The 72089-nt window shown below is 43.3% G+C and overlaps 2 protein-coding genes across 2 annotated transcripts; one reads left to right on the top strand and one right to left on the bottom strand.

Moving 5' to 3' along the window:
* Window positions 1–5251: 5251 nt before the first annotated feature.
* LOC122665657 (cytochrome P450 89A2-like) lies at window positions 5252–5785 on the top strand. Its single transcript, XM_043861807.1, has one exon. It carries the CDS (start codon window positions 5252–5254, stop codon window positions 5783–5785), a length of 534 nt encoding a protein of 177 aa, XP_043717742.1.
* Window positions 5786–35875: 30090 nt separating this feature from the next.
* LOC122663980 (glycine-rich protein 5-like) lies at window positions 35876–45724 on the bottom strand. Its single transcript, XM_043859649.1, has 6 exons — window positions 45721–45724; window positions 36568–36699; window positions 36385–36519; window positions 36240–36257; window positions 36093–36161; window positions 35876–36043 (listed from the first exon to the last, which is right to left on the bottom strand). The coding sequence occupies exons 2-6, from the start codon at window positions 36689–36691 to the stop codon at window positions 35883–35885; spliced, it is 507 nt and encodes a 168-aa protein (XP_043715584.1). The 5' UTR covers window positions 36692–36699; window positions 45721–45724; the 3' UTR covers window positions 35876–35882.
* Window positions 45725–72089: the final 26365 nt, after the last annotated feature.

Below are 72089 nucleotides of genomic sequence, written 5' to 3'. Positions count from 1 at the left end.
GTCCTTCGTGACCTCTGCGACAAATATGGTCCAATCATCACCATTCGTATTTTCTCCAGCATCTCAATATTCATTGCAAGTCCCTCATTAGCCCATCAAGCTCTCATCCAAAATGGTGCTGCCTTCAACTACCGCCCTGGACCTATCACCCCAAGCTGCATTATGGACAATTCCAATCCCGATATCGGTTCCTCTTCAGGAAATCATTGGCGGTTCCTCCGTCGGAATCTCACCTCTGAGGTTCTTACCCCTTCTCGGTATAAGGCTTTTGGTCATACCCGTAAATGGGTGTTTCAGACACTAGATACATTGCTCAAATCCCATGTTGAATCAGGCGAGCCAGTCCCTGTTATAGATCACTTTGGATATGCTATGTTTTGCTTGTTACTTTTCATTTGTTTCGGTGAGAAACTTGATGAGTAGGTCATCAGAGAAATTGAAAACATGGAGAGGGAGAAAATGGCGAATTACAAAAGATTTATTGTATTCATATTGTTCCCCAAATTGGGGAAATTCATCTTCAGAACACGTTGGCTTCAAATGCAGGATATGCGTCATCAACAGAAATCTATTCTACTACCTCTGATAAAATCCCATCGAGAACAAAAAGAGGTGATTAAACAAGAAAATCGAGATGAAAATTTCGTGGCTTACATCGATGCACTATTAGATCTTGAAATCAAAGGAGGAAGGAAATGTAAAGGAGAAGGACCCTTAGGGAATTCATTTTGTTACAAGTCCCTATCATATACTGTACACGTGTATATTCCTCTCCTCAGTTATGGTCCATGTATATATATATATGTAGCTCCTGATTAAACTAATACATGAAACTTAGTTTATCTCAATATGGTAATCAGAGCATGTGCGCTCCCACGAGCTTTTCATTTTCTTTTCTCTCAGTTCTCTTGCTGAGCTGGACCTGCTTTTCTTGATTCTTGGGAAACACTTCTTGCTTTTTCTTTTCGCTTTCTTGGATCATTTCTTCTCTCTCTGAGGAGACTCTTCCACACATTGTTAGTGCATCGACCTCATTTGAAGCGTGGCAGTCATTAGCACGGGTTTATGCGTCTTCTTCAAGATCCAGAATAATGGATTTGAAGGATCTTGTTCTTTGTCTTCATAGAGGCACTTCCACTATCTCTGCATATCTTCTTGAAGCCCGATCTCTCGCTGATGCGCTTGTGACCACTGATAATCCCATCTCTGATGAGGATTTGGTTCTAATAGTTCTACGAGGTGTTGGTGATGAATACAGGGATTTCGCCACTTCTGTTCGTCTTCGCGCTGATCCAGTATCATTCATGGATCTTTCCGGTTTACTTTTGAGCCAAGAATCATACCTAGCCTCTACTGCTGCCACTGCAACTACGCCAATCGTAACGGCGAACGTTGCATCTCGAAATCCTGCGACGGATGGTAGCTCTTTTTGATCTGACAATTGATCGCGTTCCCATCACTATCGTGGTGCTCGAAGGCAACAGTTCAACTCACCACAGGCTCACCGACAGTCCTATGAAAATCGTTCTGGTTCTGAAAATTGTTCTGGTTCTGGTTTGTATAACAATGGTTCTGAGAAAGCACGGTGATACTCCGATTCTGGCTCACAACAACGCTATTACGGTTCTCAGCCGTCTGACTCTCCACCATTTTATAGTACTGCTGATTCTTCTCCTTCGTTCATGAACACTGGTCGATCTTCTTGCCAAATTTGCAGAATGGAAGGGCATCTTGCTTCCCAATGCCCACAAAGGTTCAACCACGCTTATCTGGGTAAAGTTTCTGCTTCTACCTTCAGTAATCTTGGTTCTCCAAATTCTAGTTCACTATGGTTACTTGATAGCGGATCTAATAATCATCTAATTGTAGACAGGTCCAATTTAGCAATCTGTGACTCTTATAATGGATCTGATTCTGTGGTTATTGGTAATGATCAAGGTCTGGTGATCTCACACTCTGGTTCTTCCACTCTGTCTTGCAATAATTCTTCATTTTATTTGTCTGATATCTTGTGTGTCCTAAATATTCATTGCAATCTGTTGTCCATTTCCAAGTTTTGTTCTGATAATCCTGTATATTTCACCTTTACTAACTCAAACTTTGCCATTAAGGATTGCCAGACACACAAGACCCTTTGCTAAGGCCGGAGTGATAATGGCCTTTACTGGTTGCATCTCTCTCGGACTCCTGCTGCTGATAGTTCACTTTGCAACTTTGCTGCTGTTTCTCCTCTTTCTTTCTCGGCATCATCTACTGTTTCTGTTGACACTTGGCACCAGCGCCTGGGCCATGCCTCAGAGCGGCGTGTGCATAGCATACTCCATTCGTTTATGCCTTTTACTAGTTCTGTATCACCATGTAATGCTTGTAGTTGTTCTAAATCTCACAAGTTACCTTTTGTAATCTCTAGTTCTATGAGTGCTGGCCCCCTTGATCTCATCCATAGTGATCTTTGGGGCCCAGCTCCTCTAGTTTCTTTTGATGATTTCTGTTACTACGTAGTGTTCATTGATGATTACAGCAAATATAGTTGGGTGTATCCTGTCTGTAATAAATCTGATGTATATGCTGTGTTTGTTCGATTTCGGACTCTAGTGGAGAAATATTTTCAAAGGCCCATTGAGGCCTTTCAGACCGATGGGGGAGGTGAATTTCAAAAGCTTATTCCCTATCTCACTACCAATGGGATTTCTCATCACGTTTCTTGTCCCCACACTCAAGAGCAAAATGGGGCTACTGAGCGGCAAGCATCGGCACATTGTAGAGACAAGCTTGGCTTTGTTATTTCAGGCTGGTATGCCTAAGTTGTTCTGGACTATGGCATTCCAAACAGCTATATATCTCATTAATAGGTAGCCCATTGCTGCCTTGCGTGCTGCAACGCCATTTGAGCGTTTATTTGGTGAGCTTCCCGATTATGGTTTTTTGCGCGTATTTGGGTGCTTATACTACCCATGGTTGCGTCCTTATGCACACTCTAAGCTACAACCACGATCCAGCCCATGTGTGTTCATTGGCTATTCGCCATCTCATAAGGGATACCGCTGCTACGATCCAGTCTCGGCCCATACATATGTCTCTCGTCATGTGCAATTTTATGAGCATGTATTTCCATACCTGTCCTTGACAAATGCGGGCCACATTTCTAGGCCCACGGCTACATGGGTTTGTGCACCACCGCCTATTGTGTTGCCATGTTCCAACCAACAAGTTCCTACTGCTACTGAGACCATTGAGCCCACTTCTCCTAGGCTACACGGCCAGGCTGGGCCTCTAGACATTGTCGATCATGGTCAACACACATTAGTACAACCAATAGCTTCTGCTGGGCCCACTGAGCCCACTGTCCAAGCTCCATCTCAAGATGCTGGGCCCTTAATACCGGTGCACCAAATGATTACTCGCTCTAAAACTGGTTCTCTCAAGCCTAGTACACGTCTGAATCTAGCTGCCTTGGTGCCCACTACCGAGCCTGCAGTCCCAACATGTTATACACAGGCTGCTCGGTCATCTCATTGGCGCACAGCCATGCAAGAGGAGTTTAATGCACTCTTACAAAATGGTACTTGGATTCTAGTACCACCCCACTCCTATCAAAATGTCATTGGTTGTAAATGGGTTTTTCGGATAAAAAAGAAGCCCGATGGCTCTATTGAGCGCTACAAGGCCCGACTTGTGGCCAAGGGATTCCATCAAAGGCCGGTTCTGATTTTGGAGAGACTTTCAGTCTCGTTGTCAAGCTGGCAACAATTCGCATTGTTTTATCCCTTGTGGTTACAAATAACTGGCCTGTTCGCCAACTTGGCATGTCAAACGCATTTCTTCATGGGGATCTTATTGAGTCTATCTATATGGTGCAACCACGTGCTTGGTACACCAAGCTTAGCACTTTTGTGCTCTCTCATGGGTTCATCGCTTCACGAACGGATACTTCTTTGTTCATATACCAGCGTGATGGTGTGATACTCTATTTTCTCATCTATGTGGATGATCTACTCGTCACTGGGAACAATTCCATGGCCATTTCTGCCTTTATCAAGGCTCTTTCGGGTGCATTTGCTTTAAAGGATCTTGGTCCTCTTCACTATTTTCTCGGCATTGGGGTTACACGGTCCTCAACTGGCTTACTTCTCACACATTGCAAGTACATTACGGACTTACTTGAGCACACAAAGATGTCTGGTGCTAAGTCCATATCTACTCCAGTCGCATCTGGCACCCCATTGTCTATAGGTTCTGGTGTGCCTCTCACAGATGGTACTTTATATCGTCGCACAGTAGGGGCTCTTCAGTATCTGTCAGTCACTTGACCTGACATCAGCTATGCCGTGAACCGTGTTGCTCAGTTCATGCATGCCCCGACAGATCTTCATTTGTCCGCTGTCAAACGGATCTTGCGATATCTTAGTGGCACACAAGGTCATGGATTATTCTTTAGTGTGGCTTCCAAGGTTTCTTTGATTGCCTTTTAGAATGCTGATTGGGCAGGGTGCCCTGATAACCGTCGCTCAACGACAGGTTACTCTATCTTTCTTGGTTCCCATCTTGTGTCTTGGTGCTCTCGGAAACAACGTATTGTTGCCCGTTCATCGACTGAAGCTGAATATCTGGCTGTTGCAGCAACTGCCACTGAGCTCGTATGGCTTCGTTCCCTCTTGGGTGAGCTCGGTGTCTTCTTGCCACATACTCCGGTTCTATGGTGTGACAACATAGGGGCCACCTATCTCACAGTCAACCCGGTGTTTCACTCACGCACCAAGCACTTGGAGATAGACTTTCATTATGTTCGGGAGTTAGTGGCCTCTGGCCGTCTTCATGTTCGCTACATTCCTACCATGGACCAGGTGGCTGACACCCTTACAAAGGGGTTACCACGTACGTGCTTCCTCGTGCTTCGTGACAAGCTTGCTGTCTATGATCCGCTGCGCTTGCGGGGGCGTGTAAAGGAGAAGGACCCTTAGGGAATTCATTTTGTTACAAGTCCCTATCATATACTGCACACGTGTATATTCCTCTCCTCAGTTATGGTCCATGTATATATATATGTAGCTCTTGATTAAACTAATACACGAAACTCAGTTTATCTCAATAGGAAAGTGGGTGATGAAGAAGTAATGCTTCTCATCATGGAGGTTCTTGACGTGGGCAGTGACACAACATCAACAATGTTACAATGGATCATGGCAAACCTTGTGAAGGATAAAAAAATCCAAGAAAAGCTTTATTTTGAGATCAAAGAGGTTGTGGGGGGATGAGTTCAACAACCCTCGATAAAGAAGAAGATGATGATGAGGTTAGAGAAGAAGATTTGCCAAAGATGAAATATCTAAGGGCAGTGATATTGGAAGGTCTGAGGCTACACCCACCTAGCCATTATGTGTTGCCACATACCGTTGTGGAAGATATTGTGTTGAATGGTGAGTATCTCATCCCCAAGAATGCTATGGTGAATTTTATGGTGGCAACGATGGGACGAGATCCAAAAGCTTGGAAAGATTCAATGGAGTTCAAGCCGGAGAGGCACTTGGGTGATGAAGGAGAAGTAATCGATATCACTGGGAGCAAGGAGATTAAGATGATGCCCTTTAGCGCTGGAAGGAGGATTTGTCCAGGACTTGGGTTAGGCTTATTCCATCTGGAGTTTTTTGGGGCAAATATGATTAGAAATTACAAATGGGTCCCTTTGGAAGGAGATGAACTTGACATATCTGAAAAGCAGGAGTGGACGGCCGTGATGAAAACCCCGTTGCGGGCTCATGTGTTTCCGAGGAGGACCATAAATTAGTACGTTAGAGAGGAAATTGATCCATCAAATCCTCACTAAATTTAATTAATTTAAAATAAGTGCATGTGTATGGATCCATCACAACATGCATGCATGCGACTGTGCTTGCATGAGTACGTAGGACCAACCAAATAAGATTTTTCATTAATTTTATTGTTTTACTTTTACCCCTCCCCCCTCCCCCAATTTGGATCTTCTACTGTCGAGCTGCCCAGCAGGACCGTGCTGCCCTGACACAGTGCTGCACGTAATGTTCGCCTTACCCCTGCCCAAACGCCTTGCCCCGATTGGGGGTAAGGCGGTAATTGCACGCAGCCCGTGTCTGGGCAGCACGGTCCTGCTGGGCAGCTCGGCAGTAGAGGATTTGGATCCCCTCCCTCAAAATAAAAATAAAAGAAGATATTATTGTCAGTCTTAATTTTCTCTTTGATTCTGTTTTTTAACCTTAATTAATTATTGGAGAGGGTTCCTTGCACTGTTCGAGTGCAGTTTCTGACAAAAAAGGGAATCCTCTTTTGGAAGTAGATGTGAATATAAATTTTATCACAATTTAATCAATGGTATGTGTTATGTGAGGCGGTGTGTAATTTCATTTTTAATCAAAAAAAACACAAATTACATATGCTCTCAAATAGAGAGTTACAGAAACCAAATGGTGAAAGAAACAGTTCGACGGCCACTCACGTTGAATTTACTCATAAATTATTTTAAAATGTTCAAATTAGTAGAAACGGGGTTCTAGTTTTTCTTCCTCCACGGCAATGATATTTCTATCTTTATGGCAGTTGGATTGAATGAAAGAGATAATATTTAATATAGTCCTAATAGGACTTGAAACTTCAAACATTTTGAATGAAAGAGATAATATTCTCTTTTTGTTTTCCCTGCCGGTTTTTACCATTTTCTAGAAGTATATATTTTGAATTTCTTGTTTGTTAGGATCGAGAGATCTCCCAAGAAGGGGTGATTTAGGATTCAAAAGATATCACAGAAAATAAACTCAGATGTTCAAAACCAAGTATAGAAATAGACGCGGAAGCAAAGAAGATTTTTTGTACACTCACCCAAACTCAAGAATGTAAGGAGAGAGAATAAAACCAATGAGAATACACAAAATCTTTAGAGTTGTTCAATAATGTACACTTTACGTATATTACCACGACTTGACAAACTATTGGATTTTCACAGCTTTTTCAATTGCTTTTCTAGATAGCAATCAAACCCTTATTGTAGTTTTCATAACTAATTAAGTTTCTCAAGTGAAAAAATGAACAATAAACCTTCAAGACAAGTAATCTCTTTCACTCTAAACAATAAAGCCCAAGGTGGTTTGAAATGATACTCAGTTAAAAGTTCAAGACTAATTAATACAAGAGTTTATTTTGTTTGACCACATAAGCCGCATTTTGTGACTTAATTTACTGTTTTATATGGTACATGATATCGATCCTCCATTTGAAAGACTAATTGAACACATAACTTTTGTGCTAGGGAGGAAGTCATCAATATGACTTACTATACTACATTCTTACTATCATTCTACCAAGGATGGTTCAGTAGCCACCTTCTACGTACTCCCCCGAGTCCATGCGAGTTCCACAGTCACAGGATCAGGTCATTCAAGGATTTAAGTGGAAAGTCAATTAAATCCAAGGTGAGTTGCCCCAAGCAGGTAAGAAGAATCGAACATAGGTCGCCTGTCAATTTAGACCAGTGCCCATGCCAACTCTTTTACCCCCTTGGGGTTGATCCTACTAGTTCTTTATGTGGTCATATACAAAGGTTTTGATCGTGTGTATTTTGAAGAAGTTCTTCGACCAAGGTCTTCTCCAAAATGCCAAAGTGAAAAATACACAGTGTTTCTTTCGTATTTATTATTCAATCATGTTCTAGTATACTCTATGGAACTCGTTTAGGGTTTCATGAAAACCCAAGATTATTCTAAGTTTCTAAAACCAGCCCTCCTATAATTCCCATACTAGGCAACATCTTCTCAATCAAAAGAATGTTTACTAATATATATAGTCAGTTCTCCGTGATCTTGACATGTCAGAGAAGCATAAGTTCACAACCGTACGTGATGAACACCCACCCCATTGCAGGCCCATGTGTCTCGGAGGCCCAAGTAATAGAGGAATCCTAATGGCCACTAAATTAAAATAAGTGGGAATCACATCTAGCCACGTTGCATGAATAGGATCAAAATAAGATATTATCATCAGTCTTAATTCTCGTGATTCTGGTTTTTTCAACCTTAATTAGTTTTGTAGTCTATGTCACTCCCATTTAGGTCATCAAGTGTGTGGTGCTGGGTTTATCTTGTAATGATGGGTTCATCTTGCTAACAATTTGTTAGGGACAATTACTATCACTACCCTACACTTAGCTTATATTTATCAAAACTATCCTATCTTAAACTTCTTTTCTAATACTATCCTACTTTTAAACTTTTACATCTCCTTCTACCCTCATGTTTTTAAATATCCAGATTGCCCTTCCTTTTCACCTAGTAACCTGCTAATCTATTTAACCTACAATTCATTTTCTACTTTTTACTATTTTTGTCATTAAAATAGTAAAAAATGAAAGCACCCACCCGCATCTCTCTCCCATTATTTACTCATTCGGTTTTTTTTTTCTTCAATTTTTCTATTTAATTATTTTTTTATTCACCATTTCATCCTCATCTTTCTTCTTTGAACAGATCATGGTTCTAAGTATCGGTATGGTATCATACTCACGGGCGATACGTACTGGTTTTGCTAGTCACCGATACCGATACTATGCCGCTGTCGTATCGGTAGCCCGGTACAGACAAGGGGTAAAATGGTTAGAAAACTCATTTTTTAAGGAGATTCAGGGGCAATTTTGCCCGATATAGCCGATCCAGATCAATAACGTATCGGTATCGTATCGATTTTGCAGGTTACTGATACCCGTTGCGATACCATGCACTAAAATCATGGAATAGTTAGTCTCTCTTCAAAAATAGTACAAGGTAAATTGAATAATAAGAGGAAGAAAGAGAAGAAGTGGGATGCTTTGAAGAGAGTCGATTTGTTCCAAGGTTTTAGTGCACTGTATTGGAATAGGTATCTAAGACCCACAAAACCGATACGATACCGATATGGTATCAGCCTGGATCGGTTGTATCGGGCAAAATTACCCCTAAATCTCCTTTATAAAATGAGTTTTCTGACCATTTTACCCCTCATCTGTACCAAGCTACCAATACGGTATCGGTATTGGTGACTAGCCAAACCGGTATGTATCGCCCGATGTGATATTGATACTTAGAACCATGATCTGTCGAAGAACGATGGAGATGAAATGTTGAATAAAAAATTAATTAAATAGAAAATTTGAAGAAAAAAAAATGAATTGAGTAAAAAATGGGAGAGAGAAGCAGGTGGAGTGCTTTTATTTTTTACTACTTTAATGACAAAAATAGTAAAAAAGTAGAAGATTAATGGTAGGTTAAATAGGTTAGTAGGTTACTAGGTGAAAAGGAAGGACAATCTGGGTATTTAAAAACATGAGGGTAGAAGGAGATGTAAAAGTTTAAAAGCAGGGTAGCATTAGAAAAGAAGTTTAAGGTAGGGTAGTTTTAATAAATATAGGCTAAGTGTAGGGTAGTGATAGTAATTGCCCCTTTATTGTTTTCTATTTTTTTTTTTTTTTTTTTTCTGTTAACCAAGAAATTAAACTATTTCTACTTAATTTTTTTTTGTTAAATTTTCAGTTTTTAGTCATGTTTTACTAGCTTTTAAATTAATTTAATTAAGCTTTTATTTTTCTTTTTTTTTTGTCTTTTTCTTAATCATATTTGTCTTCAAGATTTAGATTCCATTAAGGCATTAACCCAATAATAATAAAAGAGAGAAAGAACACATTGTTTTTTATGTGGACGGTTCACCCACCATCCTAGACTAGTCTCTCTATATAGTAGGTAAAAATATTTCTCACCAGTGTGCAAGTTAGTGGAGATATACGAAGGCATAATGGTAATAACAAAGATAAATCAACTCAAGCACGAGAAAAGAACACATTGATTTTAATGTGGAAAACTCTTTTAAAGTGAGAGAATGCACATGCAAATGAACGTGTGGAATATAACAGGAGGACCTGAGAGAGAGAGAGAACATGTTCCTAATGTTCAAAATGGTGCACAAAACTAAGGGCGTCAATCGTTATGGTATCCGGTATTTGGTATGCTATTGGTATAGTATCGAAGCCAAACTCCCTATACTAATACCATACTATAACGAGTATGGTACCATTTTTCCATACCGATACTGTACCATATGGTATCGATTTGGTATATGGTTTTATTCGGTATGTATATGGTACAGTATATGGTATTTGTTCCTACCCAAGGTTAATTTGCTTATCCAAATCTTCTCACACATACAAAATTAGAATTCAAAAAGGGAGGGGGGGGAGGGGAAGCTGTTCATTATTTAAGTCCTATTAATTTCATGGGTATTGTAAATCGTGGATGGGCCACTGAGTCCAACCGGTTCGCTTACATGAGGAAAACCGATCAAACCCAAACAGAGAGAGAGAGAGAGGGACGGTCACTTAAGTGACCGATCCCCATTCTACCTCTCCTATCCTCAAAGTCCTAGAGGGAATCGGATAGGTGGGGTGCCCAAGGTTTTAGCCTATAAATAAATATTGGCTTAAACCCTAAAACATATAACTGAGAATAGTCTCTCCACTCTTTAAAGTTTTGTGTTTTCCTTTGGATTTCCATCCTAGCCTAGGGTTTTTGTGGCGGGGATTTCTCTAAGAGAGAGAAGCCTGTAGAGATCATGGAGTGCTTGTAATTGCAAACCGTGTTCGATCATCCCTTCCGTTGCGTCTCCATACCGTTCAGATAATATCTAAATCTCTATGTTTATGGAATGGAATGCATGTTTCCCTAACCGTGGTATCAAAGCCATTAGGGTTTATAGTTCGCAAATAATGGATGAGTTTTGATCTCCTTCCTCTTTCTTTCTTTTTCCTTTTTTTCTTTTTTTTCTTCTCCTTCCTTTCTTTTCTTCCCATTCGGTAGGTAGCCCCAAAAAAATTTGGAAGTCGCGGGCCTTGGCGCACAGCGAGGCAGCAACACGCGGCAACTACCGCGGCTATGTGCAAGGCGCGCAGGTGGGGAAAACGAAGGAAAGAGAGAGAGGCCAGCCGCATGCGGTAGCGGTAGCAGCAGGCCTCGGCCCGCGGCTGCAACGGCCGAGCGCATGCAGCAGGCAGGGGCGGCAGCCATGCTTGGTAGCGCCAAGCACGGCTGCAAGAGTTTTAATAAAAAAAAACAAAACAAAACATAAAAAAGGGGCTGCTGCCTAGGCAGCAACACGATTAAGGGAGAAGAAGAAAGAAGAAAAGAAAAAAATTATATAATTTTTTATAACCGATTGCATATATGTTTATTGTTTTTATTTGAAAATATATGCATACTTTAGTATTTGGTTATAACAATATACATGTGATATGATTTTGGTTAGTTACAACTATATGCATATGCTTTGATTTGTTATACATGCATTGGGGATTGTTAATGATATGATTATTTATGCGGTTTCTTTATTGAATAAATCATATATGTTTAAAATATACATGTATTAATTTAGGTTTCTTATATGTATACTGGTGATTTGTTCTTGTGGTCCCCAATCTTCCCTGTAAGGTTTCTCATTTTGGGGGTATTTTATTTATATCATGTGTACCCCCCCCCCCATTAGTGAGAAATTATTATTTGAGATCCATGGGGGAAAAATGGAGACAGGGTTTTGCCCACATGGGGCAGACCGGTCAAACCCAAACAGAGAGAGAGAGAGAGAGGGATGGTCACTTAAGTGACTGATCCCCAATCTACCTCTCCTATCCTCCAGAGTCCCAGAGGGAATTGCATAGGTGGGGTGCCCAGGGTTTTAGCCTATAAATAAATATTGGCTTAAACCCTAAAACATATATCTGAGAACAGTCTCTCCAGTCTTTAAAGTTTTATGTTTTCCTTTGGGTTTCCATCCTAGCCTAGGGTTTTGTGGTGTGGATTTCTCTAAGAGAGAGAAGCCTGTAGAGATTGTGGAGTGCTCGTAACTGCAAGCCGTGTTTGATCATCCCTTCCCCTGCGTCTCCATTCCGTTTAGGTAATATCTAAAGCTTTATGTTTATGGAACGGAATGCATGTTTCCCTAATAGGTATAAAGTAACTGTATATAACAGTACTGGTTGGTTAGATATTACCCAACTTTGTCTATATACTGGCAACTCTAACAGTTGAATTAGACCTTTAAATGTACCAATCTTCCCCCAAGAACTATTTGCACCATCTATGTTAACAGCACTGCCTCAAGGACCAATCGTCCCCCAAGAACTACTGATTCAAATGCCTCTCACTAATAGCCAAGGTGACAAAAGCTCCATGTTATACTCAAAACTTAACTACTATTCAGCACCTCCAGTTTTCTGACTATGGCCTTCTGCAAAACATAGTACCCTCCTTCATCCCAAAACAACAACCATGATGAAACCTCTACTACTTATCTCTTATCCTACATACATTGTAGCTCTATAGTATGCTAGGAGTAAATGTAATTAGTGTCCACAATTTTGTCAAAAGGTGGATCACTCCATTTCTACTTTGTGAAAAGATGGTCTCTAATTAGGTTTCCATTATGGGAAATCCGCTTATGAATGGAGTTTTCTTCAAGAGGATTGCATGCTTTTGCTAAAAATTCATTTAATGTATTTTAATTGTTTGATGTGAAGAGGTGGGACTGCACGGAGTTGGGAAGGTACATAAAAGACCGGTTTCAGTTAGGAAACCTAGACTTTCTTAGAAGAGAAAATAAGGGTTTATTAGGGATGGATGTCAAGGGAGGGAGGGATATGATTTTAGTGTGAGAATGGTATATGGTGGGCCTTAGTAGAAGACCCTACAACCCTTCTACTAGTATTTTTCTATTGGCATATAGTCTGAATTTAGATTTGCATTCCAAACAAGTTTTAAATCAAGACTCATCTTAGTATTGGGCTGGCCAACAAGTGATCCCACCTAGGTTGGTGATGATGAATACCTTTTTAGCTAGGAATTGAAGATGGCTACTTAACTGATATATCTACTTTCTCTATAAAGGTACATGGTATTGTTGCATCAGGAAATCTTTGGTAGGTCCTTCGGGTGCCGCAACCTACAAAAGGACGTCAGGGACAAGGGAGAGCTGATGTGGTTCCGGCCTAGGACTCTCCGATGCCTAAATTAGATCTCTCTTAGCAATAGATGAATTACTGGAATTCAAGAAGGTTAATGGGTTAGAATATCTGAGTATTTATAGTTGAGTATGGCGGTGTGGAGAGTCCGAGTTGGTGATAAGTATTCTTCGTGGAAGAGTCTATCACGTAGTAGAGTTGTATTTGGAATAGTTCCTGTAGAGTCCTAGTAGGGAAGAGGTTCCCTAAGCATCCTGTTCTCGTGTTGAGTTCGGTTAGGCTTATACTTCTTTGGGATAGTCCTCCTTTTGGTATACCTCCAGTTGCTATCTTTTAGTGATAGGATAATGTAGATCTTACCGATGACGTCAAGGTTGAACCCCGTGGCTTGCATGGTAGACTTGGCCTTTGGGGTGGCCTCTTGGGTCCTATTCCTCTTAAGTTGCCGAACTGGTTCTGTCACAGCCGGGCTTGAGCTACCCTCCCTTTTGAGTCAGGACACGTGGCATCTCAGGATTGGCCCGTATATTTTTTGTTTATCACTTGCCCCCCACTCTCTTGGAACGGAGTGCTCAAGAGAGTTATCTATGTTGTCTTAGTCTTGTGAAGGGCTCGTCGCAAATAAGACCTCTAGGGAGGAGCTTTGTGTGGATGGCTATTTTTTTCTTGTAGGGAGTTAGTAAGTGGGAGAGGTGAGGGGTTCAAATCTCCCCCACTACCTTCTTGCTTTTCTTTTTTCATTTTTTTTTTCTTTTCCTCTTTACTTTTTCCCTCTATTGAAGCCTTGTCATTTTCACTCTTGTCTCTCCTTCCTTAAGAGCTTTTGTTCTCCTCTCCTTTCACCATTCTTCACCAAGTGTGTTTGCTCTTGCCCTCCAAGTGTTTGTTCTTTTTCCTCATTGGTCAAGTGCATTTTCTTTCCCTTGTCTTCCAAGTTCCAACTACATTTCTTTTGCCCACTAGTGCCTGCCATTTTTCCCCTTTGAGAGAGAGATTTTCTCTTCTTTTTTTTTTGTCCTTGTCCGGGGCCTCGCTCTAATTGCTCTCGTCACCCGTGCTCATCGCCTGTGACCTCGTCGCCCCTGCCCTTGCCCGCGCTCGCCCGTGCTTATCCATACTTCATCCACGCTCATCTCCCGCGACATCGTCGTCCATGCCTTGTCACCTGCACCTTGTTGCATGGATCTCGTCCGCCCGTGTTGGTCATCCACATCCACGCTCATCGCCTACACCTTGTTGCCCACGGCCTTGTCACCCAAATCTCGTCCGCCCATGTTGGTTTCCCGCTTCAGCGCTCGTTGCCCATGACCTCGTCGCCCACGCCTTATCACCCACGACCTCGTCGCCCAAAATCTAGCCCGTGCTCGTCCGCTCATGTTGGTCTCCAACGTCCACGTGTTGTCGCCCACACCTTGTCGCCCACGACTTCGTTGCCCGCGATCTCGTCCACACTCATCACCCGTAACCTCATCGCCGCACGCATTGCTCTCATCTGCACTCGTCGCCGACGTCCATCATGGCCAGCGAGGAGATCACTCGAGAGTGGGTGGACAAGAGCTGGCTTCTCGCTGATCGTGAGCTCATGCAGGGGATTAGTGATTCTAGGCTGATGCGGTCTCTCTACGGAGACATTGCTTTTATGAGTTAGCACCTCTTTAGTAACTCTTCTCCTATTTTTATATGTTGGGGGTTTACTGACTTTAATTTGGTTACAAGTCCATTATCGTACTATCGAGGCGGTGGTCCGCTTTGAGAAGTACGTCTTCTAGAACGTCCAGTATGTCCAAAGCCTGTGGAGTTTGGAGAGGGACATCTTCGAGCAAAAAACCATGTGTTCCGAGGGTGCCGTCCAGGGGAGGAAGATGGCCGAGGAGATTCAGGTGCTATCTTCCCAGACGGTTACCTTGGAGGCTGGGACCACTGACTTATCTGCTAGGGTCTGCGCCCTTGAGAATGAGCTTCATGCCCTTCGACAGAAGCATGATGTTGATCTTGTCTATGCCGTGAGCAAGCCATGGCCGACTTTCGAGTATCTCGTGCCTACAAGGATATGTTCTACGAGTACAACGATGAGGTTTATACTATGGTTATAAATGACGATGTGGGCTTTGTTCTTGGGAGAACTCCCGGTTATGATTTTACGGAGTTTCAGAGCTATGTTCCTCCTGCCGCTACGGACACTAATGAGATAGTAGCAGATGACCCTTGTCCGGAGAAGGGTGTTGAGGTGGCTTAGTCCCCGAGCATAGTTCTCCTACGGCTTTCGAGGGCTCCTTCTCCTTCATCCTCGAGGGTGTCTTCTCCCAAGTGGGACATTACTGCCATGGCTTCTTTTGGGCCTTGATTTTATTTCTTTTTTTGTCATAGAATACTTTTTTGGCATGTGCTTGTAGTTGCTTTCTGAATCTCAATGCTATCTTTACCTTGAATCTTACTTCTTTTCTTATACGTATTACGATTTACCATTGTCTGTTGTCTCGTGGCCATAGGCCTTGGTGGCATAGAGCCTCATGGCCGATGGCCTTGGTGCTTGTGTGAACTTGATCGACAATGTAGAAGTGCAGCTAAGAGCTTTCATTTCTTGAAAATCTTCAACTTGGAAAAAACTTCAAAAAATCCTACTTGAAAAGACTTCAAAACATGAAAATAACTAAACTAAACTCAAATGATTATGGTTGATCATTCACTGGTAGAACTTCTTCAGATGCTCAGAGTTCCATGGATGATCTATCTTCTTGCCCCCCGGAGTTTTCAAGCGATATATCCCTGGTCGCATCTACTTGGAAACTATGTAGGGCCCTTCCCAGTTTGCCGATAGTTTCCCTTCCATCGTTGGATGTGATGCTCGAGCCCTTCTCAGAACTAGGTCTCCCTGGTGGAACCATCTCAAACTATCTTGATCTTTTCAAACTTCTCAAACTCCACTTATTAAACCTCAAGCTTGCGTCAAGTAGGCTGCCATGCGCTCATCCTTTGCCTCGTACTCTCCATTTACTTGGTTTACCACGAGTTGGGAATCACTTCAGACGGCTAGGTGGGTGATCAGAATTGCTCTTGCGACTTGTAGTCCGACAACCAATGCCTCGTACTCTGCCTCATTGTTTAAGTCTTGGAAGGTGAATTGAAGTGCGTATTGAATCCAGAAACTTTCTGGACTGGTAATTATGAACCCAACCCTAGTCCCTGCCGCATTACTAGATCCGTCCATGAATATCTCCTATGATCTTTGATTATGCTCCTCACTCGATCCATCCACGAACATCTCCCATGATCTTCGATCATGCTCCTCACTCGATCCATCCACGAACATCTTCCACAATCATCGATCATGCTCCTCACTCAATCCGTCCACGAACATCTTGTTGACCATCCTCTGATAGGTTGCTCTTGCATTCTTTAGCCTGAACGACATGACGCGGTAGCAGTACTTCTCATTATCTATCCCGAATGCAGTGTAGGTCTCATCCTCCTCATGCATGAAGATCTGATTGTAGCCTAAGTACGCGTCCATGAAGCTCAGCACCTCGTGACCTGCGGTAGCCTCGATTAGCTAGTCGATCCTTGGTAGGGGGTATTCATCCTTCGGGCATGCCTTGTTCAAATCGGTGTAAGCTACGCACATCCTCTATTTCCCATTTGGTTTAGGGACCATTACAATGATCGCAAGCCAAGTTGGGAACTTCTCCTCTTTGATGAATCCCGAATGGTTCAGCTTCTCTACCTCTTCTTTGATTGCAGCCTGTCGGTCAAGGGAAAAATTCCTCCACTTTTGTTATATCGGCTTCTGAGTTGGATCCACGTCCAGCCTGTGTTCGGCTATATGCCGTGGTATGCCTGGCATGTCTGAGGCCGACCATGCAAAGACATCCGAGTTCTCCTTTAAAAATCACCCAAGCTTGTTCTTCTATTCTTCGCTTAGCAACGATCCGAGTTGCACTACCTTGGTGGGATCATCCTCACTAAGAGGGAATGGGACGAGGTTTTCCACCGGCTTTCCTCTTCGTTCTGTGAACTCATCCCTCTGATTTCTAATGAGGTTCTCTGTGCATAGAGTCATCCCCCGAGTTTTGTCGTTATTCTTCTTGACAAACAGTGCATAACACTCCTTGGCTTTCTTCTGTTCCCCCTTGATATCGCCAACGCCATTCTCTGTTGGGAATTTCATCCTCAGGTGTATCGATGATACTATTCCTTTCAGGGCAGTTACGGCTGGTCGTCCCAAGATGTCGTTAAAGGATACGACTGACTTTACTACCATGAAGGTAACCATGATCGTAACTTTCCGAGGGTGGTCTCTGAAGGTGACTGGCAATTCGATTGTACCTCTAATGGAAGAGGAGGCTCCTAAGAACCCATGGAGGTAGGTTGCTTCAGGCTTGAGCTTATCATCACTGAACCCGAACTGCCTGTAGGCCTCCAATGAGATTACATCCATGGACGCTCCGATGTCAACCAGCATCCTATGCACGGCTCGATTGGTTATCTCCACCTGCACCACGAGCACATCTTGATGCGGTAGGCTAACTCCTTCTAGATCAGTGTCCGAGAAGGAGACTGCCGTTTCTATCTTGGCTACCTTGCTCAGCATCTCTGCTACCCTGACGAACCGACCATGGGCTTTGGCCTTCCTTATAGACTCCTACCCCGGCCCTCCTAATATAATGAGGATTGGGGCTCCTCTGGTGTTGCTTGGTCCTGGGGCATCCCTTCTTTCTTTGTGGCGGCCTCTGTCCCTATCACAATCTGTTCTCCTCTCCTCTCTTCGTGGCTCCTCTCTTCCCCGATCACAATCTATAGCTCCTTGACCCAAACGGTCCTCATGACCTCCTTTTACGTACTTGTTCAGGTTCCCTGCTTTGATGAGTAGTTATATCTCTCTCTTCAGTTGAATGCACTCTTCGGTGTCATGTCCTGTGTCTTTGTGAAAATGACAGTACTTGTTTGGATTTCGCTTCTTGGGTTCTACACGCATGGGTCATGGCCAATTAAACAAGCCACGGTCTTGAATCTGCATAAGGATCTGTGACCTTGTGGTGTTTAGGAGAGTGTAGTCAGGGCTTCTCGCTCAATCACTCCTCTCTGGGCGACGCTCAGTTTTTTTTTTATCATTGATCACCCTTCTCTTGTCGGCGCTCAGTTTTAGTCCGTTTGCTTTCTCCGTGATCATCCGGCACCGATCAATCATTCTCCTGTGGTTTAGCTTCGATCACTTTCTTCTAGGCTTGTAGTACTTCGGCCATGTTGGCGAACTCATTGCACTACTCCAGTAGTTCTCTCATTGTCCAGGTCTTGTGCTGTGCCAGGTCCTTGATGAGGTCTAGGTCTCTTATGCCCCCGGCTAGGGCTGCATGTTGAGTTTAGTCGTCTAGGTCTCTAACCTCTAGGGATTCCTTCATAAATCTTGTGACATACTCCTAGAGGGACTCCCCTGGATTTGGTACCATGTTCAATAAGTTGACTGTGGTTTTCTTCTGTTTGATGTTGCTTTGAAAGCGGGTGACAAACTGTTCACAGAGTTCTACGAAGGTGTTTATTGTCGAGGCTTAAGCCTTGAGAACCACGAAGTGGCTGCACCATTGAGGGATGCCGGGAATGCTCGGCAAGAGATGACCTCTGATCTACCATACAAGGTCATCATCCCATTAAAGTAGTTGATGTAATCATTGGGGTCCATGGTTCCATTGTAGAGTTTGAAGGTAGGTAACCTAAATCTAGAGGGGAGAGATGTGCTCAAGATTTCTACCAAGAACGGATGTTCGCCTAGTATGGAGTGTGTTTCACCCTTCATCTGCTTCTTCAATCCTTCCAATTTCTCGTCCAATTCTTGGAGTCTTTTATCTAACTCCTCATCATGTGACTGTCCGTCACGCCTGGTTGAGAGTTCATTGCAAACCCGCTCTCGATTCCTTCTTGATGTTTCCTCTTGTGGTGAGTTTTGACGTAATGGTGAGAGGTTACAAAGTGATGAGCCTTGACATGAATGTGAGGGACTTTCTTCATGATATGTCTGACTTGGCCTTGGTGTGTGACTTCCTCCTAGTCGCCCCTGGAATACCAATCTTCTAATTGAACCATCCTTATTAGGTTCTACCGATCTATGCATCTGTGATCCTCCACGTTCCGATTGAATCAGCGGATCCACAGTTTTCACGGGATGATGTGAAGGATTTCCTTGCGGATGGGTCGAACCTGTGCATCTCGCGGGTCTCTCCGATCTTTCACCTTCAAGGAGAGACCTCCTAGGGTTTCACTCTTGTCGAGGGATTGGTCCTGTCCTTGGCAGTGGCATTACTCTTGTGTGGGAAGTCACCCGCTGCCTTAGAAAGTCGCGAAAGAGGTCTTGGTCATGTAGAATTTATCTCTGTAGGTCATTGATTTGACCCACAGTTGCTGGCATGTTTGGGTCAAGTACAGCCTCCACAGCTACTTCGTTATTGAGATTGACTTCTCCTGCATCAACATACTCGTTCTCCGGGTTCTCCATCTCTTGAAGTTCATGATTATTGGCTCTCCGATGAGAGCTCTCCAGTGGTGGCATCTCATTCCTCTCCCTCGGAGCATTGATAGAGGGAGCGACCTTCTTACGCGGTGCCATTGAGTACTTGAGGAAGCAAGCTAGTAGAAACGTTGGCTAGCGTCGTTCCCACAGACGGCGCCAATCTTGTACTTTAAGAAATCTCCAGTAGGTCCTTCGGGTGCCGCAACCTGCAAAAGGACGTCAGGGACAAGGGAGAGCCGGTGTGGTTCCAGCCTAGGACTTTCTGATGCCTAAGTTAGATCTCTCTTAGCAACAGATGAATTACTGGAATTCAAGATGGTTAATGGATTGGAATACCTGAGTATTTATAGTTGAGTATGGCGGTGTGGAGAGTCCCAGTTGGTGATAAGTATTATTCGTGGAAGAGTCTATCACGTAGTAGAATTGTATTTGGAATAGTTCCTTGTAGAGTCCTAGTAGGGAAGAGGTTCCCTAAGCGTCCTCTTTTCATGTTGAATTCGATTAGGCTTATACTTCTTTGTGATAGTCCTCCCTTTGGTATACCTCCAATTGCTATCTTTTAGTGATAGGATAACGTAGATCTTACTGATGACGTCATGGTTGGACCCCATGGCTTGCATGGTAGACTTGGCCTTTGGGGTGGCCTCTTGGGTCCTATTCCTCTTGGGTTACCGAACTGGTTCTGTCGCGGCCGGGCTTGAGCTAGCCTCCCTTTTATGTCAGGACTCGTGGCATCTCAGGATTGACCCGTTCATTTTTGGTTTATCAGGTATGTTTCAGCTTGTATTCAAAAAGTAGACTTATTAAAAGGAATCTCAAGACATTGTTGTAAGAAACTCCTAAAGTTCTTGTCACAGTCCATTGTAAGACCTTGAGATGCAAAATGCAAGTGTAACTGTACTATGAGTCCATTGTAAGACCTTGAGATGCAAAATGAAAGTGTAACTGTACTATGTACTGTTTCTCTGTAAGTGCCTTCAATTTTAAAGTTGATTAAGATGTCACAAAGTCCAAATTCAGCCCCCTTAGACCAATTGATGTGGTTGATCCCTTTGTAGAAACTGAAACCTAAAATAATGCATAAAAGACTGGAAATCACAAACTTCTTACCTCCAACACCCTTCAATCTCTTTAATTTCCTACTATCTCCCACTCTTACAGCTCGATCCAAATTATGGTTCCACAATGACACCAAACTCATCGTAATAATCCTATCTTTGAAAGATATTACCAAGCATGGAATGTAAACCGTAAGAAACTCAAAATTCAAAATCACATGCTTTACCTGTGCCCAACTAAAAACAAAAAACAAACTTTGAGTTGATCTAGTCTACCATACACAAATGCTTGTTCACACTTTGGTTTCTTGAGTAACACAGTAAAAGAGACTAAACTAGGAGTACCTCAGTTACAGAGTCCGATGACACCATCGGTGGTGTGAAACTGTCTCAATTGCAGAGTTCGACAACTCCAACAATCACGCGGTGTGGAGAGAATGAGGGAATGAGGGAATGAGGGAATGAGGAATTAGGGATGTTGGAAGGAGAGACTGGCGAAGAGGGCGATGGTTTGGGGGATTGCCACTTTTTCAGGGAACTTTTAGCTCGTCGGAAACAAGAGAGAAAGAGGATGGGCTGGTTCATCGTCGGAGGAGACGAGAGATTTTGGGTTGAAGATGGATAGTGCAGAATGACATTTAAACCCTTTATTAAAAAATAAAGTTAAAATTCTTGGGTTTCTTGAATTTTCCAGCAATGAATGTGATTTTACTCAACTATCCGTACAAAATTATTTCCAACTACGTCCTAAACTATAGTTTGAAGAGGATAGTAGGTGTCTTGTTATGTTTGGATAAATAACAGACCCTTGTTACATTAATAATTCCCCATATATAAATTAGTATATATATTTAAGGGGAAATTGCTAAGATCTATTAGTTAAGGAAATTAATTACAAGTTTAGATGGTTTCAAATTTGTTTTACATTCAAATTTTCAAATTTGAAAAGATTTACTTAATCCCCTAAAGGTAGCTATTGTTTATAAGTCCCGAAAGAAAATAAAACTGATCTTCCAAAAATACCCCAAACATCAATTCTCCCAAGTCCCAACCGTTCTATTATGTAAAAGAAAAAAAAAGAAGAAGCAGGAAAGTGAATTTTTATCACCTGCTCCAATTCGTTGCCCGCTCCAATTCCCTCCAATTCCTCACATAGGAGCAGAAATGACCACCCTACCCCACCTTGGGCAGTGTGTTCGAGCAAGGGGTAGGGTGGTCATTTCCGCTCCTATGTAAGGAATTGGAGGTGATAATGAAAGTGGGAAGAAGAGTAAGAGCGCACAACACTCTCCTAAAATAAAGGAGATTTATATGAACAAGAATTGGTTCATACTTTCTTCTATCGTTTTGTGATATGCTAGTGACTTAAAATAGGGACTTGAAGTAAACACTCTTCCCACCCCTCCAATAGAGAAACAAAAAAAAAATCTAAAACAAGGATTTTGTAACCCACGGAATGGAGATTAGGGTCATATCTTTTAGTTGATTTTCTTGTTTACAATGAAAACCCCCACACAATAGAGGATTTGGTTCATCTTTTAGTTGTTTTCATTGTTCACAATGTAGCAATATTTTTTCGAAAAAAAAAAATCTCTATTCGATGCAATTAGATATCCAGACAGGGATTATTCGGATCCGACAAATCTGATTCATATTCGCATCCATATTGATTTAGAGGCACTCGTATCCAGACAGGAATATCCAGATCCGATCACATCCAATTCGTATTCGATCCATTTAGAGGTATTTGTATCCGGACCGACTAAATTGAGCCGAACCAATCGAAACCGATATGAGCATATCGGATCATGTTTCGGTTTGGGGGTTTGTGACTCTGAAACCGAGCCGGACCACTAGATTACCGTATGTGCCTAAGCCTTCTTCCCACTTTCCCGTTTCTTTGCACTTAGTCCAGTAGTCAAATATGAGATAAATTTATTTATTTTTCCATAATGAAACAGACATTAAAAATAAAAGAAAAAGAAGTGAGATAAAATCCTAAGAAACTCCTTTATTTTAGGAGAAAATTATGCTATGGAGATAAATTCAGGAGCGTGTTGTGCGTCCTTACCCTTCTTCCCACTTTCCCTTCTTTGTTTTTATTTTGTTTCTTTTACATAATGGAACGGTTGGGACTTAGGAGAATTGATGTCGGGGGAATTTTTGGAAGATCAGTTTTATTTTTTCTTGGGACTCATAAGCAATAACTACTTTAGGGGATTAAGTAAATCTTTTCAGATTTGAAACTTGTGAATGTAAAACATATACATTTGTATATATTATTTATTATATATAAATTAGTATATATTAGGGTAAATTACACGACACCCCCTAAAAATTGAATGATATTCAACTCACCTCGTCCCCCTCTACAATAACAGTGTTAACTTAAATCAAACCAAAAAGTAAAATGACATATTTACCCTTTTGATTTAAACAAATAAAACAAATGAAGTGAAGACAGATAAGTTTATAGAGAAAAGTAAGAAAACTAAAAACTAGGGACCTTGAAGAAAGACTCTACTATAGTGTAGTGAGAGAGGTGATGCAGTAGGGAAGTAGCAGAGCAAGGACGGAAGCACAACCTTCGATTGTCGAAACCCTTTTTCACAGAAGAAACCCTAACCCTAAATGCCATATTTGCAGGGACCCTAACAGCTAGATTAACAGACCCATTAGATATTGGCTTGTTCTGGGCCACGTTTTTGGCACACACAGAGTGTTCACATGGAGCCCTGAAGATCCATGCAGAGACATAATCCAATATTCATTTTCTTTTATTCCAGTTTTGCTAGAAAATAGATTCATAGGGCTTAATTTTCTTAGAAGGAACCATGATCCAATTATGTCTCTAAATGGACTGAAATTTCATTTCAATCCAAACAATTCTGCAGATGAAATCTCTGGGCGATGGCACTGGGTGATGCACCCAGAGTGGGAAAATGCGATTTTTCATCTGCAGATGTGTGGGGACCACCCCTATTGGCCATGAACACCCCCCATAGGTTGAAGGGAGTCTGAGGGACCACCTCATACTCTTGGATCACTATGGACTCCACCAAAGAGCCTGGAATGACTGAGAATCAGTCTAAAAACACATTCTTGGAATGGGCCTAAGCTGCCAAACAGACCTTAGTGGAGGGGTGGTCTATAAATAGAGACCTCAGCCTCATTTTAGAGCCCTTACACTACTCAAACCGTGGAGGAGAGGAAAAGAGAGAAAAAAAAGAAGGAAAGGAGAGAGAAAGGAAGAAGAAGGGAAGGAGAAGAAGAGGAAGGAAGGAGGGAGTGCATACCTTGCACCCAAACTCGGTTCCAGTAGCATACTCAGACCAAAAACTCAGGTATAATCCTTACCCTAATAGGAGGTTGCTGCTGTTCTCTGTTTCCTCTTTTGAATCTATGTTTTATGGAGGCAGATCTGGCCAAGGAAAGCCTAGAACAGCTGGGGGCTGCCTTGTGCTGCCTCAGATCTAACATGCAAACCTGTTGCATGTAAGATCTGAGCATCTTTCATGTAATAAACCTGCTGTTACTATTTTTCTTCTTAGATCTCTGTGGTTTTAATGGATTTCTGGCCACTGGCAGCCCAGAGCTGCTGGGAACTACCTAAAACTGCTCCAGATCTGCCGTGCAAGCATGGAGCATGGAAGATCTGAGATATTTGAGTAAAAGTACAGATTTGTTTTGCTGTTCTTGAAGCCGAAATCTGGTTGTGCATGGCTGCACTGCTAGATGCACTGTTATTTGACTGTTTGGAGTCCTGATTGCATGCCCTGGCTGCATGGAACCTAACCCTAGGTGGTAGCAGCTTTGGATTACTATTTTATACCTAAAACCAGCTTTGCATGCAGCCAAAACCGTGGCTTGCAGCTGAAGCTATGTTGGGTTACTATTCACTGGGCTGTCTGGGCGGCTTCTAGTAGCCAAGTGGTGGGCCCAGGTGAAAATCCACATGGACCAGTGCAAAGTATACCCCTGGGGGTCCAAGATGACCTAACATGCATGAGGAGAGGATCCATGCACTGCCCGTGGTTCAAAACCTTGGAATCTCAGCCTGATTCCGGTTTTACAATCTCTGGGTGATGGCACTGGGCGATGCAGACATCACCCAGTGAATGAAAACTTCACTGTTTTGCTGATCTGACTTGGGGGACCTCCACATATGGACTATAAATAGTGTAAGGAGGTGGAAAATAACCAAAATACCCCTCCTCACATCTGTCCATAATTATGTATACCTTGGGTACCCAAGTGGGCCCCGTAGGGCTTGGAAACCTTGTCTGTGTTGGTCCTGCAACACTGCTAACCTAGGGACTGTGTTGTAAGGATATGTGACCTAGAACCATGTACTACAGTGATAAAATACGATATTGACCCTAAGCCACATTCTCCGAATGATGCACCGGGACATGGGCCTAAAGCCCAGTGCAAGGCCCAGAGAATTCAAAGTGATCTCGGACTGAGCACCGAGTTAGACCTAGGAGCCTAGACTAACACTGGGTTATCCAAAACAGTTTTGAATAATTAAAATAACATATTTCTGATTTATTACTTTAGGATTTGTTTCCGTGCTCGAGGTGTACAGCCAGATACCGATCGGAACTGAACAAACGTCTGAACCAGTAGGATCAAACCAAGGTGAGTGGAATTACACTATGAGTGTAGGTGTAACATAACTGATGGGTCATGACAACAACAATAATATTTACTGTCTTTAATTATTTTAAATTGTTTTATATTCTCATTTGAATTCTGAATCTTATCTGATGAACATTGGAAATGTATGATAATGCTTGTATGTGAAATTGCTAGATTAGATGCTGTAGCTGACTTGGAAATGAGGCCTGTGGCAGCCCGTATTATGGGATACGGTTGACACCGCCTGACTCATATGATGCCATATAGACATGGGGCTAGAGTTTCATCACCCGTGCTACGCATCCTTGCCAACAAGGGTTAAGGTGTTGGATGCATGTGGGAGCCACAATTAATGTCAGGAGCTATATGCCGGGCTTTACGCCACAATTAATGTCAGGAGCTATATGTCGGGCTTTACGCCATAATTAATGTCAGGAGCTATATGCTGGGCTTTAAGCCACAACTAAATCATGACCTATATGCCAGGCATTAAGCCACAACTAAATCATGAGCTATATGTCGGGCGTTAAGCCACAATTAAATCATGAGTTATATGCCGGGCTTTATGCCACAATAAAATCCAAAAATAAAAAGGAAAAGAATTGAGCTAAATACCAACGGTTACCCCACAGGTTAATCACAGAGGGTTGGTCGGGCTGATCAAGGACTAGTGCGCTGGGGCTGACTGGTCCTCTCCGACAACTCAATGGGTGTATCGCGGGAAGGCGTAATCAAGCCCGCACCAGGGATACATGTATTGGGGATTGTAGTAGCACTAACCTGCCTTAGTTGTGATGTTAGGTGGCTAATAAATAAACTGAACTGCACCTCATGTAGGACTCATTTGGTTGTGCTTGCATGTGCATGCATGGTTTATATTTCATTCACGGGCTCGGTGGAGCTCACACTCTTGTATATTCTCTTTTAGTTGATTTTGCAGATACAGGTTTGCCAATGGGCGGGGAAGCTATCGATGGAATTGCAGATCTCCCTCATCTCGTTGCTTAGCTACGATTTTGTTATTATTTAAGCTTTTTTCTTTCAAGAAGTGTAATTACCAAGACAATGTACTTATTGAACATAAATGGATATGTATACGGTATAACATAGGTACTTGGGATTTTATTATTGATGATATAAATCAACTGTGGGTAGTTCGATCTTTCCTTGCACTCTGATATTCTTTTATTATCTTTTAACCTCAATGTGTGGTTTGTGACGTGTAAATACTGCTTCTAGATCCTTGGGGATTGGCGGATGTCGTAGGATATCCGGTCACTTGCCTAAATCCTCCCAGGGGGTGGTTTGGGGTGTGACATTCTCTAAGCTTCCTGATTCCCAACGTAGCCCTAATTCGCTCTTGTAAGTGATGGCTGAATCTCCAAGGCCGCCTGGTTTACTCTGTCAAGCTGCTCGACTGAGATTTCCTCATCTCAGGTTGGCTTCTTTCATGTTTCCCCAACTTCACCGATGTTGATCTCGTTGCTGCCTATGTTGACTCACCCAGGTGTTCTGGAATTTTGTTGGCCCATAAATTCTTATTGGTTCACCGATTCTGATTTCTCGCCTTGTGAGTTTGTCCCTGAAAAGAATTTGCTACAACCGGCTTCGATTGATGGAGGGCTACGAGTTGTTGCACAGGGATGACCTAATTTGCGGAAACTTGTTCTTAATATTGGCATGGAGAGTGGCTTGTCGAGTGTTATGGAGGAGTGTTCGAATTTACTGGAATTGGAGCTTCTCCTTCCTTTGGTGGCCGAGATGCTTTGCCCTTTCTGAATTAGGGTTGTTGCTTCTCTATCAAAATTTGAAGACAAAGGTTGAAGAAGAAGGTTGTGTAAAGGGGGTTTGTTGAAGAAGAAGGTTTAAGATGTGGGTTAAAGAAGAAGGTGAAGTTGTAGCTCAACCGAGCAACCAACCCAATACTTCTTCTTCTTCTCCTATGCATGGCTCGACTGGACTGGCAGAGATTGAGTTGCAGGCCATGTGAGGAAGAGAGTGGTATGAGGAAGAGGATCTATTTTGGGGTTTTTAGATTCAAGGGTAAAATAGTAACTCTACACTGGTCAATAGTAGTTTAGGGATTTAAATATATAACTTTCTGACTTCATAAGTTAACCTTATAAAACTAACGGTAGGGACTAAATTGTAATATAGGGCTCTAATACAAGGGGATGGGTGAGTATTTTCAAATAACAGGGGGTGAATTGAGTATCGTTTGATTTGCAGGGGGTGTCATGTAATTTATCCTATATATTATGATAATAGGGTATGGTACCAGTATTCAGTAATTCGGTACAGTATCGATAAGTACTATCGGTATCAACCTCCATATCGATACCGATAACGTATAGAGTACGGTACCATTTTCCCATACCGATAATTCATTATGGTACCGGTTTGGTAAATGGTTTTGGTATCAACTTGACACCCTTAGATAAAACTATCAAGTGAAAGATTTGCCACGAAACATGAGTTCATGCATTTATATAATAGTTTGATATGATGTGTGTGTGTGTGTGTGTGTGTGTGTGTGTAATAATTAGGAGTGTCAACGGGCCGGTTTCGGTTTGGGCTTTTCGGTTTCGGTGTGACTTTTATAGAAACCGAAACCAAACCATTAAGAAATGTTCAATTTTGGTGCGATTTCAGTTTCGGTGCGTTTTGGTTTCGTGTCAGTTTCGGTTTATGATAACGGGTTGATATCGGTTTGGTACCGGTTTTATATAACTAGTAAGGTCCGGTTAGTGTTAATTTTTCTTCTCTTTCTCTTTTAAGTACATAAAATATGTCAAATACAATGCATCTTTGTATCCTATGTCCTATGGCCTATGGATACAATTGGTTGGGTAATCACTAACAAAGGATATGAGATAAAGTGAGAAACTATCACAACACATTTAGGGGGCAATGGGGCATTAGGCATTTACTGATTTACTCATTTATCGGGTTAGGTCGGTTCGGTTTGGGTTCGGGCCTAACGGTTTCGGGCTACCGGTGCACCGTCGGGCTAGCCCAAACCAAACCAAACCGTTTGCCTCTCTGGATCCACAAACCGAACCCGAACCATTAAGAGTTCGGTCCGATGTGGTCCGGGCTCGTTCGGGCTAGTTCGGGCCGGTTTCATCGGTTTGGGTTGGGTATTGACACCCCTAGTAATAATCTTGTTGTAACCAAGGTTGGTGAAAAAAAATTTGTAACCTTACTTTTTTACAAGGGAGTATAACATTTTTTTTCCAATGAGGGTAGGTAAATCTTATTATTTCATATGCCTACTAAAAAATTGTTCAGTTTTTAATACTGACATAATGCAAATCATTTTCACAATATTTTGAATTTGTTTTTGGCAAGAGATCGTTGCTTGGTCATGTAGCCTTGGCACTAGCACAAGCTGTAAGGGCCAATGAGAACGCGCGTTGAGGGCATCAACACGGATGAGAATTTTTATTTTAGGAGGGGCTGGGCGGTAATTTTGCGCACTTCAGTGTCTGCGTACAGGAGCCACATGACCAAGCATTCTCCCCCCCACCCTTTTTAACTGTTATATTAAATAACTTAGAGAAATAAAACAAACGGAAATTTAAAAAAAAAAAAAAAAAAAAAAAGATTACAATTTCTTTTTAATGAGAATAATGGTACAATTTCTCACTTCACCGTACAGGTGACAATTTTTTTTGTTGGTAAATTTTGTCAATTTTGATACAACAACTCAGCCTTATCCCAACTAAATGGGGTCAACTACATGGATCCTTAAAAAGACAAAATATTGATAATAAAAGTACAAAAATGTAACACAATAACAAGGGCCTTATCCCCACTAAATGGGATCGACTACATGGATCATAGCCCTCTAATCAGGTCTATTCAAGATCATACTTGAAACAAGACCTAAGCTATGCATGTCATTCCTCACTTCTCCTATTTTAGGCTTGTCCCTAACTCTTTTAGTACATTTAATCTTAATCAAGTTACTCATCTAGTCTGGAGCATCCCAAGGCCTCTGTTGAACATGGTTATGCCACCGCAAACAATTTATCGTAGCTTATCTTGAATTGGGGCAACTCCCAAATCAGCTATAATATGGTCATTCCTTATATATCCTTTCTACTTTTGTCACACATCCATCTCAACATCATCATCTTTGCTACTCTTAGTTTGTCTATATGATGCTTCTTAATTACCCAACATTCCGCACCATAGATCATAGTCGGTCGTATGATTGTCCTATAAAAAAATTTCCCTTTTAGTTTTAAAGGAATCCATCGATCACACAACACTCTGGATGACCCTCTCCACTTCAGCCATCCTACTTTAATTCTCTATGAAATATCATCCTTTATATCACGTTCTTTACTTCTGATTGATCTCATACACCTAAAATAACCACTTTGTGGAATTTCCCTCTCATCAATTTTTACCCCTTCATTTTTCGTCTTGAAGTTACTAAAGTTACACACCATATACTCTGTCTTCGTCTTACTTATATTAAAACCTTTTGTTTCCAAGGTTGATTTCCTTAACTCTAGTTTGGCGTTAATTCCTGCTTTTGTCTCACCTACCAGAATAATATCATCTATAAAAAACATACACTAAGAAACCTCATCTTGGATGTCCCTGGTTAAATCATACATAATAAATGCAAACAAATAAGGACTTAAAGATGATCCTTGATGTAACCCGATTATAATTGGGAAACCATCACCTTGATCCCCCACAGTTCTTACACTAGTCATAACACTATCATACATATCTTTAATTATGTCCACATATTTACTTGAAACACTTCTCTTCCTTAGCACATGCCAGATTAAATCTCTGGGAACTTTATAATGCAGCCTCGCGGCGGCTATGGATCGGGAGAATCGAAATCACGTTCTCTACGTGACCAGGAGTTGATCAATCAAACAAGCAAATCAAAATTGCAACGAAAACTCCAATTGAGAGTTCCAAATACTCAACTGAGCAATTTTCATTAAACTTCATAATTTGCCTTCATTCAATCATGGAGGATTACATATATAGACTTAGAGCTGAGTATGAATAAGGAAGAAAAGAAAAGAAAGAAAAGATTCTAATCTCTAATCTTCAATCAACCAAAAATACTTCAATCAAAATCCAATCTTCAATCAGATCTTCAATCAACCCAATATACTCTCAATCAGAAATCCACTCTTCAATCCAATCTTCAATCAAATCTTCATTCAACCCAATATACTAGCTAGCTGATTGATACTTTATTTATTTAGGCATTATTTATTTAGAAACTGAGATAATCCCAAATCAGTCCAAATCCTCCCTCTTTTAGGTGCAACTTTTTTCCTTAAAATTATTGGGAAGATAAGGAATGGATGGACTATCTCTGCAGGAGCTGGCCTTGCCTGGCATGCCTCTCCTTGACCCAAACCGATCTTTGAAGAACCTTAGGGTGTGAGGTGGCAGCTTCTTTATGGTCCAACTCCAGGGTTGCATCATTCCCTCCAGGTTGAAAAAGAGTTCGTCCTCGAACTCTTGCCCCAGTCATTGGTATTCGTCGTCCACCGGGATCAAATTGGAACCAAGCAAATTCATTGTTGTAGTCTCCAATTGAATTAAACAAAATTTGCATGTCAACTTCAAATTTGACGGTGATATCAAGTGAGGTGCTCACGGCTTGAATGAATGATGTGTTCAAATATGGATTTTTGGTAACGCTCATATTTCGAACAAATTGAGATAGAGATGTGAAATTGATAAATGTCAAATACGAATCATCATACATACTGGCAATGTCGAACCATTGAAATGAGAGGGGATCATGGGTCGTGACCTCACTGTGATGTGGGTAGAAATGTTGTGCTTTCGAAATGTAATCTGGTTCAAGAGTTTCAAAACCACCGTGTTCATCGATGTACTCATCCTGGTACTCATCAAAAATTGGGGGTTTACTGAAATCAACCTGAATAATGATTCGTTCGTCTGCAACATCATCCATTGTCGTATGAATTTCACTTGTGTTGATGTCCTCCACGGGAGTTGTACGACCACCTCTATGCCTGGGCGTCATCACAACTACTCGCTCTCCACCATGTTGGTTCCCATTCCGGTGAGGCCTCCTCTACGGGACAGGTTGTGCGTCGTTGGATGAAGATGAGTCAGGATCGGTCGACTCCTCATTCGGATTCAGACGTCTTGGTTCATTTCTCAAAGCTTCATTCTCACGTTGCAGGGTAGCAATTTCTTGCTGTAGGCCCAAGTTTTCTTCCCTTGCATTGATATCCTCGACGGGCGCCAGTACAGTCTTCTGCTCTAGCAATCCTAGGCTCTGATAACCAAATAATGCAGCCTCATTGGAACTTACGGATCGGGAGAATCGAAATCATGTTCCCTACGTGACCGGGAGTTGATCAATCAAATGAGAAAATCAAAATTGCAACGGAAACTCCAATTGAGAGTTCCAAATACTCAACTGAGCAATTTTCATTAAACTTCATAATCTTCCTTCATTCAATCATGGAGGATTACATATATAGACTTAGAGTTGAGTATGAATAAGGAAGAAAATAAAAGAAATAAAAGATTTCAATCTCTAAGCTTCAATCAGCCAAAAATACTTCAATCAGAATCCAATCTTCAATCAAATCTTCAATCAACCCAATATACTCTCAATCAGAAATCCACTCTTCAGTCCAATCTTCAATCAAATCTCCATTCAACCCAATATACTAACTAGTTGATTGATCTTTTATTTATTTAGGCATTATTTATTTAGAAACTGAGATAATCCCAAATCAGTCCAAATCTTCCCTCTTTTAGGTGCAACTTCTTTCCTTAAAATTATTGGGAAGATAAGGAATGGATGGACTATCCCTGCAGGGGTTGGCCTTGCTTGGCATGCCTCTCCTTGAGCCGAACCGATCTTCGAAGAACCTTAGGGTGTGAGGTGCCAGCTTCTTCATGGTCCAGGTCCAGGGCTGCATCACTTTGTCATAAGCTTTTTCTAGGTCAATAAAGACAATATGGACATCCTTATTGTTCTTTCTAAATCTTTCCATGAGTCTCCTAAGTTGGTGGATAGGTTCTGTTGTGGAACTTCCTGGCACAAGACCAAATTGGTTCTCCGAGATATTAGTTTCTTTTCTCAGGCGTGTTTTAATAACCCTCTCCCATAATTTCATAGTGTAATTCATTGGTTTTACGTTTTTATAGTTATTGCAACTTTGGAATCACCTTTATTTTTGTAAATTGGGACATAAATGCTTCTATTGGGATCCCATCCAGGCCTGGAGCCTTGGCGAGTTTCATCTTTCTTAGGACTTCTTTTACTTCAGAAACCTTAAGTTTACGTATATACTTACGATCGGTGGTGTCTTGATGCGTAATGTCTTCTTCCTAACCACTATAACTCGGAATGTCTTCATGAAGTAGGTTGTGGAAATAACCTTTCCATCTCTCTTTGATGTCCTCATCCTTTATTAGGATTCTACCATTTTCACCTTTAATACATCTAACATGGCCAAAATCTCTACACATCCTTTCCCTCATTCTAGTTATCTTAAAAATAGCTTTTTCCATTTCCTTTGTGTTCAAACTGTTATAGAAATCTTCATATTTCTTTGCCCTTCCTTTTCCCAATATTTTTTTAGCTTCATTCCTGACAGATTTATACCTTTTTAGATGTTCTATATCCTTAGCCCTTTGCCATAACTTAAAACTAGCTTTCCTAGTCTTAATGGCTTCTTGTACAATTGAATCTCATCATCCTACCACCAGTCTCCCTAGGGGAATAACATTTTCCTTTGCGATTCCCCTACGACCTATTGCAGCATTCTTTATACAAGTAGGTATCTTGTTCCACATCATGATAGTGTCTCCCTCAAAGTCCCAATTTCCATGTTTGACCGTTTTGTTAGTAAATGACTTCAAGGGATGATCTCCTTTTAAGGTCCACCACCTTATCTTAGGGTAAATAGACTCTCTTATCTTACAATCCTGCATAATGAGACACATATCCATGACAATGGTTGAGCTCTCCCCTAGTATAACCTTTCAATCCTTGCAAAACAATCTATTAGAATTTCTAACTACGAAGAAAGTCTATTTGACTATTATGATGTCCACCTTATCTTTGGTCACATTTTGATCCAAAACCAAAAAACTATTGTAGATGCTTTAAACTGTATGTGAGAAGAACAAGCTCCATTGCGCCCACACCCCCATGCCATCTAACTATCAACCACTTGATCAGAATCAGATAGATGGCCTTTGGCTCGAAAACATATTTTTTAACGGTTGACCTGGAGGAGAAGAATGGTATAATTGTCACTACTCTGGATGTACGTGTCAATCACTCATGTGTGACCATCGTCTTCATTTGTCTTTTTATCTTTTTGCTGGAAACATATAATTATATATTATAAACAGAAGCAGATAAACTGCGTACAAAGCAGAAACAAGGAAGTCCACTATAGTCAAAAGTTAATAAAGGTGAAAGGAAAGGGGGAGGAGAGGTGGAATTTTTCTCCTCTCAACTTGGAGATTTGTATGTTCCTTGGCAGTACCCCCTTAAAATCATGATATGTGATATTTTTTAATCCAATAATCATGAGAGTATCCAATAGTAACCCAACCATAACCTAACCCATTCTCTCTCATGTCACTCCTCCCCATCCCTCCATCTTAATTAATGAGCTCTCTAGAAGTTAAACCCTGCAACTCGTTTTTGCTTAAAACGTTGATTCCATAATCTTTTTGCAAAATGGAAGGCATTAAATGACTTAGTTGAATTTTCCATCTTAATTTAATGAGCTTTCTAGAAGTTAAACCCTGTAGCTCGTTTTTTGGTTAAAACGTTGATTCCAGAATCTTTTTTATGCTTGGATTGGCATCTAACGGCCATATGCAAGTCGGATGAAACACAATAAATGGCGTGGAGTTAATGCTCACGTTAGGCTATTTACTGGTAGGGTACACTGAGTCTCATATGGGTGTGATTCACGGAGAAAGGCCCATGTACAGGGCATAGTTGGATTGGATTCCATTATCTCCATTTTGGTTGGTTGTTAATTTAAAGAAGATGGAATATTCTTATCAATGCAAAAAGCAAAGCTGTATTTGCTCACGGTTGGTCATGAGTGATCTTCATAATTATAGATTGTGCCATTGGTTTCTTGTTTTAGAGCATCTAATTTTGGAAAGCCGTATCTTACTCGTTCGGACTCCGTTTTGCAATTCACAAAGTACTGTTTGCTTAGAGAAACGAGTAGATCACGTCTGAAGGAATAAAAAGTTAGAAAATATAGAAAAGCTTTTGTGCACGAAAGAGGAAGAAGGGACTGTTTTCTCAATTTTCGCACACATGGGAAAGCATGCAACGTTCTGAAATCATTCCAGAGGTGCTGTTGGTTGCTGGATTACTTTGCAAGAGGTCATCCTTGATTGTAAATCCTTATCTTGAATGTTCTAGGTATTTTATGTGTTGAAAACCTAGATTGAATTGAAAATCAATATTTTATCATTGTAATGGGGGGATTCACTCTTTTTTATGATTGTTATTAAATTGTAAGTTCATTCAAGTGGGTGCTTGTCCGAAGAGGGGTAGTTGTCCTCGTTTGTGTTGTGCACAAACCGAAGCAGGGATAGGAGTTTCTAAATCATTGTAGCGACCTGAGTTGAGTATTGAGAAAAATACGAAACCCTAATAGGGTATTCCTCCATGGATGTAAGCATCTTGGTCGAACCACGTAATTTTTTGTCCTGTGAATGCTTTACATTTCCTTGCATATAGAAGTGTGTGGCTTGCAAAGTGGTTGTGAATTGTCTGATAGACTTGGCCACATCTGTGGTAGGGAAGTGGACATGTATGTGTTTGTGTGTCGTCATCAACAAGAATTGACGGGTGTGATATGAAAAATTATTAAAGACACTGATTCACCTCCCCTCTCGGTGTACCTTGGAATATCAAAGAGTTTAAAATCCCCTAATATGAAGGTGCCATTTTTTTCCAGTGTTATGGACCTTGGATTGTTGTAGTTGTGTCTTGGATCAACTCCCTTCTTTATCTTTTTTTTTTAATCCTTCAACTATATGTTTCTAAATAAATAAATAAATAAAGGAGTTAGAGAGAATCTCTCCACCATTAGCAATGTGACCCTATGATTAGACTCTTGTGTCATCATTAATTCTCACTCCTTTATAAAATCACTACATCCACACCCCCTGGTAGAAATAATTCTCCGTGTATGAACTTCAAATTTCCTTTGCTATTAGTTAGGGGACTTTCTTATTTATTTATTTATTCCTTCTAATCCTAATCGAACTAGTTTTAATTATATTAACACAAAAGCAAAAGCTGTTACATATGGGATTACCGCAGAAGCAATATCTCAAGGTTGGTATCTGTAATCTAACCCCTTAAGGGTATGAATTACTAAATTTGGTTATAAAGACCAGAAAACACCAGAAATTTCAAAGACATTAACTTTTATCCGCTCTAGCGAGCACAAGAAAATGTTCTTATAAAAAATCTCTTACATCACATGCAAGACTCAAGAAGAGGGGCTTACAATATCAATACTTTTTCAGTAGCAAAACCAATACGTACACCATTGTTATCCATTTTGCTCTACCCATCATTAATTCCATGTAGATCCATTTGCTAACTCTATTATTATATATTATTAATCTCCAGTCATGTGCTTAGAATTTAATTCTAATGGCCACCACCACCAATTCCCCCACCTACTCCACCTCCAAAACCTCCACCAGCACCGGCTCCTCCTCCAAGTCCACCTCCTGCACCATCCCCACCTCCTAGTCCTCCTCCGGCACCACCTCCAGCACCTCCACCAGCACCACCACCAAGTCCACCCCCTGCACCACCCCCACCCCCAAGCACCACCTCCGGCACCACCTCCAGCACCTCCACCAGCACCACCACCAAGTCCACCCCCTGCACCAGCGCCACCCCCAAGTCCTCCTCCGGCACCACCTCCAGCACCACCACCAAGTCCACCCCCTGCACCAGCCCCACCTCCAGCACCACCCCCAAGCTCACCTCCTGCACCACCGCCACCACCAAGTCCTCCTCCTGCACCTCAGCACCATCACCACCACACCAATGCCACCTCACCAGCACCACCACCCTGCACCTCCGCCAGCACCACCACCAAGTCCTCCTCCTGCACCACCTCCAAATCCACCACCGGCACCACCCCCTGCACCAGCACCACCACCTAGACCTCCACCTCCACCTCCACCTCCACCACCACCACCACCACCACCAATGCCACCCCCAGACCCAACACCAATTCCACCACCCTTACCAAACCCTCCACCAGCACCTGCACCTGCACCACCTCCAAGACCTCCACCACCTCCAGCACCTCCGCCTCCACCACCCCCTAGACCACCACCAAAGTTGTCTTTCTCATATCGCCGCCCGTCCCCTATCCCGACAACAACTGCAACCATTATCAAAACAATGCCCAACACTCCAACATGCTTTGATAACTTTCCCATTTCGCTGTCTCTCTCTCTCTCTCAAACGTTAAGAATAGAACCCAGATAAGCTCAGTACTTGCTTTCCCTTAGGACCAGGAACATGGGCTTTTATAGCTTTCTAATAGAAAGAACATTGAGTGACACAAGGTTGAGAAGTCTCTATCTCTCTCTCTCTCATTCTTACAATAAAGAAGGACATTTCCTCGTGGCTTAGTAGTCATTCAATTCCATGTTCAAAAAGCTGCAAAACTTCTCTTAATTTTGACATTGGAACCTTCATGCAGGTGCAACCATTATTGCAATGTCCCAACTCTCAACTAACCAATTGCCTCCAGCCCCTCACTCACTCTTCCACCTTCTGCACTGTACGTCTGTACCCGGCCAAGTCATTCTACTTCCATTAAAACATCAATAAATAAGTATCTTCTTCTTTACGCGTGGAGGATGAACGAAATTCAAAGTTTCAAACACAAGTCGGTGGAATCCATCTGTAATGCACAATTAGATGGTCAGTTGTTTCCCTCCCTCAGGGCTCAGTCTTCCATTTTTTAGTGAACGCATGGCGTGTGCAGAACTTCAATTCAGATAGTCTACGGCCCAACTGCCCGTAGCGGCCTACACGGACTCTCTTTCTTGTAACCTGTATTAATTAAAAACTCTTCATAGAACGATAAATAGGGTTGTGTTCTGTTTTTTCGGTTTCGATGTGAGTTTTAGAGAAACTGAGTCCGTACAGTTAAGGACTATTCGGTTTCGGTTTGGGTTGGATTCAAGTTTGCTTCAATTTGTGTTATCAGGTTGTGTTTGCATCGGTTCGGTTTGAAAACCGGGGTATGAACTGTTTTTCAGTAGGAATTAGGCAGGATTCTTAAGGTTCGGGGTTGGGTTCAGCATTCGGTTCAGTGTTCTGTTCAACATTCGGTTCGGATTCAGATTCAGGTTCAGTTCTATCGATCAGGCACATCGATGGCACATCAATTTAGCCCGAACCGAGCCGAAACCAAATGGTACCCTTAACCATAAATCGAGTCTAATCTGATAAGGGTTCGATTCGGTTTGGATCGGGCTCAACCGAGTCGGTTTAGGGTTTGACACCCTAACATGGAATGACTGTAGAAGAGAGACCTAACGTCTAGCGCATTTGCCCCCCAAGTGGTGCTCTAGGAAATAAGGTAAGTTAGAGTTGAAACCAACACGATCAAATATCTGAATAAATGGATATGAATCTGAAGATTCTGAATAGGGTTTGGATTTGTAAGTTGTAACTATCATTTACATCTCTCTAAAAGGGTGAGGGCAGTTTCACCGATGGTAAACCAATTATATGCGTCTTATTTTTCTTGGCCGCCTGTGCTTTGGGCATGGATTTTCCTCTATGGCTGATACTTAATTGTCACGGTGGACCCTATGAGTAAACATGGATAGTTCAAGATGGTGGACCTATGATCAATGGATCTGCTGAAACTAAGAAGGAATCCACACCCCCATGGAGGATTCAGATCTATCCCCACTTGTACCCAAGTGGGTAGTAGATCTGAACCCGCTAAGAGGTGGTATTATATGGGTACAAGCTTCGTTTGACAAGTCCACTCGGAGCCCGCCTTGATCATAGGGCCTAGGCTGGATTAGGGTTTGAAATGGGATTTAAGACATGGGTTTCAAAGGATGATAAAAACTAAAATAGGCTTCGGGGTCTATTAGAACTTGATGACTTTTATGCGGACAAATAACAAAAGCCCCCTTGGTTAGTTAAGGAATGTATTGATAGGGCTTTTGCTGATCCTTCTTGGCTCAACACTTTCCCTAAAGCTATACTGGACAAATTACCTTCCCTTAGTTCAGACCATAATCCCATTTTTCTCACCACCGACCCATCACAACATTATATCAAAAAAATATTTTTATTTTCAATATGCCTGGACCCACCAACCGGACTTCTTCCAATTCTGTTCTTCCATTGGAAGGCTTTTCATCCATGGCAATCTCTAAACCAAATTGGCTTCCCTGAGTTTTTTACTGCAATCCGGGTTGACCATACATCTATACCTCCAAGATAAAACAACTCTCTAATCACATAGATTGGAGTTCCAAATGTGATTACAAAAGGCGTCCAAAGGCTATATTCACCAACTCATCGACATTGACCGACTGCAGTGGGAAAGAAAATATAAACTAAAAATGCTTCTAAAGATGTTTTCAAAAGCAATTGTTAGAGAATGAGCAAGACCCCTCTCTTTATATAGGAGAGGAAGAGATACCACTAAGGGATGTCTCCAAGAGATATGTCCCAACTTATGTCTTTTCCCATAAGGCTTATTTGTTAGCCACTCAAACAAGTCTTCCAATAGACACCCATTGGCTATTTAGGTGTCTATTAGGAAAGGATTTAACCCTCCAACAAAATCGCATTTTGAATCTTTAATCTTAAAAACAATCAAAAATCCAACACATATTGCCTCAAAAATAAAATGGATATTTGCGGCAGAGGAAGCCTTTTGGTTTGAAAAATCTCGTCATGCTTTTATCAAAGATGGTGACAGAAACATTAGATTTTATCATATGATCTCTAAGCCTAATTTGAGGAAGAGATCGATCAATTTCCTTATGGATTTTGAAGGTAATAAAATTACTAACCCTCAAGAAATGTCGATTCTTTTCTCAAACCACATGTCTCAACTTTTTATAACTTCCCATCCTTTAGATTCCAGTTTTATTGATTGTTTATTTGTAGGGCTGTAAACGGATCGAATTCGGCTCGGATAGTGCTATATCCACATCCACATCCGATTAGATATCGAACGAATTCGGACAGTGCTAAATGGATACAAACACGGATACGGATCGGATATTTTATCCGTTTACATGTAAATATAGATTTTCAGATAGCTATAGCCTATCCGTATCCTCATCCATTTAGCTTTCGGACGGATTCGGATAGTGCTAAACAGATACGGACACGGATACGAAAACGGATTTCGACTGTTCATTTACACCCCTATTTATTTGATAGATGTCTTGATGTTAATACTGCTAACTTTCTTTCTTCAACTCCTTTAGATGAAATAAAATATAAATAAATAAAAAAAGCTAATTTCTCCATTGGAGCCTTTAAAGCTCCAAGAGCTGATGGTTTTCAAGCATGCTTTTATCATAAATTCTGAGATATTCTTGCTGATGAGGTTATCAATATGGTCCATAATTTCTTTTCTTTTGTTGAATTACCCTCTGGTTGTAATCACACACTTATCAATATGATACTAAAAAAGGAAAAATGTTTGTAGTGTTTTTGATTTTAGACCTATTAGTCTTTGCAATGTTTCTTATAAGATTATAGCAAAAATTATCGCTTCTAGATTAAAGGTGTACATCCCTTCAATAATCTCTCCTTTTCAAGGAGCATTTTTACCTCGCCGTCAGATCTCTGACAACATCGTTTTGGCCCAAGAGATTATTCATTATCTCAATTTAAAAAAAGGGGGGAGGGGGGAGACTGGTTACTTGGATATCAAACTTGACATGTCAAAAGCTTATGATAGTGTTGAATGGTCTTTACTGTGTAATCTTTTAACTTATCTTGGTTTCAACTCTCATTGCATTAATTTAATCCATACCCTTATTTCATCAACTTCTTTCTCCTTTAAACTAGAAGGTTCTTCTTTTGGTTTCTTAAAACATGAATAAGGTCTAAGACAGGGGTGTCCCTTGAGCCTCTACCTGTTTCTTTTTACTTTGGAAGTTCGCTCCAGACTTTTATCTGCATATAGAGACCTAGGGGCATTTAAAGGCATTAAAATTGCTAGGGGTGCCCTGGAGGTTTCACATCTCCTTTTTGCAGATGATACTTTTGTCTTCTGTAGAGCCACTGAGGATGATCTTTTACCTATTAAATCTGTTTTATACTAGTTCTCTAACATTACAAATCAGGAAATAAATTTCTCAAAGAGTGAGATTTTTTTAGCAAAAATGTGCACATCTCTCTTAAAAGAAAATTTTGCTCCTTTCTTAAAATTCCTGAAATGTCTAGTTCTTCAATTTATCTTGGAACAAAACTATGTCACTCTCGATCCAAAGTCAAGGATCTGGACTACATGGTGAGAAAGGTACAATCCAAACTCTCTACCTGGAAATCTTGTTTTTTATCTTATACCGGTAGGAAAGTTTTAATTCATTCTATGCTAGCTGCTGTTCCATCTTATCTTATGTCTTTTTTCTTATTTCCTAAGAAGATTTGGAACATTCTTGAATCTACTTGTCTTTGTTTTTGGAATGGTGATCATGGGTTTTCCAAAAAAACTTCATTTAATAGGTTGGCATAAAATTTGTTCTCCAATTTCTTCAGGAGGGTATAGGCCTTAGAAATGACTCAACCCATAGTCAAGCTTTGATTCTCAAACTTGGATGGAGGTTGTTAGTACAGTCTAATACTACCTAGGCTCAAACCTTGAAATCAAAATACTTCCCCAAATCCTCCATTTTTGACCCAAAAGTTATGAGGAAAAGAGGATCTCGGTGCTGGAACAATATTGCAGCCCTGTTGCCCTCCTTAAAAAAAAAATTGTTTGGAAGAACATAGGATTAGGCAACAAAACCAATTGTTGGTATGACCCATGGATTCCTTCCCTTCCAAGTATATACTTGCATTCCTTCCTAAATAATATACCACTTTTTCCTTGGTGAATGATCTGACTAATAATAATAATTGGAATTTAGATTTGCTCTTTCAAATTTTCCCATCTGATATTTGCAATAGAATTTTGAGAATCCAAATTTCAGATACGGATGATCTTTGGAGGTGCAATCTAACTAATTATGGTTTATTCTCCACTCAACAGGCTGCAAAGTTCATTTCCAATTCTCAATTTACCACCACTCACTCTAATTGGTGGAGATTTTTTTGGAAATCTAATATTCATCCAAAGCTTAAAATGTTCTTTTGGCATTTTGTACATGCAGGATTACCCGTCAAACTAGGGCTGCAACAGGACCGGGTTGGGCTGGACTTTTTAAAACCCTAACCCAACCCTGAATCCTCATTGTTTAGCCAAACCCGCCCTAACCCTGACTTAAGGCCTAAAATCCTCAACCCTAACCCTGACCCTTACCGGCTCAGCCCAGCCCAAGCCCGCCCTGATTGGCCCTGATTGGCCTTGCCTCTGTTTCAAGCTAAGATCGTTATCAATCCAAAGAACTCAATTTTTTTTTTCTTAATATTAGTATCTGATATTAATCAGAAAGGGAAAATCATGTTTGATTCAAGTATTCAATAGTTTTTCTATTTTTCTGTTTATAGATTTTGAACTATATTCCCAACTTTAAAGCCCTAACCTACCTCTTAAATGTGCAGGGAATGGACACTCAGTGATGGTTAAGTTGAAAGGGCAGGTGGTTTTCAAGGAGTCTGGATCATCTTCACATATGTGGAGAATAAACACTCTCCACATATGGGGGTTATTCAACATGTGTTCCTTTAACAACCTATTACCCATTGAACCCATCTCCTCCCTCTTTCTCTCGCTTAACAATTTTGTTTTCTTTTATTATTCTTTCTTCTCCATCAAACACCATCGTCCCACCACCTGCAACCGCCCAACCCATCCTCTACTCTGAAACCCCACTCCCATCCCCACATCATCGTCTGCAACTCCTGTCCTCATCCCTCTACTCATTCTGGTGCCCCCACCCCTGATCTCCCTTCGCAACCCCTATCTGCTCCAGCCCAACCTCTTCCCTATGATTCCCTAACCCAACTTCAACACTAAGTACAACAAATGTAGTCCATGGTGGGGATATTTCCTCTCTCCGGCCTAAGCAATAAACATATTTTTTTCTCTTTTTGATCGACAACTTCAATAGTACCTACATTTGCCTTGAGCTCCATTAGATAGTATTCCAATTTTGAATTCTCTGGGATTCTAAACAATGACTACATTTAAAAACATGAATACATTAAAAAACAGGAAATGAAGAGTAAAAGGCTATTCTAGTGGGCTGGTTGTTAAATTTAGGACTGCAAACATAAACAATGGAAGAAAATAAAGGAAGAAAGAAGAACACAAGTTTTATGTGGTTCAGGCCATAAGCCCTACATCCACGGATCCAAGGCCTACACAGCCATATTTTTCACTATTGATTGAATGATTTTTACATCAATTGGCACCCATATATATAGAGGGTGAATGCACAATTACAGGAGATAAGTATGGTAGGATATTTTAGGGCATCACCAACAATCTTGCTAACCAAGTCATGAGACATATTTGGTAGAATATCTTAGATATGGGAGATAATTAAGGAAGCCTTATCACTAGTGAATCTTGGTGGCCCGGTCCACCCTTGTCTTCAATATGGACGCTAACATCCCCCTGCAAGCGAAACTGGGGATCGTCCTCAGTGAGCTTGACACGGAAAACTTCAAAACGTGAAACAACAACATGCTTGGTGCGGTGGTGATAGTTTTACATTGAACCAGCGTTGCACACAGCTGGTGAGGAACATCAGTATTGCAAAGAACCAGTGTGTTTGGAGACCATGATGAAGCCCTCAACCTGAGGCACGCCCCAATAAGGGTCCTCAACTCAGGGCACGACTCAAGGACGACAAAAACATAAAGAAAGAGAAGGATAACATGAATAAGGTTTCGTTTAGTGGCCCACATAGGAACCAAAGAGAAGAAGATGTGTTTAGGAGTGCTACAGTAGCACATCAATGAGTCAAGAATGTGGGTATGCGTGAGATGGGAAAAGAAAATTTTTTTTTAAAAAAAAAAAAAAATTAAAGAAAGTCGGTTGCCAACTGGGTTTTGGTAGCCGAGAGAGAGAAATTTTAGGGAAGCTGGAGGGATTATAATTTTGGAAGAGGTAGAAACCAAAAGCGTGGGAAACACGAGGATGGGGATAAAGAAAGAAATAAAAGAGAGAAAGGATATATTAATGAAAGGAAGACAAAAACTGGTGAAAGAAGGAAGAAGAGGCAGTGGCGGAGAAGGAGGGATTACAACATCGGTTATGGCTTGTTTCAAGGGAAGTTTCAGTGGGAGATGGATCAATGAACCGTTAATGGGTAATATATAAGAATCGGTAGAACGTGGATGATAGAATGATAGAAGATAGTGGAATTATGAGGTGGCCATGGTTATGGAAGAGGACAATGGGGTTGCAAGCCTTGGGAATCAGCTACTCAGCAGCAAGTAGAAGACAAAGATCAAAGAGGTAGTTGGGCAGATGGTCGACGCCTCCGAAATGCAGGAAAAAAACTTGAATAGAAAGAAAAAAAAGGAGAGATGAGAGGCGTACGACCAAAACCTTAGAGAAGCCATTAGAGAAGAAGAAGTTAAAAAAGGAATGAGAGGTTGAAGGACCGAACCTGGCTCTGATACCAAGTTAAATTTAGGACTGCAAACATAAACAATGGAAGAAAGCAAAGGAAGAAAGAAGAACACAAGTTTTACGTGGTTCAAGCCATAAGCCCTATGTCCACGGATCCAAGGCCTACACAACCATATTTTTCACTATTGATTGAATGATTTTTATATCAATTGACACCCATATATATAGAGGGTGAATTCACAATTATAGGAGATAAGTATGGTAGGATATTTTAGGGTATCACCAACAATCTTGGTGACCATGTCATAACACATATTTGGTAGAATATCTTAGATATAGGAGATAATTATGGAAGCCTTATCACCAGTGAATCTTGGTGGCCCTGTCATAGACCGATCCACCCTTATCTTCAATATACACATTAATACTAGTCTCTGCAATTGTTCAAATCTAGAGGCATGGCCTCTACAATAGTTCTCCGTGGTTGAGAACTGAGGAAGGAGAAGAAGAAGCATAAGAGGAGATCAAATAACTGGCTACAAATCGAGATGACAAATCTCATTAGGCTGCTATCCGAGATTGAACCAAGGTTTGGGAGGAGGATCTGAAAATTTGAGTTGTGGGATTAAATTTTAGAAGCTTTGAAAAGGGGAACAATTTGCAAAGACTCATAAGAGTGCAGAAATTAATGGAAGTAATGTTTCAAGCAAGAAGAGAGAGAGAGAGAGATGTAGCAAGGTTTCAAGTTGTGAATTTTGCAACTAATCTGACGATGACAACTCAATGACAACTAGATAAACGCACTTAGGCCGAGGTTTCGGTTCAATCATCATTTCCGCCATGCATCAGCAGAGGGAGGTAAGTGTTATTGATAAAGCCTGATTTCACTCCAGAATGTGCGGTTGAGATCTTCGGAGGGCCATTTCGGCCTCAAAACGATCTCGGATTGCCGAAGAATGTGCAATTGAGATCTTCAGAATGTGAGTTGTGTTGGGTTTGTCGAGACCTTCGAAACGGTATATTTTGGGGTATATGTTATGTTTTGGTCTGACCCTATCCGGTTTGGCAATTTTTGGGTCCAAGGGCATTTCTGTATTTTCTCGGGTTAGGGCTTCTCTATATAATGTTCTTATCTCTAAGAGGGCTGTAAGAGAGATTTTGTAACATTTCCAAAGAATAGTAAAATTCGTTCTATTGCTTGGCCATGGATGTAGCTTCCATCTTGGGGGTGAACCACGTAAATCCTGTGTGCTCTTGTTCTTCTCTGTTTTTCGTATTTCTTTTGCAAATTGCCAATTCTGGGCGTTGTTTTCTTAACTATAAGAGGCAGCAAGAGCTCGCCATTGTCAAAGAAGCTGGAGGTTCAACGATCCTGTTGTGAAGAGGAAGTAACGAATAACCAAATACAAAGTCTACGCCATCGAAAGGGAAGGTCAAGACGTCTTTCAGAAGAGGCATTCGTTAGATTTCCGATGAAACAAAGTTTTCCGATGTAGCAGCAGCTGTTGGGTTTCGGATGGATGACATCGGTGGAGGAAGAAGATGTGGGTCCCATCAATTAATTATGTTTAAAAAAACCAATAACAATGGTATCTTTGAGAAGAAGGTTGTGGAGAGTATAGTTTTTCAATTTGAGCCCTTAGAGAACCATTTAATTACAAACCTAATGTCCAAAAAGGAGAGTATAAATATCCTATGACAAATTCCTATTCGCATGCAAACCAAATGTGAACCGAAATTAAACACATTACAGATCAGGATTGCAAACTGTTATTCAAAACCTGTACTACAAACAACATGTAAACCGAATAACGAAAATCGAATAAAAACAGATAAAACCAGACCAAATGCAAACTGATTTTTATTTTAGCTAATTCCTATTCGGTTCGATTTTCATTTGCACCTTGCCAAAATGTAAACCGAACCAGAACTGGACCGAATAATTGGAACTTAACTGATTGACACCCTTAGCTAGCGCTCCCACGTGTCTCTCTCCTCCCCACTATGAAATGACATTTCTGCCCCCCATTGGAGGAGGAGAGAGATAGACCTAGGGTCGCTGGTGTAGTCCATGCTCCCGTACAAAAACCCCTCCCCATATATTATACACCCCCACTCTAGATGAATTGGCATTTTTTTAGTTAATTACACAAGGCTTTGATTACTTACCATCCACAATATTTACTATCCTTTCCCCACTCCCCTTTAATCCACATAGTCAATTAGTCAATTATATTAGGGTTTTTTTTTTTTTTTATGGGAATTGGAGAGCTTTAATAGGGATAGGCCCCAAGGTGGTTTGAACTCATGACCTCTTATTTGAGGAGTTGGTCTTTTACCAACTGAGCTGACCCCTTGGGATAATTTCATTAGGTTTTACTCAAACCAAAGAGGTGGGGTGGGATGGGCAGCTATCTTTACTTGTGAGTTGTGACTTTGATTTTGCCGAGTACGCACAGGAATTCGAGGCAAGAACTATATTCAGTGGATTGTAATTTGTAGAGAGGAAAAGAACTAGGTGCTACAGTTATCGACGTCTGGAGTGACTATAAAAACCGCATTTCGGTGTCAGCATTAATGGGTCTTTAGACCTCGTTAGACTGAGCCCAAAAACATAAAAAAAAGAAAAATCCAAATGTCATTTCTGTACCATTCCCATTTCCATTCAATTCCTACGTGGCACCCGCATAGGCGGGTACCCATTAAACACACTTCGTCATTCCATACTTTTCATGAAGCAAAGTTGGGGAATGAAATTTTCCCCCTTTAAAAAGAAACTTTCCCAAGGTCCTAAAATGTTACTATGTACAAACACCCCCCTTTTTTTTGTGTTTTTGTTGTTGAAACTGTTGGATTAGTTCTAATATATACCTTTCAATTAAAGCATGATCGCCATCAGTTCTTGCAATACAAGCGCTGTGTCGCTGTATCGATTCTGTGTTAATGGAATGCTACGGATTTTCACTGCATGATCCAGCTGCATGAATAATTAACAGTGATCATTAAAATTGAATGGTCGAGATTGACAATACAGGGATGCCAATCTATATCACCTACTATGTATGCCACAAACTAAACTGTGAAAATCAGAATCTCTGATCCTAACCCCATGGAATTACTTTCTTATGTCCTAACTAAAGGTCCACCATTGTCCACCTTGTATTAGAGCCCATGGGTTAATTACTTCTCTAACTATTTTATATTGGTTAGGGTTGGGCTGGGCCGTGATAAACCCACATGGAGCATATTTAGAGTCCAAAAAGCCCAACAAGTAAAATATGCCGACCCATTAGCCTCAAATCTAGGGGTGTCAATTCGGTTCAACCACCAAAAAGTCCAATGGAAAACTGATAGGGTAAATCAGAATTTGGTTGACCCAATTTCTTATTGGTTTGGTTTCAATTTTGAGTCAAGAAAATCTTAAATATCAGTCTGTTGCGTCAAGAAATCGTCGAGCGGTCCTGCGAGTGCCGTCACCTGCAAGTGGACCAAGGGGTCAACAGAGAGAACCGGTGTGATTCCGGCCTGGGGCTTTCCGATGCCAAAGTTAGATCTCCTGACGCAAATAGATGAATAGTGATTATTCAATATGAGATTAGATGTCCCCTGATGGGGTTGTGTACCTTGCCTTTTATAGTAGCGTATGGCCGTGTGGAGAGTCCCAGTTTGATGGCGATTGTCCCGTTGAGTGGATAGAGGCCCTGGGTAATGGGGCTCTATCCTGATTGATCATCTCCCTGTGGGAGGGAGTGTCCTAGTGGTATCAAGATCCTTGGTGGATAGATACTCGCGTGTGGTGATAACGTCATTGGTGCTTGAATCCGTCTGGGTGACGTGACTTCTAAGCGGTGGCCTAGAGTCCTGGTGGTGACATGAGTCTGTAGTGATACGATTGGGTCATAGATGAGTAGCCCTGATGTCCGTGCACATCACGTCTGCTTCCACGATGCTGTGCCTGGGTGCAGGTCGTGCCTGGGTGAGAGGCCGCGCATGGGTGAGAGGCCGCGCCTGGGTGTGGCCGCGCTTGGGTGCAGACCGCGCCTAGGTGAGGCCACGCCTGGGTGAGAGGCCGCGCTGGATGTGGCCGCGCCTAGGTGAGGCCGTGCCTGGGTGAGGCCGCGCCTGGGTGTGGCCGCGCTGGTGAGAGGTCAGGCCTTTGAGTGGTGGCGGCGCTTTGGGTGACGCCGCACTGGGTGTAGCCGCGCTGGGTGAGGCCGGCTGGGTGTAGCTACGCGCTGGTGAGGTCCGGCTGGGTGTGGCGCCCTTAGTGCGTGCCGATGCACGGGTGAGAGGTCGCGCGGGTGTGTGGCCACGACTTGGTGAGGCCGTGCCTGGGTGTGCTTGGAGTCGTGCCTGGGTGAGGCCGTGCCTGGGTGTGGTCGCGCCTGGTGCAGGCCGTGCCTGGGTGAGAGGCCGCGCCTGGGTGTGGCCACGACTTGGTGAGGCCGTGCCTGGGTGCTGGCGCGCCCGGGTGCCGGGACCCCGGTTCGTTCCCCTTGGTTCTGGAGCGGGTCGCCCTGTGACACGTGGTGGCCGCTGATTGGCTCGGTGAATAGTGGATGTATCATTTGCCCCCCACTCTCTTGGGATAGGATGTCCAAGAGAGTAGATGCCTTTACATAGTGAGGGGTCCGCCGCGAATAGACTTTCCTTGCGGGGCTTGCTGTAAATCTAGTAATGAGGTAGGAGAGGTTGGGGGTTCAAACCTTTCCTCCTGCACTTTTTCATCTTTTGTTTTTTGTAGACATATGTCCTTCTCCTTCACTTTCTCTTCTTTCACTTCTCATTCCTCTTTCTTGTTTTTTGTCCTCTTTTTGGTGCCCACCATGTGTTTGTCTTTGGGTCACCTAGACTAGTATCCATTTTTGCTTGATTTTGGGTCCTTGTGTTTGCTCTGTGCTCACTTGGTGTCTTGTTTGCTGGGAGGGCTTCAGTGGTGCTTGGCTTGAGTGCCTTGCCTCTTGTGGTCTCTGTCACTTGATCGTGCCAGTGGTGTGGTCGCGTCGTCGTGTGCCTGCCTCCCCGTGCGATCGCCTTCCCCTTGAGGTAAGTTCGACCCCTTCTCTTTCTTTTTCCCCTTTTTTTTTTTTATGCAGGGCTGCGCCTAGGTGAGGCCGCTCCTGTGGGGCATGAGGCAGTGCCTGGGTCGCCGCACTTGTGGGGCGTGAGGCCGCGCCTAGGTGGCCGCCGCCTGCGGGTGTGAGGCTGCGCCTAGCTGGCCGCGCCTGGCTGGCCACGTCATGCGGGTGAGGCCGCGCCTATGGTGGCCATGGCGTGGGTGTGATGGACCCTCGCTCTTCTTCACTTTTCTTCCTCTTGTATGTGATGGATCTGCTGTTTATATTTTGCAGGTGGCCTTCCTTTCATTTTTTCTTGCTAGCTTCGGGGAGATCGCTTTCTCGAGTAAGTAGTTCATTCCTCTCTTGTCCTTCATGTCGTTCCCAGGTGACCTTGGCCCTGCTTCAGTCGGGGTTGGATCTTCAGAGGAGCGTTCCCCCGGATCGCCTTCTTCTGTGGGTACTCCCTCCTCTATACCCTCTCCTAGTGCTACTGATGGAGGTGTGGGACCTTCTAGTGTCTCCGGTCCCAGTAGGGATCATCGGCCCTCGGGGGCGGCATCCTCATCCACCGGTCCTGCTAATAGGTTGGGCCCTGTTGCTAGCATCTTGTCACCTTCTGACTTGGTCTCCCTCCGTGAGGAGTTCCATATTCCCGCTGAGGTCATGTTGCGTACTCCTGGGCCTGGCGAGTATGCCTTCTCTCACCGTGTGGGTGAGATCTGTCTCTACCGTTCATTTTTTCTCCAGGGCCTTCGCCTTCCTATCCCTTACTTTGTCGAGTTGGTGTTAGAGCATTGGCACCTCACCCCTGGGCAGGTGTTGCCCAACCCTTGGAGGGTGATCTTGGGTTTCTATGTCTTCTTCGCCGGCCTGGGGCGTGCCGCCACTGTTCCCCTGTTCTCCCACTTTTATTTGTTGAAGAAGGGGAACCATGGATGTTATCACTTTGCTCGCCACGTGCTCAAGGGGCCCTGTGCCTCTGTGGAGCTTCTCACGGGGATCACTAGCCACGTGAAGTATTGGAGGGATCGCTTCTTTTTTGCCACGGTCCCCTGATGCCCACTACGGACTGTTAGGGAAGTTATTAACCTCAAGAGGGTCAATTAGGGGCTTGAGCTGAGTGATTTTGAGGGTGACTCCCTCAAGCTATGCCTGGGTTGCGATCCGTTCCACGTCCAGGAGTTGGACTCGGAGGCCTTCCTGTCTCTCTGGAAGCTGAGTCCTGGTAAGAGCACTATCTTTTGTACTTGATTGGCATGTTGGTATTTGAATGTATATGTCATCTGATTGGTTGGTCGGTCTATGCAGTGGATATGCGTCCGGACTTCAGTTTGCTCCGTGGTAATCTGCGGAGGAAGGCCGCTTCTCAGGGTGGTCCATCTGTTGGAGTGACCGATGTTAGTGGTGCTTCTGCGCCTGTGGTTGTTGGAGCGAAGCGGAAGGGTGGACCAAGACATGCCCACGTGACGAGCTCTGGTGTGCGTGTCCTCCTTCCCCGTACTTCTCCTGATGATGATGGTGTTTCAGGCTCTGTGCCTCTGCCTCCCTCTGTCGCTCCTTCCGGATCTTCTGTATTGCCCCTCTCCAAGGGGAAAGGTGTGAGTTCCTCTGGCGGTACTGGCACTGATCTTCCCACGCTGGGTGAGTCCCTGGTGATCACCTTGGGCGTACCGGAGGGCCCGACCTTGGCCGAAGCCGACGTGTCGCGGGAGTGGGTGGATAAGGGCAGGTTCCCTACCGCGAGGATGGCCTTGCAGAGGCTTAGCGATGCTTGTCTGGCTCAGACCCTCTACCATGATATGGCTTCGGTGAGTTATCCCTTTTCTGTCTCGTCATGTTCATTGCTCCATTTATTTTTAGATTATTTTATCGCTTGCCATGTTGATTGTAGGTCCATCACCGTATTGCTGAGGCGGTGCTTCGATTGGAGGGTCACGCTTCTCGTGAGGTGCAGATACAGCACACCCTGTGTGACGTGGAGAGGGAGCTCTAGGGACAGATCGATGCCCGTGAGAGGGCCGAGGCCGACGCGCAGAGGATGTCGGGGGAGCTCGCGGTGGCGTCCGGGAAGCTCCTGGAGGTGTCTGAGGAGCTACGTGTGACCTCTGCTGGTGCGGCCGAGAGCTCGGCTAGGGTTCTTGCCTTGGAGGAGGAGCTTCATTCATTAAGGGGAAGGCATGAGGCGGAGCTGGCATCTGCAGGTGAGCGAGTTATGGCTGAGTTCCAGGCGTCCTTTGCTTTCTCGATGCTGTATCAGGCGCAGCTTCAGCCCGCCTATGAGGGAGGGGTCTGGGACTTAGCCGCTTGTGTCCTGGAGGTGACCCCCGATTATGACTTCTCTGTCTTGGGGTTCTCTGAGTTTGATGCGGCGCTTCCAGGTGTAGCTGTGGTGGAGAGCGTTCCGGTGTCAGAGGTGGAGGCTACCCTGCCTGAGGGGGGTGCTGCTGCGCATCTTCTTGAGGTGGACATGATGTCTCCTGCTGGGTCGGAGGTGACCCACCACTCTGTGATCCCTTGACCCTACGGTCGTACCGATCCTGTAGACGTCTCAACCTTTTTCCTTTTTTGAACTTGAGTTGTAACTACTATGACTTTTCTATGTGATCGCTTTTGCTTCTCTTTGATTGCATTGTCTCCTGGTGATTGTTTGCGCGTTGATGCTCTCTGACCCTTGATAGTCATGGGATTTTGGTAGTGGCGTCGTGCCTTGGTGATCCTCGGACCTTGGTGGGTTAATGCCTTAGGCGTAGAGCCTCAGTGTTGGCATGACGCCTTAGGCATACAGCCTCGTGGTGGCATGACGCCTTAGGCATGAAGCCTCAGTGTTGGCATGTTGCCTTAGGCATAAAGCCTCAATGTTGGCATGTTGCCTTAGGCATAAAGCCTCAGTGTTGGCATGTCGCCTTAGGCATGAAGCCTCAATGTTGGCATGTTGCCTTAGGCATAAAGCCTCAGTGTTGGCATGTCGCCTTAGGCATGAAGCCTCACTGTTGGCATGTCGCCTTAGGCATAAAGCCTCGATGGTGGCATAATGCCTTAGGCATGAAACCTCAGTGGTGGTATGACGCCTTAGGCATGGAGCCTCAGTGGTGGCATGTTGCCTTAGGCATAAAGCCTCGGTGGTGGCATGACGCCTTAGGCATGAAGCCTCAGTGGTGGCATATTGCCTTAGGCATAAAGCCTCGGTGGTGGCATGACGCCTTAGGCATGAAGCCTCAGTCGTGGCATGTTGCCTTAGGCATAAAGCCTCAATGGTGGCATGACGCCTTAGGCATGGAGCCTCGGTGGTGGCATGGCCTTGAGCGCCTAGGCATAGAGCCTGCTAGCCTCGGTGGTGGCATGTTGCCTTAGGCATGAAGCCTCATTGAGTAGTAGAAGAAGCCGAGTATTCCCAAATTTTTTTTTTCAATTCATCCTTGAAACTGTAATGCCATCTACTGCTACTGTTGGTGGTGCCAAACTCCGCTGCTGTTACTTCTGCTGATAGTACTTCTTCAAGTGTAGTGAGTTCTAGGTACGGTCTACCTTCTTGCCCCCTGGAGTCTTCAAGCGGTAGGTCCCTGGACGTATCTGCTTGGAGACTATGTAGGGTCCTTCCCAATTGGCTGACAGCTTCCCTGCCTTCTATGGCTGTGATGGACTTGCCCTACGTAGTACTAAATCTCCCTGGTGGAATAGCCTTTCCTTGACCCTGGCATTATAGTACCTGGCAGTACGTTGCTGGTAGGCGACGTTCCTTAGTAGTGCTCTCTCGCGGACCTCATCTATAAAGTCTAGGTTCGCCCGCAGTCCATCGACATAGGTACGTTCATTGAAGTGCAGAACCCTATGGGACATGGCGCAGACCTCTACTGGCGCCAATGCTTCAGTGCCATATGCTAGGCGGAATGGGCTCTCTCCTGTGGGCGTCCGTACTGTAGTTCGGTATGCCCACAGGACGCTTGGTAGCTCTTCTACCCACTTGCCTTTGGCTCCTTCTAGCCTTTTCTTGACTCCTTCCGATAGCGTTACATTGTGACCTCCACACGACCATTGGCTCAGTGGGTATGCTATCGACACAGGCCGATAGTCGATGTTGTAGCTGTGACAGAATGCTTGGAATTTGGGATTGTTGAATTGTTTTCCATTGTTTGAGCCGAGGATCCGTGGTACCCCGAACCTGTAGATGACGTCATCGTAGACGAACTTCTCCATCTCTGTCTCTGTTATCTTAGCCAAGGGTTTAGCTTCAACCCACTTGGTGAAGTAGTCGATCGCGACAACCAGGTACTTTCTGTTTCCCGGTGCTGTAGTAAAGTTGCCTAAGATGTCTAGTCCCCACATGGCAAAAGGTATGGGGTTGAGGATTGATGTTAGCTTGGTGGCGGGTAGATGGGGTACTGAACAACTGACATTGCTTGCACTTCTTGGCATATTGGATGGCCTCCTCTTGCATTCGTGGCCAGTATAGTCCCTGGCGGAGGATTTTGTAGGCTAGGGCTCGTCCCCCCATGTGGCTTCCACATATCCCCTCATGGACTTCGGCTAGGGCGTACTCTGCCCCCTTGGGTCCTAGGCACCAGAGTAGTGGTGTTGTTGCCCCCCGCTTGTACAGTACCCCGTCAAGGACGGTGTACTTTGCAGCTCTCATCCTGATCTTCCTTGCCTCGGCCTTGTCTTCTGGTAAGACGTCGTCCTGTAGGTAGTTGAGTATAGGGTCCATCTAGTTAGGCCCCTCCTTAATCTCATTAACTTGCTTCTCCCGGCATGTTAGCTCATGTAATATTTCCACGTACACTGCATTGGCCAGGTTTCTGAGTTCAGCATTGGCTAGCCTGGACAGTGCATCAATAGTTGCATTCTCGATCCTTAGAACTTGAACCATCTCGAACTTCCTGACCTCGGACCTCGAACCTCGAACCTCAAACCTCGAACTTCTACCATGGTTTGTCGATCATGGTCCTTGGCCATGGCCAAAGACCCCCTTTTTATTTTTCTTTCTTCTCTCTCTTCTTCTTTGCTTTTGGGCAGCGGCCTTTGACGGATGGCACCCATTCATGAAAAAAAACTTTTTTTTTTTTTTCTCTCTTGATAGGTGACGTCCATTGATGACGACCATAGCCCTTTGGCCGTGGCCTCTTGGTCATGGTCTTTTGGCCATGGCCTCTTGGCCGTAGCCACTTGGCCTCTCTCTTTTGATAGGTGACGTCCATTGATGACAACCATAGCCCTTTGGCCGTGGCCCCTTGGTCGTGGTCTTTTGGCCATGGCCTCTTGGCTGTAGCCACTTGGCCTCTCTCTTTTGATAGGTGACGTCCATTGATGACAACCATAGCCCTTTGGCCGTGGCCCCTTGGTCGTGGTCTTTTGGCCATGGCCTCTTGGCTGTAGCCACTTGGCCTCTCTCTCTTCTTTTTTTTTTTTCCTCTTGCTCTGTCTCTGGTAAGGTGCATTAAACGACGAAGTCTGCCAAGGCTTGGCCATTGATGGCAGTCCTGGGTTGGAACCTGATGTCATGCTCACTTAACTCCACTGCCCATGCTATCAATCGCTCGAAGATGTCCAGTTTGTACAGTATCTTCTTCAGGGGTAGGTCTATGAGGACTATGATGGTATGGGCTTGGAAGTATGGTCGTAGCTTCCTGGCTGCAATTACCAATGCATAGGCTACCTTCTCGATCCTAGTGTACTTGGTCTCTACATCGATCAGAACATGGCTGACGTAGTAGATGGGCCTCTAGGACTTTGTCTTCTTCCTTCAGCGATCTACCGATCGCGACAGGGGTGGCGGCCAGTAGAGCTGCAACTCTTCGTTAGGTTCTGGCCGCCCAAGCAGTGGTGGGCTCTCTAGGTACTCCTTCAATTCTCCGAACGCCTTTTGGCACTCTTCCGTCCATGTGAAATCTTTAGGGCTTCGGAGGTTCTTCAATGTTTTGAAGAATGGTAAGCACTTATTAGCTGATCGTGACACGAACCTAGAAAGGGCGGCGACCCTTCCATTCAACCTCTGCACTTCCCTGACCGTCCGAGGAGGTGCCATCTCTTGGATGGCCTTGATCTTGGATGGGTTGGCTTCTATTCCACGGACTGAGACCATGAACCCCAGGAATTTTCTGGACATTAAGCCGAAGGTGTACTTTGTAGGGTTTAGCTTCTTCTGGTTCCTCCTCAGTACTGTGAATGCTTCCTCTAGGTCGGTCAGGTGTTGGTTGGCGTGGATGCTTTTCACGAGCATGTCATCCACATATACCTCCATATTGCGCCCGATCTGCTCCTCGAACATCTTGTTGACCATCCTCTGATAGGTGGCCCCTGCATTCTTTAACCCGAACGGCATGACGTTGTAGCAGTAGTTCTCTTTGTCCGTCCAAAATGCGGTGTAAGACTCATCATCCTCATACATGAGGATCTGGTTGTATCCGGAGTAGGCATCCATGAAACTTAGCATCTCATGGCCGGCAGTGGCGTCGATCAGTAGGTCGATCCTGGGCAGTGGGTACTCATCTTTTGGGCATGCCTTATTCAGGTCGGTATAGTCGACACACATCCTCCACTTCCCACTTGGCTTTGGTACCATGACCACATTGGCCAGCCAGGTTAGGAACTTCTCCTTTCTGATGAACCCTGATCGGCTTAACTTCTCGACCTCCTCCTTGATTGCTGCTTGTCGGTCGAGGGCGAAGTTACGCCGCTTCTGTTGAACGGGCTTCCTGGTTGGGTCGACATGTAGTCGGTGTTCCGCTATGGAACGTGGGATTCCCAGCATGTCGGAGGTCGACCATCCGAAGACATCCATGTTCGCTTGGAGGAGGTGTCCAAGCCCTTCTTTCTGTTCCTTGTTTAGCAGAGCCAACCTGAACGACCTTGGAGGGGTCGTCCGGGCCGAGGGGCTATGGGATGAGGTCTTCCACCGGCCTTCCCCTTCTCTCTCGTTAGTTCATCTCTCAGTCACTCGACCATGCTCTCTAGGCAGAGTGTCATTCCACGGTGTTGCCATTGTTCTTTTTCATGAAGGTGGCATAGCACTCCCTTGCTTTCTTCTGATCTCCTCGGACTTCGCCTACCCCATTCTCGGTGGAGAACTTCATCTTCAGGTGAAGTGACGATATGACTCCTCTAAGGGTCATCGGTGATTGTCGCCCTAAGAGGCCGTTGAAGGACACCACGGACTTGACTACCATGAAATTCACCATGATGGTTACTTATTGAGGGTGTACCCCGAAGGTGACGGGTAGTTCTATGGTACCTCGATGGAGATGGTGGCACCGAGAATCCATGGAGATAAGTGGGCTCGGTTTGAGCTGGTCGTCCCGAACCCGCGCCGATAGGCGTCCAAGGAGAGTACGTCAACGACGCCCGTGTCTATCGTGCACTGTGTGCAGGTCGATTGGCTACCTCCACTGTACTACCAGGGCATCTTCATGCGGGAAGTTTAGTCCTTCCAGGTCTTCATCCAAGAGGAGATCACCGCCTCGGTCCTGGCTATCTTGCTGGGCTTCTCTGCCACTCCCATGAACCTGGCATGAGCTTTAGCTTTTCTGGTGGACTCTTGCCCCGATCCTCCAAGTATGGTGAGGATAGGAGGTCCCTTGGTGCCACTAGGTTCTGTTGCATCTCTCTGCTCTTCTGGGCGGTCTCTCTCTCGATCTGCTTTTCTTTCTTCTCGTCTCGGTTCCACTCTATCTCCGTCGCGACCTCTATCTCCTTGGCCTGAGCGGTTGTCACGTCTCCCCTTCACATACTTGTTCAAGCTTCCTGCTCTCACCAGTTGTTCTATCTCTCTCTTCAATTGATAGCACTCCTCTGTGTCGTGCCCATTCTCTTTGTGGAAGAGGCAATATTTGTTAGGGTTCCGCTTCTTTGGTCCTGGTCCTGGATCTGCATGAGTATCTGGGACCTGGTGGTGTTCAGTGGTATCAACTCAGGGGTGCTTGCCCTCTCGCTTCTCTCTGGGCGGCGGTCTGTCCTCTTAGATGGGCGGTTGCTCTTCTCTTGTCGACGCTTTGTCCTCGACCTCTTACCCTCTTTGCGGTCATCAGGTGCTGACCTCTTGTTGTCCTGTGGCTTGGCCTCGATTATTTTCGTTCTAGCTTGTAGTACCTCGGCCATATTTACAAACTCGTTGCACCGCTCTAGGAGCTCTTTCATAGTCCTGGTCTCATGACGTGCCAGGTCCTTGATCAAGTCCAGGTCCCTAATACCTCCTGCTAGGGCTGCATGTTGTGTCTGGTCATCCAAGTCTCGAACCTCTAGGGACTCCTTAGTGAACCTGGTTACGTATTCCCTGAGAGATTCCCCAGGGTTCTGTACCACGTTCAGTAGATTGAAGGTGGTCTTCTTCTGCTTGACGCTGCTTTGGAAACGGGTGACGAACTATTCGCATAGCTCTACGAACGAGCATATAGATCTCGGTCGGAGCCTAGAGAACCATGATGTGGCTGCTCCCTTGAGGGATGCAGGGAATGCCCGACAGGAGACCACGTCCGACCCACCATACAACGTCATCATGCCATTAAAGTAGTTGATGTGGTCATTAGGGTCAGTGGTACCACTGTAGAGTTCAAAGGTGGGTAGTCGAAACCTGGAAGGTAGTGTGGCTGACATGATCTCTGCCGAGAATGGGTGTTGTCCAGGTATGGAATGTGTCTCGCCTTTGGTCTACTTCTTCAACCCTTCCAGCTTCTCATCCAGGTCGCAGAGTCTTTGATCGAGCTCCTCGTCCCGTGTCTGTCCCTCACGCCTGGCCGGACGTTCGCTGCGACCCCGTTCACACTCTCTCCTGGATGTCCCCTCCCGCCTTGAGTGTTGGCGGGATGGTGAATGGTCACGCCGTGATGAACCCTGTCGTGAAGGTGAGGGGCTTTCTTCTCTGTAGGTCCGGCTTCGTCGTGGTATGTGACCTTCTTCCAGTCGTCCGTCGAACACAGACCTCCAAACCGATCTCTGCGGGCTAGACACCCTCGCCCTGGGTGTTGGCATCCTCCCACGTTCTGACCGTGGCGAGAGGTCTCTTATTCTCCTGGGATGCTGGGAAGGCTCCCCCCGCTGCGGAGTGGGGGTTGCCCGTTGCGCAAGTCTCTCTGATCTCACGCCCTTGGGAGATGATCTCCTAGGGTTCGGCTCTTGTCGAGGTACGGACTCCCCCCTTGCTGATGGTGAAGTCCTTCGATGGTGAGACGTTGCACGCTGCGTCAAGTATTCTCGAAAGAGTCGTTGTTCATCAAGGATCTGTCGTTGTAGGTCGTTGATCTGACCCACAGTGGCTGGAGCATTGGGGTCAGGTATCACCTCCACCACCACATCGTCGGCCTCGTCATTGTTGGGCTCGTCGACCACGAACTGGTCATTAAGGGGGATCTCTTCCTCCAGAGGGACATGGTCCTGGTCGTTGGCTCTGCGGCGAGAGCACTCTGGGGGTGGTGATCCATTCCTTGCTCCGTTGTTGGTGGTGGTAGTCTTTCTTCGTGCCATTGAATGAATATGGAAGCGAGCTAGTAGCTGTAATGGCTAGCGTCGTTCCCACAGACGGCGCCAATCTGTTGCGTCAAGAAATCGTCGAGCGGTCCTGCGAGTGCCGTCACCTGCAAGTGGACCAAGGGGTCAACAGAGAGAACCGGTGTGGTCCCGGCCTGGGGCTCTCCGATGCCAAAGTTAGATCTCCTGGCGCAAATAGATGAATAGTGATTATTCAATATGAGATTAGATGTCCTCTGATGGGGTTGTGTACCTTGCCTTTTATAGTAGTGTATGGCGGTGTGGAGAGTCCCAGTTTGATGGCGATTGTCCCGTTGAGTGGATAGAGGCCCTGGGTAACGGGGCTCTATCCTGATTGATCATCTCCCCGCGAGAGGGAGTGTCCTAGTGGTATCAAGATCCTTGGTGGATAGATACTCGCGTGTGGTGATAACGTCATTGGTGCTTGAATCCGTCTGGGTGACGTGACTTCTAAACGGTGGCCTAGAGTCCTGGTGGTGACATGAGTCTGTAGTGATACGATTGGGTCATAGATGAGTAGCCCCGATGTCCGTGCACATCACGTCTGCTTCCACGATGCCGTGCCTGGGTGTGGCCGCGCCTAGGTGAGGTCGCGCCTGAGTGGTGGCCGCGCTTGGGTGCAGGCCGCGCCTGGGTGAGGCGGCGCCTGGGTGAGGCCTCGCCTGAGTGGTGGCCGCGCCTAGGTGAGGCCGCGCCTGGGTGTGGCCGCGCCTGGGTGAGAGGCCACGCCTGGGTGTGGCCACGCCTTGGTGAGGCCATGCCTGGGTGCTGGCCGCGTCCGGGTGCTTTGTGACACATGGCGGCCGCTGATTGGCCCGATGAATATTGGATGTATCCCAGTCAGTTTTAGTCTGGTCCGACTGCACTGATTAAGAAAGACCAAATCAAACGAATAGACCAAACCCTATTAAAAAAATGATAAAACCAATGTTTTTATTATGAGCAAGAGATCGCTGCCTGGTGGTGTAGTGACTGTACCAGCAGGCCGCACTGGGGCCACTGAGAGTGCACTAGGGGCATATGTTTAGATGTGTTTTTTTTTATTTCACTAGGGATTAAGGGTTAATATCACGCGCTCCTGTGTCTGTACTTAACCATGTAACCAGGTAGTGTTATTTTTCCATCATTTTATATTGTCACTTAGTTATCAATCAATATATAAAAATTAGGCAAAAAGGTTGCGGTACGTCCTTAAGAATTAGTTTGGAAAACGTTCTTCTCCCGTTACCGTCGATTTCACTAAAAAAATCTGAACCGTAAAAGTGTATGAGTCTGTTTACTAGGTGTAAGACTTGCTATCACCCTGACAGCCGGTGGCTAAGTTTTAAAAAACCTTTTCCCATTCCCCAAAACGCATGAACTCATTCTCTCTCCTCTCTCTACTCTTTCCCGTTATTCTTTCTCTCCTCTCTTCATTCCTCCCGAAAGAGACAACGACGAGTTAAGCTTGGATCTGCAACCTCCAGCGACTCAGGCTAGTCAAGCTGGATCTACCGTCTCTGATGGTTGTAGATAATAAAAAATACAAGCATCAGCACTAACCAAGGAATGAAAACTCTTCAGGGAAATTAAAGACTACAAGGTTTCCTGCTTCCAAAAGTATGCAGCAACAAATCCAATTGATAGACTTGAAAGCTTTTCTTATCCTATTTGTGTCAATGATATTGTGTTCTCTGATTTTTCTGAAACTCCTTTAATTATGTAATAAAAGCTAAGATGTAAAATTAGCCAGTTTCTTCAGGTCAGCTAGCTTCTCTGTAATTTCTGGTATACATCTTTCCCATGCCTTGTTATAGCACAAATCTTTTCCTAATACAAGTGATCTTAGAAAACCGATGGCAAAATATAGAAAATCAATGGCAACTCTTAAACATTGAGTCGTACAATCTGGATTCGAATCTGAAGATGAGTTAAAAGAAACAAACTTCCTCAAAACCGACCACACATCATCCGCAGTAAAACCCTGGGAGCAGAACTTGAGATCTGACTTTACAATCAAACGAGTAAGGTTGATCATGTAAGATGTTCAGACTCGTAGAAGATGGAACCCGGTTGCTAAGAGAGAGAGAGAGAGAGGAGTGAGAGAAAAAATCGAACCTGAGAGTGGGAGCAGAACTTGAGATCTGACTTTCGCTGGTTTTTTGCTCCTACGTGCACTTCGGCAAAGCGAGGAGTGAGGCAGACAGGAACTCCGCCGGTTTTTTGCCGTCTCCGATTGTATCTCGACAGCCCAGGAACCGACACTGGAGAGAGAACAAGGTTTCTCTTTGCCTGAGGTTGCAGACCATGGTTCCCCTTCGGCGCCTTCGCTGGAGGTTGTAGACGAAGGTGTAACGCCTTCTCCGTAGGACGCAGACCAAGGAGACTCTGCCTGAGGTGGCTGTGACTGACGAAGGAAACCTTGGCTTTCGGGAGGAGTAAAGAGAGGAGAGTGGAGACAGAGCTTCGCCTTTGGCTGAAGTTGCACAACGTGGTGCGCCTTCGTCGCCTTCGCCGGAGGTTGCAGACGGAGGTGAAATATCTTCGACGGAGGATGTAGACCAAAGCTTGACTCGCCTGAATCGCCGGAGATTGCAGATCCAAGCTTAACTCGTCGTTGTCTCTTTTGGGAGGAGTGAAGAGAGGAGAGTGGGGAGAGGAGAGAGAATAGCGGGCAAGAGTAGAGAGAGGAGAGAGGATGAGTTAATGCCCAAGAGAGAGATTATCTTGTTCGTGTAAGCAATGGCAGATTATGCTCAACTCTCCCACTCTCCCTTTGATTCCGGAAAAACAATTCTCACGAGATTAATCCGTTGGGTTGGGATTGGGTTTTCAAATAATTACCGGTTGTCATGGTTTTGGGTGAACTGAGGGAGAAACGGTTCAACGACTCAGATTCTACCTGGTGAAATCAATGGTTAGCAGGGAAAAACGTTCTGCGAAACAAATTCTCCCGTACGTACCGTGACCACTCATCTTAAAAGTTAATATAATAAATGATAAAATACACGTACCCCTATAATGCACCTAAAATTCCTCATATCTTCCTAGGTTTCTGATTAGTTCATGTATCACCCCTCAATATTCTACATACCATCTCTATTTTACTTCCTAAAGTCATTTAAGTTCAAAATACAAGAAAATGATCAAACTATCCTTTCTTCTATTTTTTTAAAAATTTGAAAAAACTTAATTGCTAAAATTTAAAAAGACTAAAATACCTTCATCTTCTTTTACAATGTAGATACCCACCACGATTAGCACCAACACCAGCACCCCGCTTTAGAACAGATATGCAGGTACCACCACCTCTCTCTCTCTCTTCACTCCCTAGCCTGGTTCTTGCATGGTTGTTGCCGGAGAGGTGAAGCAGCGGCCTTGAAGACGGGGGGTTGAAGCACGGCGTCTCTCTGTCTCTCTGTGCCCTTTCCCTAACCCCGGTTCTCTCTCTCTCTCAAAATCAAAATCGTTTTTGATTTTTACTATGAACGATTGCCCTAACCCTGGTTCATCTTCTTTCTCCTCTTGCAACCCCTTTCCTGCAACTCCATCCCCACGGCCCACCCTGATCCTTCAACCTTGTATCCCTTTTATAATCCACCTAACCCAAAACCGAACCAGCAATCATCTCTACCTACCTCTGCAACCTGCGTGCGAGAGGGTGAAAGACTGCAAACAGAGCACACAAGAAGCACAGGAAGCATGGGCACTGTGAAATTTCGGGCGATAATGAGAGAAGGAAAGAGAAGAAATCCAAGCGAAGGCCAAACAAAGCGCCTTTCAAGATTGGACGATGATATCAGTAGTGATGACTATGAGAGTGGGTCTGAGGAGGATCGCAGGAAGAAACGATTTCACAAGAGGAGGCATAGGCACCCTAGTTCAAGGTCTAATTCAGAGTTGAATGATGAGAGTGAAGGAGAGCCTGCTGGGAAAAGATCGGAGACACCTTCTATTGACAAAGAAACAGAAAATAATTATGCGTTGGTTTTGTTGTTTCTGTTTTTTTTTTTTTTTTTTCTTGGTGGTATAATCCCATTTTGAGTATTTTTCTTGATGTGGATAACAGTTGCAGTTAGACATAGACCTCAATTGAATTTGGGTTTTCTTCTTCATCCTCCTTAATTATTCCAAAGTAACCTTGGTTATTAATTCTTTAGTTCATCCATTGCACAATTGATCAGAGTATGCATGAGAAGCAAGGATTTTCAACTTGGATTCGAGGATCAAATAGGTCTGCGATGAAATTGCTCTCAAGAACCCTAAATCGGCCCCTCAGATCTGAATACCTAACAATCCAATCCCAAACCTGTCGATTCAAAAAAGGGGTTTTTCATTTGGTAAAGTTTCTCGCTAATGCCATTGTCGGAGAGGAGGAAGCTGCGGTCTGAAACACTTTAGCGTTGCTGGAGAGGAGGAAGGTGAAGTAGTGCTCCTTGCCGTTACCGGAGAGGAGGAATGTTATGAATGTGGATTAAGAGATAGATTAGGATTATTAGTTAGTCTTGGTGGTTAGTTAGTTAGTTAGCTTAGTTGTTACGCCTCTCTATTGGGGGGTGGTGGACCCCACCCGGCGGGTGTTTGGGCATGGGTAGAGAGGTCATTTCAGCCCCTTTGTTAGAGGAACTGGGAATTGGGCCGTTAGCAAACCTGGAGGTGATAAAGATCCTAGTTGTTAGTAAGGGTTGGGTTGGATTGTATTACCCTATAAATAGGGATTGTACCATATGCATTGGATATGGAATATGGAATATGAAATAAGAAATAAAATAGTTCAGTCTCTCCTCTCTCTGTTTCCCCTTTCTTAGGAGTCCCTCACTTACTCGAAATAGTGAGAAAATCCCCTTCTATGGTTCTTGAATCCCTTTTCAGATTCTGGAATCATAATAAGGAAGGTGAAGCATCGAAGTTGAAGCACGGGAAAAAGAGGTTGAAGCACAACTCCGGCGTGCACTCTGTTTTGAGATCTGGGCTCTGGTGAAGTCGGATTTTTATGGCAGCTTCCCCTATTTGTTTACAAGAGAGAATGATGGAGGAAGTGAGGGGTGAAGAGAGAGAGAGGTGGTGGTACCTGCATATCCGTTCTAAAGCGGTGGTGGTGGTGGTGGTGTATCTACATGGTAAAAGAAGATGATGATTTAGGGAAGATGAGGGTATTTTGGTCTTTTCAAATTTTAGAAAAGATAGAAGAAAAAGATAGTTTGACCATTTTTTAGCATTTAACATTGGTGTGGACTTAAATGGCATTAGGGGGGGTAAAGCAGGGATGGTATGTGAAATATTGAGGGGTGGTACGTGGACTTATCAGAAGCTTAGGGGTGTACGAGGAATATTGGGTGCATTACAGGGGGTACGTGTATTTTACCCTATAATAAATGGGGTCCCGTCTACTGTAAACTAGTCATCATCTAGGGGTGTTGGATGGGGGTATCATACAAGAGGGGTAGGGGGTTATTTAAAAGGGGGAAGAGAGAGATAGACACAGTGGGTATTGGCTTACAGTACATCAGCGGTGTGTCCATCTTTTTCCCATAAAAGAAAAAGAATTTTGCTTGATCGCATGGCTCCTGCACCCAGACATAGGAGCATGCGAATTGCTGCCCAGCTCCTTTCTAATTTTTTTTTTAAAATATCCCTTTTGTGTTGATGTCTCTGTGCGCACTTTCATTGGCCCCACACTGGTGCAGGGACTACATGACCAAGCAGCTAACTCTTGCCCTAAAATGCAAAATAAAAAAGGGACCTATTAGCTTATCAGCAGGGTTTTAAAATGTGAAATCGGTGATGAAATCGGTCAATCCTGGCCGGAATCGGCGAATATGAGAAATATTACAATGATTCCTGTGTTTTTTTTTTGTCCAAGGAATCCGCCGTACAACAGCTGTGACAGCAGCCGATTCCAATCAGAATTAATCCGACGATTCACCAATCCAATTCCCGATTCTTGAAACCCTGTTTAAGTTTCGGCATGGGTCAATTAGTCAATATATGCTAAAGAGACTACTAGGTCAGACTTGTTTACCTTTAAATAGTAATCAAGGGACGATCAAACTAATTTGACCAAATTGACTTTACTCTCACCATTCTCTTCTCTGGAACCTATAAGAAAATTTTCTTTCAAAAGAAATGGAAATTTCAGAAACAAAAAAAAAAAAATATTACCTCTTCTATGTAATGAAACAGCCTATTAGCAAGATCAGTAAGGGTCTTCATTTGTTCCTCTGGTGCATTTGAGATCAACTGACTGAAATCACAGTACATGAACATTGATTTAAGCCTGAGATCTCTTCCCATAAGATCCCAAGAACTCTCATCATCACTCATTTCTCCAATCGATAGAAGATCAAATGCACATTTCTTGATCCGATTCACACTGCTTCGTCTTGACTTAACATCCATCATTCTCTTGAACCAGAAAGAAATCCAAGAAGGAAAGTACCCAGAAAGGAAAGGGCAAAAAGGGAAGACAAGACAAGACATGTAAATCATTCCCTAGTATAGAAGGATAGGATGGGATCTTCATCCTACCTTACCCAATAATGGAAACTGCTTAAGGGTACTAAAAAAGCTTTCTTTTTCAAGTTTGAGTCAAATTGATTTCAAGCAAGTTGTTTTAGAAAGGGTGTTAATGTAAAGCTTAAAGGTCCATGTGTCTGTGGGAGCTGAAATGACCACTTACCCATTGTTTGGACACACTTCCCAAGGCAGTGGGTAAATGGTCATTTCACTCCCACGTGAGAGATTGAATTGGAGGGTGTCAGAATTGGAGAAGATAAAATTTCTGTGCCTAAGTGACCAGGCATATGGGGTGGACGTAATGACCATCTTGCCCCCGAGTGGCAGGCCCATGTGCTTAGGTTCAGCCTTCGCTGGTTCTCCCATTAATTTAATTAAAATTATGAAACTTTCAGACGCCCAGAGTGACAAAATAAGCTAAAACCTGATTATGCCTAAAAAAGAAAGTTTACTTCGATAATTTTCTTGAAGCTCAAGAATTGGAAATTGATTTCCACTGCAAGAAAAGAAAACAAAATCAGAGATTCATGCCTTGAACGAAGTTCATGAAACTTTAGCAGTCAAGAACAGAAATCACCAGCAAAACCCAAAAAATCAATGAAGCCAAACCCATTTTCGGATTTCCCAACAATCCCCCAACCATCGCAATATCAGAACAAGAAAATCGACCAAAGCACTACAATTTACAGTTTACCCAAATCCAAGGAAGAAACGAAAGGTAAAATAAGAAACCCAGATTAAGAAAATACAAGAAAGGAATGCTAAAAGTCTTTACCTCGATTAATAAATCTTCTCTTCAAGCGACAAACCAGAACATTATTAGTGGAATACCCAGAGAGAAAGAGAGAAATAGAGAAGGAATGAAACAGCGAAGAGACTATAAATAAGAGTGTTATGAGATCCTCTGGAAAAGACGAATCGTCCGTACGCCTGGGGAAAGACAGAAAGGAAGAGAGAAGAGAAGAGTGTTTGTTGTAGGGGTTCGTACGTATAAGAATACGTAGAAAGATACGAAGACAGATAAGATATACACGTATACGGTTTCGGTCTTGTGGTCCTTAGCTTTGTACTCTTTCCTTGTTTCTCTCCATAAGCTTTAGAATCGCTGGGTTTTAAGGCTGATTTCTTCGAACATCTTTATCTATTACATGAGCGGCACAGAGTGAAACTCGGAGTTAATTTCCAAACTCGAAATCGGAATTTAGCCGCAGAAGCTTTCCTCTCCTTGGCCTTCACGCGTCGAGACAAATGGAAAACGTGGTCTTCTCTCTCTCTCTCTTCTGAGGATCAATTCCAAGTGGGTCTATATTGGACACGTGGTAATCATTGACAGGGTAGTTTGCTCTACTTCATTCAAACTATAAAAGGTCCAGGTCTCATTTTTATCTTAGGTGGAAATTGGTGGAGTTTAAAAATAGGTGTCTCATGTTCATGTAATCAAGTGATTAGAACAAGTAAGGCCCATTAGTTAGACATTTAAAACCCGTTTGGTAACGTTTTTGTTTTTTATTTTTGACGTTTTTCTGTGCTACTGGGACATAAAAACGGAATAAAATGTTTGGGTTCACCGGTCTGTTTTTATGTGTCAGAGAAGCAGACCGGATAAAATAAAAACACAAAAATACGAGTTGACGAAACAAGTGTTGCCTTGTTTTTTCAGTTTTAGAACGTTTTCAGTGAAACAAGCTCCTGTATCTCCATATTTGTGCCCGATAATTTCTCTCCTCTCCAAAATCTCCCCCATCTCCAAACTTTCACCTACAGCCGTTGAACCTCTATCGAAGCTCTCACATCTCTCACAACCATCGTCCCTACCGAAACCCTATCGAAGCTCCATTCGGCGAACTCAAGTAAGCCCTATGCTCATCGTCTTCTTCTTCTTCTTCTTCTTCCTGTGCTCGTCTTCTTGCTCATCATCTTCTTCTTCTTCCTCTGCTCATCTTTTTTCTTTTTACTACTTCGATTTTTACCGACGAAGCTCGAATATGCTATTCGATTCTGCAACTCTAATCTGTTACCGTCCTCTGCAACTCTCATATATCCGCTCGACCTTCTTCACGAATCTGCAACTCGAATCTTCTTCACGGCTTCCGCTGCAAATCAAATTCTTTATGAAATCGTGGTTTAGGTTTTTTTTTATGTAATATATTATCTATAATTTGGACAAAATTTGTTGGAGTATTCCAATTTCTATAATGGAGATCCGTGTGTAATGTGGGTTTTGCAATTTTTTTTATAACAACTTCAATTAGCTCACTGTAAAAGATATGAATTAGTACAAGATTATCTTCCATTAGACTGATTTCCAGTGATGGAAAGCTTGAATTTTGACTAGTTTCTCTCTCTCTGCCCCTTAAACTTTGTTTATGTAAATAGATATGCCTTTTCTGCACCATTTTCTATCTTTTGGCCCCCTGTTCTCTCTCTCTCTCTCTCTCTCTCTCTCTTGTATGTGTTTGGAAGCCATTAAAGCACAACCATGAAGCTCTAGAACATGGTTTGTTAACGGATATTCGGGTTCTATTATGAGTGTGCTCCAAATTTTAGTTTTGTGGAGTGTTGATCAGCTGTAGGACTTTTATATTCATCTACTTTTTCTGTATCAATACGGATGAATTAGAGTTCAGATTTCTATTGGTTGGTAGTTTAGTTAGTTTTTGTGGATGTTCAACCTATGTTTCGTATAAGCATCCAGTGACTTTGTTAAATTTGTCATATGGTGTTGATGCTGCTGAGGGAGCCAATAAGTTCACCTGGTGAATCTTCATATTGTTGTTTAAAGTTTAAATCAATCATCATCTTTATTCCAGCAGCTTGGGAGGAGTTTTTAGTAATCTGGAGTATGTGTTGTGGTAGTGTGGGTTGAGGAGGTATATACGGTGCAGCTGATGATGGAATCCTCTATCTTCATCTTTCATCCAGTAGCTCCAAATGTTTTTTCCACTCTAAAAGCTCTGTAGAAGATCTTATGCCCCTGAATTGGAGAAGTATCACATATTTAATTCCAGTTTGCAGTATGTAAGCAGCAAGCTTCACCTGTAGTAAACCTATAACATGTGTGATTCTTCCATAACAGGGGCATTTTCTTGAAAATATTAATGATTTGGATCAAATTGTTGCTTGAAAGCATACTCTGGAGAGGAACTTTAGCAACCTAAATTAGCTGCAGATTCAAATCTATGTGATTCCTTAATTCCTTTTAGGTGTCAATAATGATCATATGATGATATAATTAGCAGTGTCTGTGCATTCAAGAGTACCATCATTTTGTAATCTACATGTTGTTTCCGGATTGATACTCAGGATAGGTTAGTCAGGTTAGAGACAACCAAAGCTGGACAACACTCCCTCAAACTCAACTGAGCCCAATATGACTAGTTAGCGTGTAACGTGATTCATGGATCAACTCCTACTAAAATTCAATAAGAGCTTGCCTTTGCTGTAATATGTGAAGTGGTTTTCTTGAATTATAGCCTAAACCCAGAAAAGAAAACACTAAATTCAATAAAAGACCTTGTGAAATGGATCATGTTAGGAGGCACAACGTAAATGGTGATCAAGTTGAGCTACTCAGTTAGGGGCAGCCAAGGATATACCTCTACTTCCAAACTCATAACTAACAGAATACAAACCCAATGAGCCTGAAAATTTAATGTGGATAGAGGATAGCAAGTTGTGAGTTTGTGTAGGGGTAGCAAGGGGTGGGGGTGAGTGTGTGTAGGGGCAGCAAGGGTTGGGTGAGTGTGTGAGTGTGTGTAGGGGCAACAAGGGGTGGGTGAGTGTGTGTGTGTGTGTGTGTGTGTGAGTGTGTGTAGGGGCAGTAAGGGGTGGGTGAGTGCGAGAGAGTGTGTGTAGGGGCAACAAGGGTTGGGTGAGTGTGAGTGAGTGTGTGTAGGGAGAGTGTAAAGGACTTGGGAAGATTGAACTCTGGTTTGGAGATCCATGGACAGAATGAACTTTATTTTTTAGTAGCACTTTTTGTTCTTGCTTATATTGTTTTTGAAATTGACACCACATTATAGTGTCCTATATGTAAATGATTTCTTTTTCATTAGCACCCCATTGATGTTATGTTTGTAGTTCAATGAGGTTTGGATTTCATTTGAATATGTTTCATTAGATTTGGGTTAGGTTTGGGTTACTTGTAAACTTCAAACTCAATTTGTTGGGTCTTTAGCTCAAATTGGTAGAGCACTTGGAACATGTGCATGTCTCAAGCATGTTCTAAGAGGATGGTGGTTCAAATCCACCAAGATTCTTTTTGGATAGTCAAACATGATCACGGTGGATGTTTTAATCTTAATTTTAAGTAAGTTTAGTCAAGCAATAGTATTTTTGTAATAATTCAATAATTTGGTAAAAGGTGCTTCAGAAACAGGTTTTACCAATCGGAATTGTGTTGTTTTTTTATTCTAAAAACGTTTTTGGAACAAGTTTATCAAACACTATTTTAGAGTCCAAAAACATATTAACATAAACAAATGATAAAAGTAAAAAACACCTGTTTTGAAATGAGCTCTTAGACTTAGATCTTTGTGTGGGTCCCATTCAATTGGGAGAGGGTATTCTAACACTCTTTTGTCTATATGTCGACTGTGTTTGGTTGCACCTTGTAGGAGTGATTCTGTTGAAGCAATATGTGAGTGGAATTTTGTTTGACAAAACTAGTTAATTTGATCCTGTTCTGGTGAAACAAACAAGAACAAAAATATCCTTGAGAACAAGATTTCTGATTAAAAAAAAAAGATTTGTCCATTCTGGAACAACCCTTGAGAATAAAAATACTCTCTATCTCTCTCGGATTCAGATCTTTTACGGCCTAGCAGATAGCAGCCATCGTCCTACCCAGCCCTCTGAAAGCGCCATGTGGATTTAGGGGGCATCTAACGGTTAAGTTCAAACTGGTTTACTTTAATGAGTGGATGAACCCAAATATCCGGGCAACCCGTTTTGGTGCGATAGCATGAACCAACCCATACTGTAGGTAAACCCCAAATCACATCGAATGTATCGCTCTGCAATCACCGGCTTCTTCTTCTCCGTCGAACTCGTCACCCACGAGTCAAATCATGGCCGGCTTTTTCTTCTCTGTCAAGATTTGCAATACAGAATCCGGATCAGATGCCCACATCTAAATCGAGTCTGTCCATCTAAATCCCCAAAAACAAAAGCCAGAATGAGAAAGGCGTCTTCTTCCTTCGTCGCTCTGCAACTCTGTGTGTACTACTGTGTGTTCGTTTCTCTTTGTGAAGAATCAGGTTGAAATCTTTTGTGATGCATCAAATACTGGGTTTAAATCCACACACACACACACACACAATGCACGAATCCTTGATTTAGAGTTCACAAGGGCTACAATTTCATATACAAAATGTAATTGTTTGGTTTCTTTTTGGATTTTTTTTTGTTTGAGTTTAGTGAAGATGTGATTTATCTACCTGTAATAAAAGAATAGTTGATTTTTTTTTCAATTATTTCAATTATTTCAACAAGAAGTTACTCAATTGAGCCAAAATTTTCTATTCGATTTGGCCATACAGAGAAGTCCCTTTTTTTGAATGGAAATTCTGGAATTGATGAACTTCACAGATAAGTGTTTCCAATAGACAAACTCACATGTTCCTGTGCTTTAAACTCTCTTAACTTTTGTGACGAGGACATTCATATCCCAAAAAAAAAAAAAAAAACAATAGCATGCATTTGTGATTTTAAAAGTGGAATTGTTGCAGAGGGTCAGAATAAAGGCATGAAGGGTGACGTAGATGACGGTGTATGGAACCATTACGCTAGATGGTTTGCTATTCAGTCATAAGAAGGCTTTTCAAAGCCAAAATTCCGATTCTTGACAAAATCTATCAGAATCGAGCCAGGAGCTACCGGAATCAGCCAGGCCGGGGCGTAGTCCTACAAAAGCTCTAGGGAGAGACCAATTTGAATTGCCCAATCAGATTCAGTTTTTCAGTACCCTGGTCATGAGTTATTCTTCTACCTTTCTCTTGCAGAGCTAGATGGAGACGAAGAAGAAGCCAGAATATATTAGCCTTGTGGGTGATGAGTTTGACGGAGAAGAAGAAGCCGGTGGTTGCAGAGCGACGAGTTCGATTTAGGGCTCGTATATGATTTGGGATTTATCTACAGTATGGGTTGGTTCAAGTTAACGAACCAAAACGGGTTGCCCAGATGTTTGGGTTGGTCACTGGTTTAGTGGCATCCACTCATTAAAGTCGGCCAATTTGAACTTAACCGTAAGATGCCCTTAAATTCACATGGCGCTCTCAGAGAGCTAGGCAGGACGATGACTGCTATTTGCTAGGCCGTAGAAGATTTAAATCCTTCTTTCTCTTTCTCTTTCTCTTTGTCTCTCTCTCTCTCTCTCTTGGGAAAATTCATCCTTTTTTTTGCTAAGGATCAACAAGAATATATTAAAAGGAAAAAAAGAAAAACAAGAACATAAAGTCCAGGCATACCCAGACAGATACCGAAACACCACGCTGAGACTAAACGCCTACAGCCAAAAAAGAAACACGGAAGCAAGCTAAGGCCAGCAGCCAAACGCCAAAGGAAAAGCTAAAAACCAGTTAGTCAAATCTGAAACGCGGCCTACCCATGGCATCATCAGACACTAGGCTCTAGACAGAGGAGGGGAAATCTGGGACCCAAGGAGAGGAAACCTCACTATTCGCCGCTAACTTAGCTAGAAAATTTGCTACAGGGTTTGCTTCACGGAAACAATAGGAGATCTTCCAAGAGATTGAAAGGAGAAAAGGTTGCAAGCCAATCCAATTCTGCCTGACAAACCAGGGGATTGAACCCGCACGGAGAGAAGACACAATAGACATGGAGTCGCATTCCACCCATAACTGGGTCACACCCATTTCCTTAGCTCTCAACAAACCATGAAACAGGGCCATGAACTCCGCCACATAATTGGTTTTAGTGCCAAGAAAGAAGCTATAGGCCGAAACCAAGGCTGCCGGATCATCCCTGAGAATACCGCCGACACCCGCCTTTCCAGGGTTCCCAAGAGAACAACCATCCGTATTTAGTTTCACCCAACCCCTT

This window comes from Telopea speciosissima, chromosome 6 (assembly GCF_018873765.1).
Source record: "Telopea speciosissima isolate NSW1024214 ecotype Mountain lineage chromosome 6, Tspe_v1, whole genome shotgun sequence".
Lineage (NCBI taxonomy): Eukaryota > Viridiplantae > Streptophyta > Magnoliopsida > Proteales > Proteaceae > Telopea > Telopea speciosissima.
Note: the sequence above shows the minus strand (reverse complement) of the source record. Positions and strands in the feature narration are given on the sequence as shown.

What these genes read in the sequence shown, in the direction of transcription:
- LOC122663980 (XM_043859649.1), bottom strand. Translation starts at nt 36,691, where the DNA reads ATGGGAAAGTTATCAAAGCATGTTGGAGTGTTGGGCATTGTTTTGATA. An exon ending in TGGTGGTGGTCTAGGGGGTG is followed by an intron (nt 36,520 to 36,567) that starts GTGGAGGCGGAG and finishes GAGGTGGTGCAG; the next exon opens with GTGCAGGTGCTGGTGGAGGG. An exon ending in TGGTGGTGGTGCTGGTGGAG is followed by an intron (nt 36,044 to 36,092) that starts GTGCTGGAGGTG and finishes GGGGTGGTGCAG; the next exon opens with GGGGTGGACTTGGTGGTGGT.
- LOC122665657 (XM_043861807.1), top strand. Translation starts at nt 5,252, where the DNA reads ATGAGTTCAACAACCCTCGATAAAGAAGAAGATGATGATGAGGTTAGA.